The 72,089-nt window shown below is 31.4% G+C and overlaps 2 protein-coding genes across 2 annotated transcripts; both read left to right on the top strand.

Annotated features, from left to right (window-relative positions):
* Positions 1 to 36,265: 36,265 nt before the first annotated feature.
* On the top strand, positions 36,266 to 38,628 carry LOC108328369 (PAN domain-containing protein At5g03700). Its single transcript, XM_017562228.2, has 2 exons — positions 36,266 to 36,945; positions 37,331 to 38,628. Exons 1-2 carry the CDS (start codon positions 36,532 to 36,534, stop codon positions 38,330 to 38,332), a joined length of 1,416 nt encoding a protein of 471 aa, XP_017417717.1. The 5' UTR covers positions 36,266 to 36,531; the 3' UTR covers positions 38,333 to 38,628.
* Positions 38,629 to 56,684: 18,056 nt separating this feature from the next.
* Positions 56,685 to 58,274, top strand: LOC108328565 (transcription factor SCREAM2). Its single transcript, XM_017562442.2, has 4 exons — positions 56,685 to 56,877; positions 56,998 to 57,129; positions 57,325 to 57,495; positions 57,968 to 58,274. Exons 1-4 carry the CDS (start codon positions 56,800 to 56,802, stop codon positions 58,040 to 58,042), a joined length of 456 nt encoding a protein of 151 aa, XP_017417931.1. The 5' UTR covers positions 56,685 to 56,799; the 3' UTR covers positions 58,043 to 58,274.
* Positions 58,275 to 72,089: the final 13,815 nt, after the last annotated feature.

Raw genomic sequence — 72,089 nt, 5'->3', positions numbered from 1 at the left:
TTTTATGTTGTAAACATTGTATATACATGAGATATGAAAGCTAAATTTTTGATTTTATTGTAGAGCCAAGTTCTATTTGACTCAAGAAGGAAAAAGATTAATCATAAATTTTGGATATTGAATGATTACGTGAACTTCTTCCAGTCTGAGATGATTGGATTTCATGACATTATTAATGCTGAATTTGTTAGTGCTATTAAATGTCATACAATGTACTTTGAGACAATGTTGATGGTTTTATTGTACATTTTTTTTCACACATTTAACTTTTTGTAGTTATTTGTTCATCACAACCATTGGTGGTGCTACAATGTGAAGATCCCATCAATGGAAATGTTTGCACTGGACTCTGTTGGGCACAATAGAAAAGAATGTAAAAAGATTGACACTGTAATTGTAAGTGTTGTAATTGATTTGTACTTTGCATTTCTAAATTGATTTAGTATTTGGGAAATTAAAGTTGACTTTGGTGTTTTATAGACCCATAATCTTGAATTGGTTTTAAGCATTTGTTCAATCGTTACGAAGACAACAAACCGTCATTGGTGGTCCAACACGTGCACACTCCAATCTAGCCGAACTCATAAGTTTTAAATCTTGTTCACTTCGATTATAATATTTGTTAGTTTCATTGAACTAGCATTACATTCTTTGAATATTAGACTTTGTTTGATGTAGATATGATTGTGGAGTTATTGTTTTGAAATTTATGGAGTTGTGGGATGATGTTGAGAAATACGAAGGCAAAACAATGTCAAATTACACTAGTGTAAGTTATCAAAATATCAAGTCATTTGGACCTTTGATTGAACATGGGCATTTTATTATTATTGTGTGCATTTTTATCTTTGCAAGAGGAACTGCAAAAGGTTAGGAAGAAGTATGTTTGTGATTAGATTTTGGATGTTGACAATGTGCTGAGGGATGAAGTGTTGCAAGATTTAGGGTTCTCGTAGATATTGGATAATACTTATTCTTACAATGTGATTTATGGTTTTTTAAAACTATTTTAGAATGTATTGATTAGGTCTTAATGTACATATTTTTTTTTACAAATGATCAAAGAAATGTATTCCTAACATTTATTTGTAATGAAATTTAAAGATAAGAATGATCATTTTGTTATTTTGGTAATCATTATTAGAGGTTTGAATACAACAATGACCAATTTTTGTGTAGGATGTTTGTAATGCAGTTCCCACGAAATGTATGTCATTATGTGTGTTCAATGTGGTATCTACAGAATTGTATGTTGATTAAATGTTGAAAATAAATTTTTGCACATAAGCACTAAATGGCATGAACTTTGTTAAGCAACATGTCCAAAATATTTTATAATCATTGGCTGAACATGACTTCAATGTCCACTAAGTTGTAATAAATAAATTACGCACTTCAAAATTAATAGAATTTTCCAAGTTGACACGTTTGTGCAAAACCTTAGCTTAAACTCCCCACTTATTTGGCCTTTGCTATCAATGCAATTTCTGCACTAAGAGTTTTACAAAGAATGGTTCCTTGGGGATGGACATGGAAATAAATATCAAAATAAATGCCAAAGGATCAATTTTATGTCCATTAAGTGGTAGAGTATAAATTATGCACTTCAAAATCTTAGCCTAAACTCCCCACTTATTGGGCTTTTGCTACCAATGCAGTTTCTACACCATTTATTTTAAAAGGAATGGTTTATTAGGGATGAACTTGGATATAATTGTCATAATGAATGTCAAAGAATCAATTTTATGTCCACTAAGTGGTAACAAATAAATTCTATAATTCAAAATCAATGGTATTTTCAAAGATCACCTGTGTGTGCAAAAACTTAGGCTAAACTCTCTACTTATTTGGCTTTTGCTACCAATGCATTTTCTACACCATTTATTTTACAACGAATGGTTCATTGGGGATGGGCTTGGATATAATTGTCATAATGAATGCCAAAGGATCAATTTAATGTTCATTAAGTGGTAAAAAATAAATTATGCACTTCAAAATCAATGACATTTTCAAAGATGATCTGTGTGTGCAAAACCTTAGCCTAAACTCCCCACTTATTGGGCCTTTGCTGCCAATGCAGTTTCTGCACCATTTATTTTAAAAAGAATGGTTAGTTAGGCATGGACTTCGATATAAATGTCATAATGAATGTCAGAACATGAATTGTATGTCCACTAAGTGGTAAAAAATAAATTTTACATTTCAAAGTCAATGGCATTTTCAAATATTACTTGTGTGTCCAAAATCTTTGCCTAAAATCGCCACTTATTTAGCTTTTGCTACCAATGCAATTTCTGGACCATGACTTCGACAAATATTTGATTGATTGTGATGATAAAAAATAACTTCTTCCACTAATGTCACATAAGGATGTCAAAGTACATCAAAATATTAAAGGACTTATACAACGATATTATATAGCAATTGTTGCACAATACTACAAAAATAAAATTTGCATCAATATAGAAAATAATACTGATTAGTCTTTCCTTGCAGCCGAACGTGGAACAATGGATGTGTTTGAATGTTTACAAACAAAAGGTTGGCGTGTGGGTTATTTGATGGACATAAGTTTTACCTTAACAGAAATTTTCATGACACCCAATCCATTTGGCTTGCATTCTTTAACAATGGATGCAACAAATGGAAGGACAACCATTAACTTTACACATTGCAGCTGTGTCACGTTCTCAATGTTGCCATTTTCAACAAGTCCTACATAAAAATTTTCATGACACCCAATCCATTTGGCTTGTGTAACATCCCAAAAATTCTCCCTTTAAAATTCAAAATTTAAAATATTGTAATAATACAATTACATTAACACCATGTAACCTCAAACTTAAATCTATACATAAGTTTTAAGCTCATAGTTGACTGTAGAGATATCATTGAATCCCTCTAATCTGTTCTTCCAAATCTTCCTTCATCTACACCAGATCATGCGACAATCCTTCCTCTGCTCCCGTATAACAAATACGTTATACGATCATCGCAAAAAAAATAGTTTTCCGGCACAAACAAACAAGTAAGGGTGAGCTAACATGTAACACCGCAATTATAAAACATGCATCAATGCTTTGATAAAAACATCATATAAAATTTATGTCAGACCTTCTCATATACCATCATACCACAATTCCTACTAGACACTCATCCGGATGATACGTTGATGAGCGGTCACGGGAGGTTATGCACTTGTGACGACTTCTACTTTTCCTTACAAATACACTTCCAAAAATACTTCATACCATTCACAAGGTTAGTCCCCTCACTATGTCCAAACCGGAACATAGACCAGGACCTCCTGCTCCTCTCACCACATAATTCATCCTTCTCTACATGAGACTGGATGATTATTAGAGTATCAGGATAACCTCCAACTACGGGACCCTCAACATCAACATACACACTAATAACATAATATTATAGAATCTCTCCATGAGATTCATACCATACTCATATTCCTCAACTCACATTACACCTCTATGTAACTCTCCCCGTAATAATCATTTCGTGATCAAATGCACAATTTCATATCAACATAAAATACATTTATCACACTAATTTTATCACATCTCATGCATTCATATATTTTTGTTTCACATGAATTTACCTCAGAGTATATATATATATATATATATATATATATATATATATATATATATATATATATATATATATATATATATATATATATATATACAAAACACATTGCACACTTAAAATAAGAGCAAAAATAACCATGGAACCGAACCCTGTTTACCGAACCCTATTTGGACGATCACTATTCACTAGACACTATTGGACGAACGCTCACTCAAACTGAAGGACGAACGCTACACTTCTATATCCAGGACGAACGCTCAAAGATTAAAACCGAACGCTACACTCACCAGAACGAACGCTCAACAATTTGGACGAACGCTCAACTATTTGGACGAACGCCAATTATTTGGACGAACGCTCACTATTCGGATGAACGCCGACTATTTGGACGAACGCTCACTGGGACGAACGCTCGCGGGGAAGGACGAACGCTGGGAAGGACGAACGCTCAGTCAATGGAAGGACGAACGCTCACTATTTGGACGAACGCTCAACATGAAACCGAACGCTCAACAATTTGGACGCTCAACTATTTGGACGAACGCTCCACTATTTGGACGAACGCTCCACTATTTGGACGAACGCTCACTGGGACGAACGCTTGCAGGGAAGGACGAACGCTGGGAAGGACGAACGCTCAGTGAATGGAAGGACGAACGCTCACTATTTGGACGAACACTCAACATGAAACCGAACGCTCAACAATTTGGACGCTCAACTATTTGGACGAACGCTCCACTATTTGGACGAACGCTCACTGGGACGAACGCTCGCGGGGAAGGACGAACGCTGGGAAGGACGAACGCTCAGTGAATGGAAGGACGAACGCTCACTATTTGGACGAACGCTCAACATGGATGGTTTGGACGAATGCTCTCTGAATGATTTGGACGAACGCTAATCTCAAACGAACGCGAAGTCAGGACGAACGCCAACCCATGTGTAGGACGAACGCTCACTTGCTAGCTGAAGCACGGACGCTCATAATCTACAACTTGGACGAACGCGCGACGAGCCTTTGCGGACGAACGCTCACACGTACAGAACGAATCACCCAATGTCGAACACTTGGATTTAAGGACGGACGCGCATAGCGAATGGGACGAACGTCCACTTTTCACTTCACCAACTTTGAACGAGCATCCACAAACGAACGCTCTCCAACGACTACCGAACATATTGGACGAACGTCCTATCTTACTAGGACGAACGTTCCCAAAGTTAACCATCGTTCAGAAATTAAAGACGAACGTTCCGGAACTTACCTAGGACAAACGTTCATTTGGCTAAATCAATTTTGGACGAACGTCCACTTTGAAGTGGACGAACGCGCGTTTCTGCAGAAATTCTGCAGAATCGCAACCCAGAAACCCAGGAAACAGAAACCCAAAATTCAACCCCTCAAACCCAGATTTGCATCATACAAAGCATATACAATTAATCACACAAAAGATCTAGCTCCCCTTACCTCTTGTAGACTTTCTTTGTAAAATTTTGGGATCCATCTCCTCTCAGACGTGCAGATCAAGATCTTCCAAGAACTTCAGTAGCTCTTCACTTCCTCTTCCAGCTCTTGGCGCAAGAATTTCATCCTCACCAGATGCCCCCTCTAAGCCCCTTCTAAGGTTGGAACAACTTCCCATGGGTGTTCTTTGGACGGCTGAAAACGGGAGAAAGGGTTTCTCCCTTGGCTGCTCTCTCTCTCTCTCTCTCTCTCTTTCTCACATGCCAAAATGAAAGCTCTCACCTTGCTAAGCTTCCCCCGTGACCCAGCACCTCCAATAATAGCTTCCTAATAGTCAAAGAGGTGGGTGACCACCATGACCCCACCATGTCCCCCACCATTCCAAAATTTACGGGTCTTACAGCTTGCATTCTTTATTTTCTTCGCAATTATTTTTCTGGCTAAACATTTTGGAGTGGGAGTTCTTGAAAACATTTTTCTACTTTGATATTAGGAATATATTACCGAAACTTGAAAATTTTATCGAATTCATTAATTTCATATTGTTGTATATAGTAAACCAAGGATTATAGAAGTTTTGAATTGAGAAACCGAGAAAGGGATTGAGGTTTACGGTTTTAATTTTTTTTATCAGAATGATAACTTCATTCTTTTTGTTCTTCTTTCATGGTGAACCAGACCAAGAAAGCTAGAAAGGGAACCATCCTTGGGAAGAAAATAAATGATGCAGCTGATAGTTAATTTTTCTGATTTATTCTGAATTGTGATCGTTTGTAGTGAATGCGTTTAGTTTTTATAACATTTATTTTGAAATGATTCCATGGATTCTTTAGAAAGGTTATGTCCGTTTGTTTTTGGTTTCAAGAAATCATTATGATTTTATTTATTTATTTATTTCATTTTAAGGAGAACTATAAAAGCTCGTTTCATACATTTTATTTTGCAAATAGGTATTGTTTTCTTCGGGTAGTCTTAGGTGACTTGTACTTGAGTCTAATAACAATAGAAGCATGTTTTGTTTAAAGGATGCTTCTGTCTATTTCTAATAGGAAAATAGCATGGTTACTTTAGTTTGTATTGGATAAATGTTGTGCTTTTGCATGGTCAGCATTTAGTGAAGTCTATTATCCATTACTGTATAATTTTTCCATTTTTATTTTTATAGTTACTAAATGGTTATGTTGACTAGAATTATTTCTAATTTGGGATCCAGTGAAGTAATTGTTTCATTTGTTTCTCCAATTCCTATGCACTTGTGTAACTAAATTTGCTAGTCTATTTCTTGCATGCTTTTGGAAACCACCATGAAATTTTAGAATTGTTGTCAGTGATAGATACTTATAATTCATTTTCATTTTTTCTTATGTTTTTTACAAATGGTGGTCAAGATAATAATAATAATGAAGATGCTCCCGAAAACAATTCTTTATACACCACAGTTTATGTTGGCAACCTTCCTCATTATGTAAGTTATGTGGATTGAAGAATGAAATAATGTTCTTGATATAAGTGTGGATACTCCTTTGTATTCTATAAAATCAGCAGGGCATATATTCGTGTGTTGTTCTAATTAACATTTCTAGCTCTAACACAAACTCATAATAAAAGTCTAGTCTTCCAGTAAAGATATGTTGCAGTATATTTTATTGTCAGTACTGACTTGTTATTGGTCTTTGCTAATCTATTGGCAATATATTTGTAAATTTTACACTTTTCTGGATTTTGGGCCATGAAACTCGACTAATGATTTGAAACAGAGTCACTACCTTTTCATCGTACTTGTTCCTCTATTATGTCTTGTCTTCAGCCATAAGGATTGAAGCTAAAAGAGGAATTCTTACCGCTTGGCTTGTTGTGTCTGGTAATTCTTCAACCAGTCTGGTACTTCTTCAACCAGTCTGCTATGTATCATTTTCGTCATAATAACAACTAGGATTTGCCTATGTAGCTAACTATGTTATTTCTATGCCCATTTTTCTCTCTACATGTGTTTGGTTCACTTAAAATGTTGTTGGAAGGTAGTCCAAAATATCTTTTGGTTGTTTTTCTGGTGTAGATTGGTGATAGTGTGGTGTTTCAAAAACTGGTTTGGAAGGGTGGTTCTGGAGTGATAGAACGTGGATAAAAGGGGGCTTGAAGTCTTCAACATGGTGCAGTGACAAGATAAGTTGGAAGTTTGCTAGAAGTAGTTTTTTTTTACCAATGTACAATGATGTCTTTTTTCTTTAATATTTAACATTGAATAATATTTTTTTTTTATGTTGAACAATTTATTGTATCAAAGCATGTTTATTGTTAGTTTATAATATTTAATTTTTGTTTCAAATTATTTGACTGTGTTTCATATATAAAGCATTTTTATCATAATCAAATCAATTATAAATATGACAAAAAAAATTATTTTGCATTCCTGGCGGTTTCTGCAAAACTCCAGTTAGTTATGGCGATTTTTGCAAACTTCTGCAAATACCGACGATTTTATTAAAACCCCGAAAATAGCAACGGTTTTATCAAAACTCCTAGAAATAACAACGATTTTATCAAATCCCCGGAAATTGCGATTTACAGAAAAATCACCGGTAATCGTTAGTGACGCTGCTTTTTCCAGTGATTTGTGTTATCGCGAAAAGTTTATTTTCTGAGGGTTGAAACCGTTGGAAATGTTAAAAAAAACCCCTGAAAAAAGTCAATATATTTGTAGTATTCTAAGTATAATATATAAAATTGTCAATTTTATTATCTTCGACTTCTGATTGTTTTCCTTTTATCTAAATTTATTATGTAAAAGAAAGAAAAACAAAAATATGTATATTAGACTTCGATTTTGAAAAATAAAAAATTTATTTAAACAAGTATCTATAATAAGTTTTAGTTATTATTAAAATAGAAGCCTAAAGAGCTAATTAGACTTAGCTTTTGATAATAATTAAAATCTAATTACTTTCAAATTTTAAAAATAATTTATATTTAAAAGATTATATTTCGAAATATAACTTCTGAACAAATCGAGATTTCACTAAGGGAATTGTTATGATTATTTAGAAATATTTAATAGGCAGTTTTAATAAGACCACGAGAGTAGCTCAATCTCTTTATGTTTACATTTACATATTTTTAACCTAGAAAGGGAATTTTATTAAAAGGATAACGCGACGTTGGGAGAAATGCATGATAGAGTCGATATATTAGAACATGTCATTGATATTGTCGTGATAGACAAAATATTTAACTATATCATTTGTCACTATTTTTAGTTAATATTGTAATTAATTATTATTTAATGCAAATTTTAACAATAATTAATTATAACGAACAATATCTTTTGCTTGCGTTCATTGTTAAAAAAAAATAAATTTCTAACACATCTTTAATTTGAGAAAAGAAAACTCAAATTTATTAATTGGAAATCAAAACCTTGGTGGAGACACTCCACCAATATGATATATATCGCAACTCTTGTTTTTCAAAGAAAACCATTTGGTACAATTCTTGCATGTGCAAGATAGGTTTTTCCACTGATAAAATAAGAAATTGAATTTTTTGTTTATATTATCTAAATCATTTTGTATAGTTTATATAATCTTAATCATTTAGCGAACTTTACATTTGTATTTTTTTTCTTTCAATTAAAACTATGCCCAAATTTAGTCTCTTCGAGGCAATAAAAAGGAACATTTAATAGTTTTAAATCATAGTAGATACTCATTAAATCATAGTGATAGTAACTTATATTATTTTAACTTTTTGTTTTCATGATTTCAAATTTATCAAAATTTCCTAATTAGTTAATTATTTAAAAATATAAAAATATTTTAAATTTAAATAGTAATATTTCATTTTAATAGCATAAAATTAATAACATAAAATATTTTATATTAATATTCAAATCAAATAATGTAGAACATAAAATATTTTATATTAATATTCAAATCAAATAATCTAGAACATAAAATATATTAATACAATCCTCTAATATAAAAATATATTAATAACAGGAACCATCGCTTAACGTCCTGTAACTAAAAATGTCACTAACTTAGATTTTAAAGTTGGTGCATAAAGTCTTATGCCATCGCTCAACGCCACATCAAAGTTTTCATGAGTGTGAATTTTTAGCTTGATTAACCGACCAAATTGGTATCTTGCATTTAATTTTAATTCAAACTCCTTTTTAAAACGTTTTATGCTTGATACCGATTAAAGCAATTGCACTAACTAAAATCTCATATTCAACCACAATCCATTTAAAATCAGATCATACCAATATGAACGGATATCAATCACCACATTAGCCTAAAATGTCAAAATTAACATGAACATAACTTATCACATACAATTCAATTCAACAGAGATTATACATTACCAACCTGCATTAATTCTTTCAACATTCGAATTCGGAAGATCACTATTTTTCATTCAACGCCAAAAATCAATTCACAGATGTAAACGGTATTTTAATCATAAAATTTAGTTTCCCTCACCTTTAAATAGCTCTACCAGCTCTAAAACCACAACACATTTAGTTCCACATGATACTCTATTTATACATAAAAACATCACAAAAATAATCAAGTTATGTCATTATAATCACTAATCAACACGTTTAGCATTTAAGCTTTTTATACTGTATTGGCACGTTCCTGCTTTAATATGAATTCTGGAAAAATAATTTAACAGGTTAAAAGTTTTAACTAATTGAATTAAAATGACTATATCAATTCATTTTTAATGTTCAAGGACAAAATTATATCAAAATTTTGAAAATGAATAAATCTCAATTTCACATCAAAAAGAGAATAAAAACAAATTTAATTCAACATAAAATTTACATTAATTAAATGATAAATTTTAGTTTATATAATAGAGGGATAAAAATAGTTAAAATTGTTTATATTTGAGTTTATATATTTGGGTTATAATTGAGTCTTGATGGTCTAGCATATTTACAATAAGTTTAATAATATGTAAATAAAAAATGTAGTCTGATATTGGACAAGAAAAGTTATTAAAGGGACTTCATAATTCGATTTCCATGGTTATATAGAACAACTCAATCATGTTGTTTTGCATAAAAACAGCTCCATATATGATAACTATTTGGTGAATAAAGAAAGAGTGAGTAGTAGATGATGATCCACAATTATTAAAACCCTTACAAGACACAGAATCTTATCTTCCCAACACCAATCAAATCCCTTGCTGACGAGGATTCAATTTCTTAGCTTATCTTAGGTTATTATATTAGATTTCTCATATATATGTCGAAACACATGGTAAATGAATGTAACCAAAACGTTACGTTATGACGCAGCAGCTACAGATTCTTCACTTTTAAGTTAGTTCAGAATCGATTCACCAAGTAGCATTCATATATAATATAATGTTAATATATCTTATTATATAATTACTCATTATATAGCGTGGTTACACGTAAGTGGAAAAAAAAGTGTGATTCTTTATTAGAGTTTAGAAATTGAAACTCCCTATTGTTTATTTTATTATGGAGTGGAAAACAATAACAAATGAGAGAGAGAAAATAAAGCATAGACCCAAATTAATGACTTCAGCCACATAATGCAACAGCTTACGTGCAAGTTTTGTGGCTAAGCGACGTTGCATTCGGACAAGATAGATGTGGCCACTCAATATATATATGATTGCTACTTTTATATATCAGTGAATTGTTTGTATATATAATCATATTTGGAATTCAATAATAAGCATCTTCCTACATAATAGAAATAATCACGGAAACAGAGAGTTTCATTACTACATACTCAATTTAAAAATATTTAATCTCTTCTCGTATTTATATTTAATATTTCTGTTTCATCCTCACTAAATAAAGAATTGTGTCTGTAACTTGCTTTCAATATTATTTAATTTTTATAAAAAAAATTGACAAAGGAAAGATATATTCAATATCAAAATAATTTATTCTTGTTTATTGAATATGAAAATACTTATAAAAAAATTATAATTTCACATGTTTTAAGTTAGAGTATCAAACAAAATTTTATGACAATCAAAAGGTTTATTAGTTTTGTAGACATTAATAAAACAAAGTTTATAAAATTAAAAAAATAAATCTTTAAAAATTACAAAGAAATTTTTTTAAATGTATCTTTACTTTTTCTTTCCATTATAATGAAATTTTTTTTCTTATACACTAATAAAAATCATAATACATCCATTGAAAGAAATCATATAAATAATAAAGATTAAACTAATAATAATTGAATTTTTAAAATAGATATTTCATGTTCAGAACTTCAATCATGATAAACAAGATTCATGGTAATATTATAGTAAATGAAAGGTTTTTATACCATTACGATAATAAAATTTTAGAAAATAAAAATATAAAAACTCATAACAATAATAAACAAATATAAAAAAAAATTAAAAAAATCAAATATGTGTTTTAGAAACAATTTATAGTGGAACGTAATCACATAGAAAAAGTATATAATTAAAGATATAATAAAATAGAAAGTACCTTTGAGATTTAAACTTTTAAAAACTTTTCAAATACGAAATTAGTGAAATTATTAAAAGATAATGAAACCTATTTCATAAAAAAAATCTTCAAATGAAACAACAATTAAAGATCAAAGAAATAAATAAAATATGTTTTGTATACCTAGTAAATAAATTATTTATGTGATTCAATCCCTTGAAAATCAGAGTCAAACTTTGCTAAACCATTAGAAGAGAGGAGGAAAAATTATATAGTAAAAGAAAAATATATAAAACTAAAAACTAAGATATATATATATATATATATATATATATATATATATATATATATATATATATATATATATATATATTAATTAGTGTTTCTGCAAATATTTTCGAGACCAAGAGACTAACCTGTTGACGTGTCTTTCCCGCTTCTGAACGCCTGGATCGCCTGCTTTTCTTCAATCTGGATCGCTCGGTCACCTTCAATCTACTGTTGTTGCCCGATCGGTATTAGTGTGGACCGATCAGTCTCCTTATGGACGAGGGGATGTACCTTAGGCGTGTGATTTGAAGAGTGTTGGCTCTTAATTGAATGCTTAGTGAACGATTGTCACTATTTGAGTATTTGAGAATGGGTTGAGTGTGAGTGAAATGTATTGGAGTATGAATTGAGCGTACCTGGCGTTTGGCCTCGACCTTATATTTATAAGCTGTCTCCTGCACCTAATCTAGCACGGATCCAATAAAATAAAAAAAAAACAGACTAAAATATAAACAGACTTACCTAAAAATCCGGTTGGTTGTTTATAACCTACTTATCAGTATCTTTAATTAGATATTATTTTATTATCTTATCATCTGCTGGACTATTGGCCTAATAATAGCTTAAACGTTGGCCTAATTGCGACCCAATATTTGACCCGGTTAACCATAGCGGATGGATCCAACGGCCCTGAGTGGATGGACCGAATGATGCTGAATGCTGGCCGTTCTGTCTACCCTAGGTACGATACAATTAGGTTACCTAATAAATAGATATTTTAATAATTTAAAAGAAGACGTGATGAGCACAAGATGAATATTATAGTGAGTACTAGAACGTGGAATGGATATATAAATATACACTAATCTGTCTTCATAGTTAATTGAAAAAATAGAGTATATAATATACTCATATTAGTACCTAATTAATATGGGATTCCACCTCAAAATGTTTGGACAATACTTATATAAACAAGTTTATTTATTATTGTGTTAAAATGTGTCTTATATTCATGGAATGGAATAAAATATAATTCATTGAATTTTTTTTAGTATAACTTGATATGCTTGATTTGAGAACACAACATGCATTAATATTTTTACATGAATTATAGATGGCTATGAAGTTAAACACATTACAAAAATATTTAATTTTAACTAGGGTTTATTAATATATGTTATTATAACATTCAACATGACACTAACATAATAGATATTTGAGAAATCCCTTGTAAGTCCTAAGAAATTTTTAGAAACTCTAGTAAAAATTCCTCTCTTTTTTTTATATATGTTTTATTCATTTTCTCTTTGTGTAATGTTTCGGGACAAAGGAAAAAGGACATATTTATGTGGTGTTATGGATTCTGAACTGCTTCCCATTTTAATTTGATTCAGAATTTTCCAAGCTCTAATTCCATTTATGTGTGGTATGTTAGCATTACCCTTAAATTAATTTTAATTTATTGCAAATATTTTTTTTTCATAATTTTCTTTTTTAAAAGTTGTTATGAAGTCATTTAATTATAAAAATTTACTTACGTGTTAAGTTTGCATGTGATATTTCTATCTATTCCTATCCGACCCAATATATATACTGAAGAGCACGACTCAATAAGATTCGTTAAGCCTTTTTATTCTAGATCAGCCTAAAACTATGTCTATTATCCACATATCATGATACTAATATAACAGTTTGGTAGTATGATTATTAGTTATGATAATGTATTATTATCTTATTATTAACTACATTATTATTACATACTTGAGATAAGTATTATTTCAATGGGAATATAGGTCCACAACCTATATTTTTTCTAAGGAATGCTCACTTCATAATCACTCATACTCACTATATTCATAAAGATCATAAACACTCTTATTGATTTGAGCGTCAAAAATTCTTTTGTAGGTAGATTTCTCCCTCTCAATAATAAAGAATAGGATACAAAATTGAGGACTACCATCACCTAAGGGACATTATTGAAGAGTTGATTCGCTCCGGGTCTCTAGCCCGATTCATCTAGTAAGGAAATGGCTTACAACGCGATGATTACTGAAGTTGAGGTCGAGGCTAAGGGTGACGTGGTTTTGTAGGACACGGCTAATGACAATTAGAGTAGCCCAACATGATCCTCTAGGTTCTAGAGTCCGAGGTCGCCCAAGACCAACAACTTGCTACGACACAACCGATCATACGAAGTCAAATCATCCAACCCAAATTGGCACAAGTAAGGGCAAATATCCACACAATAGTTGGACGTTTTACGGGGATAGGAAGCCCCTAATTCAGAAGAGGTCATCCCAACACATTTTAAAGCATATTATAGTGAAAATGTTACATGGCTATGTGAACCTTTTTTCTTTTCTACTTTAAGATGTACTCTATTTTCCTTCAAACCATTTTTTTCCCATAAGATGGTTTTGCTAAGCATGGTTTTAATTAGGCACTCTCGAGTTTCCTAATAAAAATCTTCTTTTTGATTAATATTCATGTTTCTCAACATTCGATAAAAGATTACAAAAGTGGCACCTGAGTTACTTACATAGTAACAAAAATGCTTTAATCGAGAAATAAAAAGACCTCCACTCGAGTAAGGCATCAACAAAATGGAGGAGAGATCAAGCTATAATAGACAACTCAAAGCAATAGACTATACATAAAATAAACTCGACATTCAAGCACCCGAGCAACAACTCAATGTTCATTTAGGTATAAGAAGAGCAGGAAGAACAAAAAAAGCCTGAAACTACAACGCTCGAGCACAAAAAGAACAAAGTCAACATGTACCCAGAAGCACGACCTTGGACACTTAACAATCTAACCCGCATAAAGATCTAGGGTTTATGTCAACTAATAGCTCAAGTTCTATTCCTAGATACAAGCTCCATTGGATTTATTGTTTAGAGTCTAGGATTCACTAGATTCTTCCCAAAACCTAACGAATCCACAAATCAAACTATCCATGTCCCCATTTCAAGCAAGCATTAGGAGTAGAAACAAAAAATTAGCATATAATGGAAGAGACATGTATATAATCAAAGCATTTACAAAGTACATAAGAGTTCAATGACTACAAATGCCCTAACAAAGATGGGTTTGGCTCTCCATTTCCATGGAGAGCCTTAAGCTTACAAAATGGAAGATGAAAGAAGAAGGAGACACAAGGAAGAAGAGGAGGATATTCCCACAAGCCCCAAGTGTCAAGGCACGACAAGCTCGTTACAAGACAAGCTCGTCTGGTAGAAACCCTAGTCTTGGTTTTTTGAAGTTTAACTAAATAACATGAAATAAAATAGACTAACAAAGAAGTCTCTTTATATGGAAAGCTATCCCTAAACTAGAAGATCAACCTTAGGACAAAAACACTAGATTACAAAACCCCATCCTAAGTTTAGAAACCAACTTTTAGTTTGACACTAAGACAAAAAAGTCCTATGATAAGGGACAAGTCTTAAGATAGAAAAAAATCACCAAACACTAAGGTAGAACTTCCTAGAAAAACCAACTATGAACCAGAAGAACACCAAGTAATGACCCAAGAACAACCAATGAAATCACAACCTCACAAAGATAAAATAGAAGACAAAGGTATGGAACAATAGGATAAAACTCTAGTTAGAAAGAACATGCCTAAAAGTTATAGATGACCTACTAGGGGAAAGGATTAAACAAAAGAAAAACTAGGCTAAGAAACTTAGGGCAAAAATACAAGAAGAAACTTAAGATGTAAACCAAAGAAAACCAACTCAAGATTCTAGATAACAAAAATAACTTAAGATAATGATCAGAAAAACTTAAGGTGAAAACAAAAAGACTTAGAGCGTGAAACCCAAACATACCACCTAGAACCAGAATCCCCAAACAAAGAAAAACCTAGGAAAACACTTAAGTCTTAGGAATAGGAAAACATCTAGGTTAAAACACTCAGACGCATGGCTAGACGACGTCTTGTCTAAAAGCATCCAAAGGAGATTGAGCTAAACACTCAATGCTTATAATACCTGGAATAGGTATCTGAGTTCTCTCGAAAACAAAATAGGTCGAGACAATATCTTTGACAAAATAAATTAAAAGACTTAAAAATATAAAGAAGCTTCAACAAGCTAAACGTTATCTGTCTAGTGACAAAATCTAAAGAAGCATTCACTTAAACAGACGATACCATGAGCTCTACAAGTACCTTATCTTTTGATGAAGTGTATATCTATGCTTGGTACCTTCAAGGAAAAGAACTTATTTGTAAAAAGCTACCTAACGATAGAAAATTAGAATGCACCTTGTTGTTCTGAGCAAGCATTAAATGACATTAAATGTTCAACATTCAAAAACAACAAAAGTGATATCTGATAAACTAATGACACATCAAATCCAATCAGAAGTAGGTAATAGGAAAAGACATTCATGGAATGCCTTCTATAGGAAACGAAAATAATAAAACCATGTCTAAACAAAACACCAAAATACTCTCAAACAAAAATAATAAACAGGAAAGCATAAGCACAAACCAAAGATAAAAAACATTTTAAAACATTGAAATATATCTGTTACGCATGTTGCTATCTTATGCAAGAAAATCACTACGAACTCTCATTTTATAGATATCAAAATGAACGTTGAGAAAAAGACAAAAAGGAGCACTAATCAGATTATCAAAAGTTGTGCCAAAAGACAAGTCAATATCACTTTTGATAAAAGTTCTTAAAAGCACATTTGCTCTAACAAAAGACATCAACCTATGACTTACACCTACATAAATATCCAGAAAGGAAAAATTCTCAAGACAAGCTTCATCAAACGGTCACAATGCCAAATTTAGAAGACAAGTATCATCACAACAGTTGTATCCACAAGGTGTATAAATAAAAGACCGGAAAAATAAAGAAGATGATAATGAAGAAGAGAGAAAATATGAAGATATAAAGATATCTCATCATCCATTGAGCAAGGAAATCCCTTTAAGTTGTTAATGCTTAAATAGTCCTATAAAGGAAAAGGAGAAAGAGAAGAGCTCAAGAAAAGAAGAAAACTCTCAAGCTTCATCAGAACACCCACTTGAAGATAGAAGAGAGAGAGTGAAAAAGTGAAATACAGCAGAGAGTCTCTCAAGATTCATTGTAATATCTGGTTAAACTTATCACATGAGAGAAAGAGAAAAGTAAAGCATCCCTCTTACACTTCATTGTATTGTATGTTTATTATTGTAAAGAGAGAAAAAGATAAATGAGAGAAGCATTTGTGAGTGTTTAGACTGCTTTGTATTGTAAATATATCCTCTTGATGAGAGTAATGGTCTGAATGACTTGTGAGCAATCTATGATTACAATTCTAAAGATAATCAAAACACTTACAACTTAACTCTAACAAGTTAAGGAAATCTAGGCAAGATCGTCTAGTACCAGGAGTGGGGCTAATACTCAAATGATTTAGGATAACTGAAGGTTATTCGTTGATCAGGGATACTAGGATTGGTGCTAATACTCAACTGATCTAGGATAATTGAAGGTTATTTGTTGATCAGGGATACCAGAAGTGATGGAGAATACTACACAACTAAGAGTGGATGAAACTCAATGAAATCTCGGCAGGTTGTTGAGTACCAGGAGTGGTGCGAATACTCAAGAAAATCTCAGTAGGTTGCTAAGTACTAAGAGAAGTGCAAATACTCAAGGAAATCTCAGCGGGTTGCTGAGTACCAGGAGTGGTGTGAATACTCAACTAAACTAGACGGGTTTCTCAAAAGGCATTGAGAGCGTATAAGATACCAGAAGTGGTGAATAATAGTAAGCAATCAAGAGTAAGTTAAACTCAATTGTACTTCATTGGAACCCTTTAAGTTAATTTAGAGGAGAACTAGACGTATCCTTAATAGGTGAACCAGTATAAAACATCTTGTGTGATTTTGTCTATTAATAAACGATGTAGTTTATTAACCTCTCTCTAAGCTCACTCTCTTATAACATGCTTTACAACACTTAAGGTTATTGTCTACACTCTGACTTGGATGCGCTAAATTGATCAACTAAACGATCTCACTAGCACAACGTTTACTAACCAAACATAATCTTAATAGTGTAAAAATAGTGTATAATGTCACACGTTCAACGTCGTTTAGAATTATAATTCGACGTAAAAGGATATAAAATGTTGAATGCCTCAGCGCTAGACGTCAAAAGGTTAGTGAATTCAATAAAAATTTGAGCGGGAGATTGAAAATTCATTCACTTTATCTTAGAGCGCGAGACCCTCTTCTCTACTCAAACTTTTCTCGAACGAAGTTTGACGACCATCACATGTAATCTTTCTTTCATTTGATACAAATGCATGTTAATTAACTACTTTAAGTATGATTTTCGTTTGTTTTCACCGATTATTTTCGTGTTATTGTTCTTCATAAGCGCATTTTGTTTTCTCTCTCACTAGTGGCAACACTTTATTCTGATGAACCTACCTTTTGAAGATTAGTTTTCGTTTTCGTTTTGAAAAACTTATTTGTTGAACTTGTTTCTTATTTTTTTTAACTTGTTTGTTGTTGTTGGTTAGTTGAACTTGTTTGTTGTTGTTGTTTGATTGAACTTGTTTGTTGTTTGATTGAACTTGTTTGTTGTTTGATTGAACTTGTTTATTGTTTGTTATTGTTATTTGTTGTTAATCCTATATTACCGTTCATAGTTTTGTTTTTCAGGTCTCGTAGAGTTGTAAAAAAAGATTACAATTAATTAAAAAAATAAATAAAATTGATTAACGTCGTATATTGACAAAATTCGACGTTAAATTAACGTTGTATATTGACAAAATTCAACGTTAAATTAACGTTGAATTTTTAAAATTCAACATCAATTTAATGTCTTTCGATATGACATCGTTCTCGAATTCGACGTGAAAGGCAAAAAATATTCGACGTTGTACACTATTTTTATACTAGTGATAGCACACAAGTGTCATCTACATTATGATCAAATAGCAAGTTGCGAAAATTTTGAAAGCACTTTTCAACCCCCCCTCCCCCTTCTAGTGTTTCCTCGCACCTTCACCAAGAAGCCTCCATGAGCTCCAAACAGAATGTTGGTGCCTCAAAGCTGATTTCCTTCGAGAAAACTTGAATATATAAGCTCATTTTGACACATCAGCAAAGGCACCGCTCAACACCAGGGCTCTACCGCTTAGCGTTGGCCTTCAGGGCTACCCTAGATGTTTTTTTGTAGTTAGATGCTTAGCAAGTGGTGAAGAGCGCTCAACACTGAGGCCTCTGGAATACGCTCACCTAGCGACAAAGAGGTGGCGCCCAATGCTCCTAGACTTTAAGAACTTCCCTTTTTACTGTTCCTCTTGCTTCTCTGGGTTGCCAAACTCTTCGGTTTAGTAGAGGATCTGCCTAATGCAAAATTAGCTACAAAAAGAGGTTATTAGAAGTATAAAACGAATAGTGTAGCCGAAAATATAACTATTAAGAAAAGGGACATAAAAGTAAGAATTTAAGCAAGCAATATAGAGGACTGATCTTGTCAATAAAATGAGACTCAATAATGGTAAAAATTAACATTATCACACCTCCAACTTTTTTTAGAAGCATCAATGTTCTTTTGATTTTGAAGGGATTGTTGCATGAACAATCTCTTCTAGCTTTGTAATACATGTTAAATCTTTGATAAGTGCACCGAATCGTTCAAGTAATATAGATTATAAGTCTAGATATTGTCTCCATAGGGATTTCTATTTTTTTAAACCATGAATATAAACAATAATTGGTTCAAATATACCAGAAACATGTAAAGTTACTGAATATAAAGATTATAAAACGATATGGGTAAAGACTCATCGGGGTTGGATATCATGACCCAAACTCTAATCATTCATCCATCCAATATATCTCTAACATATTCAAGCATTCAAATCACAAGTATACAAGCCATAATTCCTTAGAAGCAAGTCCTAAACCTTTATGTAAAAATATTAATCCCTTAGATATTCAAACACAAGATTTGCATTAAGAAAAGATGTCTAGAATGACCAAGAGCCTTGGTCTATGTCTAGAGTCAGGCCTCTTGGTTGTTCTATCCATGTCTAGCTTCCAAAAAAAATTTCAATGATTAGATACCACCAAATAGCAAAGATATTCCACTATGGAAGTGAATAAAAAATAAAACACAAGAGATATGAAAGATATTCTATTTCATAAAAAGAACTACAAAAATTTTATATACATTACATCCAACCCCAATGAAATGGAGTTTAGCTACTTTTATACATTCTAGAACATAAGGATGAATTGGATGATGAAAAGGATGAAGGAAGATGAAGGTCTTGAGCCCTAGAAGTGCCTTAACCTATGTCTTGAGCTTCAACAGTGTTCCCATGTCCAAAATTATCCTTTTCTTCAACTCTCTACACTTTAAAGGGTCACCAAAAAGTGATTTCTCATTGGACCACCAAATCCTCTAACTAGACTTGCGCTGTTAAGCTCTTCTTGGGCTAGTGGAGCCACTTCTGGCAATTGTACTTTAAAATGCTTCAATTTTTCAAATTCTGGCAAATTAACCTAAAAACATATGAGTATATAAATCTATAACATCTATATACAAGTCTTGCATATTTTCATGAAACTCAACACAAAATACATGATAAAAAGATAAATAAGGGGTTTTACTAAGTGTGAATAATAAGTAATTATCAAGCTTATCAGTGCACTCATGCACAGATAGGTATTGTTGAGAGGGATTTCACCTACTCGAGACGCATTGTATTTGTATCCACCCTTGATTGGAAGAATTAAGGAAAGAGTTGTTAAAGAAATTTGGTGTCCTTGGTTTCCCATATAATTATCTTCTTCACCTTGGGAACCACCAAGATCTTAGCAATGACTATTAGGAAGGTCACCTCCACAAAAGTCACATTTCATCACTTGTTGAGGTGGTTGGGCATTAACTTGCATAACTTGAAACTATTGAGGCAACAACTTGTCCATGTGTTGATTAAGGAGTTTCATCTATTGAGAGAGAAGCTTGTTTTGAGACAATAGGGAATAATGAGAATTAAGCTCTAAGACTCCCCTCTTTTGTGTTCGTGTCCTATCATTTTGTCTCTGCAAGTCGATGGAAGCCATGGTGTCTTCTCATCATGATGACTTCTTCAACAATCTTAAAGAGCATCAAACCACCAAAAGATGCATCTAGTATTATCTTAGTTTGTGGTTGCAACCCATTATCTAAGGTTTGCAATTGCATTTCTAAATTAAAAAAGGGACTGAGACAATTTCTTAGCAAAACTTTAAATCTCTCCAAAGTTTCATTTATGCAAAAGAGAAAGCTTCATTTCTGCAAGTTTCTCACTCATAGTGGGCCTCACAATACTTGAGAAATTTCTCAGGCTTATGTAAGTGATTAAGTCCCTTATGGTTCTCCTTGGAGGTTGTCCCGCTCTAGCCATCACATCTTCAAAAGAAATATCAAACTATTGAGATGATGGGAGTAGTAGCAGAAGAAGGAGAGTCAAGGGCAACTTATTGTGCTAGAGTTCGTTGTCTCCTTATGTCATTATTGTTGCTTCAAGTTGTTTTCTCAATCTTAGGGTTTGCAATGAATGGTTTTAAAGACATAATCCTTCTTGTATGGATGTTAGCCTCTATACACTAGAGAACAACAAAACTAGAGCCACAAGTTAGCGAAATAATTTAATTATCTAATTACAAGAAAAATAATAAATTATGAATAAAAGAATAAAGTCTAAATAGGTTAAAAATCGAACACTAGTATAGTATTAAACATGGGTCCCCGACAACGACATAAAAAACTTGTTAATTCATTGACAAGTGTATCAAATCATTCAAGTAGTAACCAGTAATATCGAACATCATTTTCTAAAATACTTACGTAAATCATCAATAATTAATAACTAATTGAGACTAAAGAATAGTTCCATAATTTCAAATTATGTGCAATAAAGTAAACTAATACATAAATGATAAAGATGAACTTTGGAAGTTAAAGACACTTACGAATTAAAAAAGGGTAGAATTGGTATGGGTGCATAAAAAAACTAATGTCATTTCCGTTAATATGCTAATGTCAACCCACAAGTCTATTTGAACCCTAAGTAGAATGAACTTAGGTTTTCTTATTAAGAATTAATTCCTTAAACCCCTTATAAACAAACTCCCTTTATGAACTATAGCATTTAAGACAATTAATGGGTCAGTGTCCATTAGGTATTTTCTACCTTGGTGAGTTGTGAACTTCTTTGGTTTGATGCAAAAAGCTTAGTGTCACTAAATTAGATATAAAAGAATAGGAATTAGTGGTACAATTGGATTAGTCTAACCCAAAATGTAATTATTTATAAAAATAAGATAAAATTGAAGATTAAGAAAAAAAATAACAAAATTGATTTTGTTAATAAAATATGACAAAGATAATAGTAAAAATTAAAATTATCAACATCTTATTAATAGACTCCAGTTGTTACAAAAATAAAATGTTAGCTAACCAATGTCTCTTTTACACACACACACACATATATATATATATATATATATATATATATATATATATATATATAACTTTACTTTATTTGACACTACCATATTTTTAATGCAGTTGGGCTAAAAAAAACCTAATCGTTTTTATCAATTATATGTTAGGTTTTTTATATAATGGTTTCCTTACCAAAATTTAATATAGATATCTCGGACATCGAGATAAATATCACGACCAAATGCAATAACTTGTTTATTTAGTTATTGATGTTGGGATCTAATGTCCACTTTATTTATTTTAGAATATAAGCATTAGTTATCACTGAACATGATTGAATAAGTATTGTGATATAATCTGACTATTTGTTAGTGTATATGAATATGTTGTTGTGTTTTCTTAATTTCATTTTGAGTTATCGTGTTATCAGAGGAAGACATAAGAAAAAACATATTATTATCTTTCACTAGTCAGTATATTTTTAAGATGAAAATTTATTTTGGTGGAGATAATGTAAGATCTACAAATTTTAATTTAAAAAATATGTAAAAGATGAATGAATTTTCTATTTATAATTTAAAAGATTGAAATAAGATTTTTTTTAAAATTATTCAATTAAAAAAATATATTATTAGATATTGTTATATATTAATTGATAGTTTTTTATGTTGTTATATTATTATAAATTAAAAGCTATATTGAGATATTCTTAGATAATAAAAAAATAATAAAATTTTATATTTTCTTTATTGATATTAGGTTTATAAATATAGAAAATGATAAGGTTTAAAGTAGAAATTTTAATAGAATTGATGACAAGTCAATAAATAATGAAGTTTTATATTAAATTGTGTAATTTGTGTTAATTCTATGTTTTAAATTGAGTATTACATTTTGATATCATATTTTAAATTATGGCTATATTTTACTTTAGCAACTATATGTGCATATTTATTTTATTTTAATATAATATATGCTTCAAAACTCTAGTTGTAAACTTTAATCATATAACAATATTGATTTACTATATATCATTAATTAATTATTATGTCAATTTTATAAATTTATACAAATAAATTCATACCTAAATACATATTTCCAGACAAAAGAAATTGTGTGTACAAATTAATAATACATTTAATGTTTGTATTGATAACAATATAGCATGTATTTCTGTTTAAAAAAATTAACCTAGATTTAGGTTATTCTAGCTTTTATTAGCAGGAATTACGTTACCGTTACCTTTTATTTATATCTACATGTTACTTTTGAATATAATATTATAAGTTTAATTTTATTTTGCTTTCATTTCATATGTCAATACATTTTTTAATATTCTTTTGTCTTTCAATTTGTGTATATCTATACGTATTTTTATTTAAAAAATTTAACATCAACTTTGCATTTTATTTATTTTAGACGAATCAGATGGCACATGACAACATCTTATTTAACAACTATCCATACATATGCAGTTCAATTCAATATAATACATAACTCAAAAAATTAATTATAAATTTAATAATTTAAAACAAACAAATCAAAATATGTTTTTATAATCTTATCATAATTTGTATTATTATTTATTTTTTATTTTCATTATTATAATTAGTATAATTCATCATTATTATTAGTATTAGTATTACTAGTTGTACTTTCTATAATCCATTACTTTAATTTAAAAAATCAATATTAAAACAAAGTTATTTATTTTTAATTAATTTGTTATAAAAAAGACTAATAATTAATTATTTACATTTTTTTTCATATTAGTGAAATTTTTATTTAAATATTATATTTATAACTATAAATAATTATAACTCTTAAATACAACCAAAGAAATAAATTATTCATTTAAATATAATGATAATTATATTAATTATTTTAATACAAATTAAAAAAAACATAAATCACCGACCCGTGCGTATCCACGGGTCTGAGACTAGTGGTTATTAAAAAATCTCTTAAAGGGAATAATGAATTATAATTCCTTTCGTGACCTTCTTTAGTATGAAAATAACTAAAAATGTCTTTGTTGATTTCTATAAATAAATTTTTGGTTATGATACAATAAATTAATAATGTGTGTCGATTTTTAATTTTTTAATGAGTTTGATATTTAAAAAGTCTAGAAATCAATTCTCAATTGCACAATTCAAAAGTTGTTTCAGATTTTAAAATTGGGAAGTGACTTCTAAATCTAAAAACCTATTTTAGGTTGTGCAAAACTTTCATAATAAGGGTGAAATAGAATTTTTATTATTTATTAAAAAGAGATAAAAAGAAATCCCCTACTTTTAACGGGCCTTAGAAGGCTCTTTGGCCCAATAAAGAATTGATGCTATTTTAATCAAATTTTAGTTGGGTTGGTCTAATGATATAGACATTTATTTGAATAGTTTTAATAAAGATAGGAAAACGATCAGATTAAGTAAAATGTAAGGTTCTTTTAGTAAAGTCACAAAATAATTTAAAAAAAATCAAAGGAGTTAGCTTTTAATTTAATAAGTTGGTCGTGATAATAGTTTTTTCTCATATTTATTGTATATTTCAAGGTCTATTTTTTTACTTCATAGGAAAACACGCATGAATAAAAATTAATCTTTAACAGTCTGTTAAAAATGTGCACAGAATCAAAAGAATAATGCACTGGTTGATTGTATATTTCAGTTGAAATCAAACATCAAACATATAACATGAGTGAAAAGAAATGAATGAATAAAGCATCAAACATATAATACGTACTGGTTGTTGGTTGCAGTTTTTACTGCACTTCTTCAACTTCTTCTTCTTCATCTTCGTTGCTGCTGAATATTGGTGTATTCTCATTCCTTCGTTGTTTAATTTATTTTCATTATAGCATATTTGTAGATGTATAAATACGTTGGATGTGTATTAGGATTTGTACATAGAAACTTTGGACGAGAGAAAGGAGAGAAAAATTTATATAGAAGTTGTGTTATGAGAAATCGAATTTGAAAACGTGAAAAGGCATGAATCGAATTTCGAAAACTGATTTGATGTTCAGTGGATTTCAAAATTCGATAAGAATAAAATCGGTTTTCTAAATCGATTTTCTAAATCCGAATTAGTTTTAATTTAATTATTTTGAATAATTTAATTGTATTTTAAATAGGATTTTTAATTTATTATATTTTTTTTTACTATAAATTGTTTTATTGTGAATAAATTTTTATGATTTGATATATATATATATATATATATATATATATATATATATATATATAGTAATTAAGTAGTTAATTATATTTTGATTAAATTTTATTATTTTCAATTATTTAACGTTTTATTTGTTTTATCTTTTTTAAATTTTTCATAATTTTAAGATGTATAGTTATTTTTTTAATGAAATATTAGGATTTTATTAATTTTATTATTAGGATTTCATATCAATTTTAAATAAATTAATTAAATAAATTCAAACAAACTATCTAATTAAACATTTATAATTAATATAATAAAACATTTTCAAATAATATAATAAATATTTTTAAATAATATAATTAAAAATTAAAAAGAAAACTATGAAAAACATTATCCGATTTCCATATCCTATATATTTTTTTATACTACTAACTTATATATGTCTTTCAAAAATACCTAAAATGTTTTACATAACAATTTTAAATACCAATTTTTTTTAATAAATTAGAAAAAGTCATACACTTTACTTTATAAAAAAATGTTAACAAAATTAAAAATTAATAATAAATTAGTCATTTATAATTAAATTAAAAAATCATACACCAATACAACAAATTAAAAAATTATAAATAATCTAATATACTTAAAAAAACACCAAAATAATAAAATTTTAACAATAACTAAAAAATATTTTAAAATTTTCTTATCAATTATAAATAAATTTAATTTTTCCATAAATTAAATTAATTTATACAAATCACCTAATTAAACATTTAGAAATAATATAATAAAACATTTTAAAATAATTCAACAAACATTTACAAATAATATAAATAAAAATTAAAAATTATTAAAAACACTGTATCAAATATGAAAATGTGATAAGAGAAACCTTGGATTTTCATATCCGATATAGTATTTTTGATAGTAATAATTTCTATATGTTTTCTATTTTTAAACATTGAGCACACGATTTTGATTAGTTTCATTTGTTATTAAAATTTTTAATTTTCCAGCACAACATAAATTTTAACTTTAATGTATAATAATAAGGTCATAAATGAGTAATAATAATAAATGAGAAATAATAATAATTAAGAATACGGTTATTATGATAATATAAGTCATAATTAATTAATTGGGATATAATATATTATCACTTTGGAAAGCTAAAATCATTAATGTTGAAAATAGAATGACTGAATTGGTGAAATGTAAAAACAAAGGTTTCTTTAAATCTTTTTCGCTTTTTCGCAAAGTGGATGTCTTTAAAATCTTTCTTGAAACACAAGAAAAAAGATTTGTTTATGCAGCGGAAATATAATCGATTCAATACAGTATGCAGCCGACTGAATAAAAAGTGTAGGGATAGAAAGATCAAACTCTGAGTTTTTATACTGGTTCGACAAAGCCTACATTCAGTATCCTTCCAACCATAGGAAGTCAATGCACTATAATGATCAAGGTTTTTACAACAAAGTTTTTATAGCGACCTCACGTCAAAAATATAAAACACTTCTCTAACCCTCTAATCAAAATATAGGTATATACAAAACAAACTAGCAGCAAGAATCCCCTCTCCTGCAGTCTAACCCTTTGAGTCACCCTCAAAGTCAAGAACGCAGCACGCTCTTCTTCCTGTAATGACAACAGGGAAACCTCAATCCAATCTTTACAAGATTGTAGCCTCTGATCTTTCAGTAACACCCAATGTGCAGATTTGATCAGCCTTTGTAAGTGTAGTTAACTTGCTCTTCAAGAATCCATAAGTAGATGATCACCATGTCACTTCTTGTTTCTAAGAGTTGTTCCCCTTTCTCTGTAAGAATACACTTTCTGCAAAATATATCACAAAATGTTAGAATCACAAAAGTTCTTACAGAAATCAAGTTCGCGTCAATTTATAGATAAACACAATTCTAACGCATTTTAATCGACTAAGCTACTAATGCAGTCGAATGTAACAATTCAATCAAAGCAATTAGCAGCAATCAATGCAGTTAATTGAATGTACAATTAATGCAGTCGAATCACAATAAATGTTTGGTCAACATATTTAAAAATATAGTCATTGTAACATTTAACATAAGCATTAACAGAATTTCAAAACTATAACAGACTTAGTCAAATGCAAGTTGCATATAATCGATTATGTAACACAGTTAAACAAAGTTTTGAAAAACTTCCTCTTTGAAAATCTCACAGCACACTTTGAAAATGGTTTGTGCAAAGCCACGAGTTTTAATCGACTCACCCCATAATGAAGTCGACTTAAAACTGTTGTTTTGCCACACAATTAAAAGTTCAACATAAATGCTTGTGGTTTTCCTTTTATAAAACATCAGACATGCATTCACCAATAAAATCAATTATATAGAACAGTGAAATGCAATGTATCAACACAATCATGTTCTCAATGCTTTTAAACAGATTTACACATTGATTAAAACATGTAGCATGAAGCAATAGAACATGTAACACATATAACAACACATGTGTTATCAATTATGTTGTCATCATAAAAAACCAGAAGCTTTGAGAATGTAGGTTCAGTTAAACCAGTGTTCTTCCTATCAACAATCTCAACAATCTCCCCCTTTTTTGATGATGCACAACCATGATTCATGTTCTACAAATCAAATCATATCATGTCAAAATGTATTAGTGCAAATGATTAGCAAATGTATCAGAGCATGTATCAGAGCAAACATTTGCAAACAGAATATATCAGAGCATAACATGAATATCAGAACACTATAAGAGTATTCTCCCAGCATTATCAGAAGTTTTGAGATTGTAGGTTCAGCTAAACCAGTGCTCTTCTTATCAACAATCTCAACAATTAAAATTGAAGCAAAGCACAAAAAGAAAAAATGATAACGACACTAAACATAGGTTAAACACATATCAGATATCAAAATCTGAAAAACCTATACATCGGATCTCAAAATTCGATTTCTCCTCTATCGGATTCTGAAATCCAATAGAGAAGGATTCAGATTTCAACATCCAGTGAACATATTTTTGAATTTTGATATCCGATCGTATTTCAATATCCGAGGGGTATGTGTCGAATTACAAAATCCGATTACGACCTGGAGCTTTCAAATAAACTTATGCAACAGTTTGACTCGAGAAACTTCAAAAAAATCACAAACACAACAACACCTCCACCACACTTCTCCAACAAAAAATCTCTCTCAAATGTCTTTTAAAACTCTTTGAATTCAGCGAGAATGGAAGACATACACAAGGACAACACACAAGAAAGAACAAAATAAAAGAGGTACAGGAGGTGCAAGACAAGGAACTATAAAACGGGGTGAGCTCATTAAATAAGTTGGTTAACCATTTCATTTAGTTTTCACCAAACCTTATTAATTAGAGGGCATATCTGGAATTTGGAGATGTATGATGAAACCCTTGGAGGTGTAGGGTGAAACACCTTGGGGTATTTGTTCCTCCACATCCATAAGAAAAGTGAAAAAAATTATATTTTCATATTCTTTCTTTCATCTCCTTCGTCCTCCACCACTGCATCTCTGTACTTTCTTCCACCTTTATACTTTCTTTCACATCCATTGGCACCCATTCCCCACCTCCCCCTCACCTTCCATCCCATCTTCTTCCACCTTGAGCGAAATCCCTTCCTCCCTCGGCATTCCCTTCTTCTTCTACCTCCTCCAAAACCCTTTCCTTCACTTTCACAAAAGCCCCTAGTCATCTTCGTCTTCTTCATCCATGGACCTCTTCCCTACCCTTCCCTTTCTATTTCTTTATCTTATGTTTTGGATTGTGTTATAAAAACAATGTTCATAAATGTATGCAAAAATATATAAGTTATTGCATCCTTCTTGTTCTTAAAACTGCAAGCCTATGCTACATTCTTGAATGTAGTGCAAGTTCGTTTCAATCAATATTTTGTTAAGCTTGAGTCGTAAGCTGTGGTTTCCCTTTCTTTAGTGTTGGTTCTTTGCAAATTTTCAATTGAAGGCTGAGATGTTTCTAACCCATCCTCACTTATAATGAGATGGCAATTGTTGCTCCGAAAAGACATAAGACACTACCTCTTATTTTCTCATCTCTCATTCTCTAATTTTCTTTTCTCTTTTATATTACTTTTATAATATTTTGGGTATATTTATTATTTTAAAAGACTTTTTCTTGTTAGGTATAAGATTCTTAGAAAATCAAAAAAGTTTTGGTTATATTATAGGACTTAAGTTATACACCGTGGATAGGTCTTTAAGAACAGTGAATTTACACATCTCAGGATGCTTATCTAGTTTGTGTTTTTGTCAACTTTTACAACAATTTTAAGAATTTAGTGGCTCACGATATGAATACCAGCACCAACTTTACATCGAAGAAGTCAAAATGTGTTTTCGAAACACAACCAATCTTTTCATAAACTTGCCTCAAGGACTAGGACATTATCTGCTAAAGCTTCAAAAAGGTATGAGGAAAAACTTGATCATAAGAGTAAAGTTAATTTTAAAATTTTTCATCCCATTACATATAACTCCACTTTTAAAGGAATTAAATGTAGGATCGATAATCCTCTTGAAGAAAATATAGTCGAAGGAGAATATATAAATATTATTGCAATCATTTTCAAAATAAATATGATGACTAGTGTGAGCAAATGTGTGGTAAACTCTAGTGCTATCAGGCACACTAATGTGGGGATGGAGGAGAACACATGTATATTTGTGATTCCAAGGCAACTCATGTTCCAGGAAAAAGGTAAAGTTCTTCTAAAACTCACATCTGGTAAGTCTGACCTTGAGTGATGTACTACATGTGCCCTTTATAAAAGTTTAATCTAATATATGTAGTACTACTGGGAAAAGTTGAGCTTAAAGTGTTATTTGAATCTAACAAGATTGTAATGATAAAAAAATAGTATTTTATGGGGAAGGAATATTGTGATCAATGTTTCTTTGTACTTAATATTTCAGAAATTATTAATGAATCATGTTCTTCTACTTATATTATTGACTTATAGGATATGTGGCATGCTAGATTAGAACATGTGAACTTTTCATATATTATGAAATTACAACAATTAGAATTAATCAATATGCATGATAAACAAAGTGATAAATGTGATATATGTGTAAAATAACAAAGAAAAGTTGTTATCCTATAGAACATCAAACTGAATTGTTATGGTTAATCATACTGATCTATCTGATTTAAAACAAACCATGTCTAAAGGTGATAAAAATTATTTTGTAGCCTTTATAGATGATTATTCTAGATACACCAAAGTGTACTTAATTAAACATAAGGATGAAACCTTTGATGTGTTTTTAACTTATAAAGTACGAATAGAAAATCAATTTAATAAAAAAATTAAGAGGATTAAATCAAAAAGAGGTGGTGAATATATATACTTTTAATGAATATTGTGTTAGAGAAGGTATTATCCATAATGTTGTGTTCATTTTAAGGGGTGGTATTGTTTAAGGTGATTTGGGAGGACGAATTGGAGTTGCTTTTCATGTTCGTTTGAATGGATTTGAGAAGAAGAAAGGGAGGGGATTTGCGGGATCCTGAGCTTATTTCATCTTCACTGATGGGAAGAGATTTGTAGTGATTTTATGTGAAAAACCTATTTTAGCCCTTTATTATCATTCAAAACGAGGTATGCGATTTTCTGTTTTAATGGTTTTTCACTCATTTACTTTGTGTTGCAGGTAGTATGTGATTTAAGAACATGGAAGAAGAAGAGACATGAAGACAACCCAGATGGTGGTAGAGGTAAATCTACAAAAATGGAAGGAGAAAAAGGATGAAGTTTAGTAAAAGAAAAAGTTTGTAGGTGACACCAGAAGTAGAAGGAACAAAGGGTTTAGGCTTTTTTTTCTCTTTTTAATATTAAGAGGTAGAAACTATCCTTATATAACTCAACTTAGTTACCAGAATAATAATAATAATAATAATAATAATAATAATAATAATAATAATAATAATCATAATAATAATAATAATAATAATAATAATAAATAATAATAATAATATAATTTTTTGCATGTTAAAAATTAATTTTTATTTTTTTCTCTTTTTATAATAATTTTTACAATTATATATAATATTAACAATTACAATTTTATATTACTTTTACTACTAAGGGTATTTTGGTAATCTTTAATTTCTATCAATTAAACAATTTTTTTTATCTGTCACATTAATCAAATCCTACACTAATTTTCACACACTTTACTTCCAAATCCACTCTCACTTACCTCCAAATCCACTCAAATAAACAACAAAAAATTTACCCTCAAATCCATCCACTCACTCTCCCCCAAATCCTCTCCCCAAAGTGAACACACCCTAAAGTAACTCCACCATATTTACCTGACTCTAATGGAGTAGTTGAGAGAAAAAATACACTAGTGCATAAAGGGCTTTAGAAGTATGTTATTTTGGGCTTTTAACGTCTGATCTTTGTCTGACGTCTATATATGAAATTATTAAACGTTTTTAGAATTGTATTTCGACGTAAAAGGATATAAAATGTCGAATGCCCCAGCGTTAGACGTCAAAATTAGTGAATTCAATAAAAATTTGAGCGGGAGATTGAAAATTCATTCACTTTATCTTAGCGCACGAGACCCTCTTTCCTGCTCAAACTTTTCTCGAACGAAGTTTGACGATCATTACATGTAATATTTCTTTCATTTGATACAAATGCATGTTAATTTACTACTTTAGGTATGATTTTTGTTTGTTTTGACTGATTATTTTCGTGTTGTTGTCCTTCATAGCCACATTCTGCTTTCTCTCTCACGTGTGGCAAAACTTTATTCTGATGAACCAAGGTTAGTTTTCATTTTCGTTTTCGTTTTGAAGAACTTATTTGTTGAATTTCTTTCTTGTTATTTTTTGTTGAACTTGTTTGTTGTTATTGTTTAGGTAAACTTGTTTGTTATTGTTTGATTGAACTTGTTTGTTGTTTAATCGGACTTCGTTTGTTGTTTGTTGTTGATACTATATTACACGTTCATAGTTTATGCTTTACAAAATACCAAAAACTGAAATTTGTTGTTTTTCTACTTTTCAGATCTCGTAGAGTTGTAAAAAAGAATCACAATTAATTTAAAAAAATAAAAAAAATTGATTAACGTCGTTTATTGATGAAATTCAACGTTAAATTTAACGTCGAATTTTTTAAATTCGACGTCAATTTAACGTCTCCCAATATGACGTCGTTCTCGAATTCGACGTGAAAGGCTCAAAATATTCGACGTTGTACGCTGTTTTTGTACTAGTTAGAAAAATAGAAGAGAATTTATTTTTTAACCTTAGTATGCCTACATAATTAGAGACTTACTACATTTGATGAACTTTTCCAGACCTAATATTGCTTATGAAGTCGATAGACAAAATAGGTACACTCAATGTTCTAATCAGGAACATTGAGATGCACTTGTAAGACTTATGAGATGCTTAAGCGGTTTAATGGATTATGCCATTAAATATAATGGATTTCCCGTTGTACTAGAGAGGTATATTGATGTTAACTAGATCTCTTATTTAGATGAGACAAAATCAACTAGAGCTTATGTATTCACAGTTAGGTGTGGTGTGATTACATGGAGATCGAATAGGAAAACAATTATTTCAAGATCAAGAATGGAATCTGAGTTTTTTGTTCTCGCAATGGTTGGTAATGAGGTTGAGTAGTTGAAAAACTTCTTACGAACATTCCATTAGGAATGAAACCAACCCAATCTATATTAACACATTGTGATTGTCAATCGACAATACCTATAGCTAAAAACAAGAATTACAATAGAAATGATAGACATATACAATTGAGATATAATTTGGTTAAGCAACTTTAGCTAAAGAGTGAAACTATTTTCATTGATTAAGTGAAGTCATAACAAAATCTAGTAGATCTTCTAACAAAACTCTAGGAAAAAATATGATTTTAGAAACATCGAGGGGGAATGAGACTTTAGTCACTTGCAAACAAACAAGTGATGTTAATCCAACCTTTGCGATTAGAGATCCCAAGAATAAGGTTCATATGGCTAAAACCAAGTCACTTGTTAGTTTTGATAACACTAAAATGATTTTAAATCTATTATGTTCATTCCTATGGTGTGTGTGAAAGTGCTAAAGACTATTGAGTGATTAAATTTTGTAATTAAAATTTCATATGGTGTAAGATTTTTCATTTATACAAAATTTTTATTAATTTCCATATCCCTTATGGGCGATGTATGATTTGTAGCATACACTTGATAAAATCACCCATATATGTGTTGAGTAGGGTTGTTTGTATGAGATCTTGGTATGATCTCTAAAATACTCATGAATATCGAACATGCACATGGCCTAGTAAGTACAATACAACGATAATAGCAAGAATTGTGGATGTACTATGATTGATAAACCGCTAACACATGTATAATGTCTTTGGTTCATATAAATTTTTATACCAACTGTATTGTGTGTTAAATTTTTCAATCTAAGATTGGTTCATATAACTTCCTATACCAACTTTGATGCATTACATCTTCTTATATGAGACCTAAAATTTGTTTCTTTCAGTATTTCTATATTTTATCTTTTGTAATATATGGGGGATGGTTATAAAAACAATGTTTATAAACGCATTACAAAATTATATACTTTACTACAACACTCGTTCTTAAAACCGCAAGCCTCTCCTTCATTTTCGGATGATGCATTGCAGGCTTATTACGACAAATATTTTGTTAAGCTTGAGTCGTAAGTTGTGGTTCCTCTTCCGCAAGTGTTGGGTTTTTTTTTTTTTTTTTGTAGATTTTCAGCTGCAGGTTGAGTGGTTTTTAACCCATACTACTCATAAATAGGTGTCAATTCTTTCTTTGAAAAAGACACAACACACTATCATCTTATTCTTATATTTATTTTTGTACTATTCTAAATATATTTACTTTTTAAAAAAGTTTTTTTCTTGGTAGTTTTGAGATATTAGTAAATTTGAGAGATTTCAATTGGATCTTGGAGAACTTGATCACATCACACTTAAAATAAGTCTTACACTAAATTCAAAAAAGTCCATCTAATTTGTGTTTTAGTCAGCTTTAACAACATATTGTACAATATATAATGCATGTTATGTCTTTGTGAATGTTTTATGAAATCTTTCCGAGATTTACAAATTTTATTTATTTTAAAAGGTATTTTCAACAATCCTCTATTCTTATTATTTATACGAGTGAAAATAAGTTAATTATTGCTTCAATATGTTTTAAAATAGATAAATAACAGTAATAATATAAATGATATATAAAAAATAAACAATTACCCAAAGATATAATATATTCAGTTCTTTCTTTTTAGTAGATGAATACTTCATTTTTATTATATATAATTTTAAATATTTAAAGCAAAACAAAATTATAAGATAGTTACACCATGCAAATGAATATCTTTTATAAATCATAATAGATAATGATGTCTTTCATTTATTATTATTATAGATAACCTGAAACATACGTGTTTTACTTTTAATAAAGTTTAATACATAATATCTCTTCCGTTTCTTACATTTAAACTAAAGTTAGTAAGAAATTGTATCTATAAATATTTTTAATAAATGTAATTAATTTTGATTTATTAAAAAAAACGTACCATATAAATGTTGGAAACAATTTTCTGAGCAGCCTTGTACAAAGTTCTTTCATACAACAAACATAAAAGAGGACAAGAGAGGATTTTGGAAGTTGGAAGCCAACATGTCATCCAACCGTAAGAACAGTGTCAGCAGAAGCAGAAGTGGTACACGTGGCTCAAAGGGGTTTCATCCACGTGTCAAGTGTTGAGGACAGAGCCAAATTCGTAAGACCAATCAAAACCTCACATGACACTTTCCACGCCCACTTCCGAAACATGTAACAATGCTACTCAATTGAACCAACAGAAATAGTCGGGTTGGGTCCCACATCAATATCCTTCTCACGCATGCTCAAAGTCAATTCAACATAACATAACCCACTCACTTTATTTTCTAGAAAAACTCAACCCCATATCAATGCTAACAAATTTTATTTCTATACAATAATTATTCACCTAAACTTTTTAACCCCTTTTTAAAAACTTTTATCATCCAACAACAGTAAAGTATAAGAAAATAATGACATGCATTAGTGTCTAATAGTAAACTCCTTTGAAAAAATCAAATAAATGTGGTATTTGCAATTTATTATTTTAATTAATTTCTTTTTAATTTTAGTAAAATCTAGCTATGATCAGTCTATTTTGTAACTATATTAACCATTTCTATGATACATAGCATTACTCTATGCCATCATACTTGTAGAAAACTTTTCCCGTTACATTAAAAATGGTGTAGAAAGACACTTTTTTAAAGACGTGACAACAATAATTAGATGGCAAGCTAAAGAAAGTTAGGTGCAGGTAATAAATTAATATTAACTCCGTAATTATTTAATATTAGTCCGTTTTGCATAACTATTAATTCGGCATAAGATTCATCAATACTCAATTTTTTATATGTTATGGAATAGGCAGCTTTTTCGATGTGAAAAACTAGAAAGTAATGATTTTTATGATGGGATTAAACCTAAACATATTTTTATTTTTAAAGTAATGATTTTTCCCTTCTTGAAATACGAATTTATAAAAATACTTTGTAAATTATAAAGAAAACGTTGAGGAATACCGTTATTTACTGAGAACTGAACACATTTTAGGAAAACTCACATGGGAAAGTCAGTGTCCAGCCATGAAAGTGGTGCGTTACTTTATGGTTTTTTAAGTCCATAAAGCTGAAGAACAGTTTTTGTGGAAGAGAATAGAAAACCAAGAATTCCCCAAATTTTGTAATCAGCAACCCCACCACATGGTGGATTCATTTGTACTAATTGTTTAAGGCAAGGAGCAATATGAAAGCTGAAATCCTTTTTGGAAGTGGGAGGTGTGAGGTGGGTCTTGCAGAGTTTCAGTAATCATGTTAACCTTTTCCTTCACTCCCTCTCATCAATTCTGGCCTCAACACGCCACCACACTCCAAACCCACCTCCCAAAACATTAAAAAACTATTCCCGAAAGTGAAAAAGGAAAACTTGATGCTGTTTTCACTCATGAAGTTTTTCCCTTTCCTTCTTCTCCTCCCTGTTTTCTTCTTCGATTATGCCTTTTCTGAGTCTGGTGTTGTTGGTGTTGGTGTTGGCTACCAACTCATGGTGGCAGTTCCTGCGGAGTATGAAATGGACTTCAAAGGGAGGGCTTTTCTCGTGGAGACCAATCAGACAGCACCAAATTTCAGAGTAGCATTGAGCATTGAGGCCATCAATGGGAAATACTCATGCTCATTGGAAGTTTTCCTTGGGAATGTGAAAGTTTGGGATTCTGGCCATTACTCCAGGTTTTACATCACTGAGAAATGCTTGCTAGAGCTCACTATGGATGGAGATTTAAGGCTGAAAGGTCCAAAAGACAGAGTGGGATGGAAGACCGGGACTTCTGGACAGGGGGTCAAGGTAAAACTGTGACACTTTACATACCAATGCAATGGTGCTAGTTGAGTTTTAGCTTCTCTATGTAAGAATGCATAGATTTACCCTTTGGAACATGCTATTTAGATAAATCATCAATTCAAATATTCTCACAACGCAAATTAATTAATAAATGAGTGGCATAATACTGTAATCCACTAATCAGAGCTAATTGCTGCTATCAAGTTTAAGGACATTTACTGTGACAGTCAATAAATTTATCATAGGCAATGTCATGTGATGGAATGAAATTGTAAAAGTCCTTTAAGCTGTTAGTGCATGCATCATTAAGCTGTTAGTGCATGCATCATTAAGCTGAATTGCATGAAGTCTAACTTATGATTTGTTGCACTGAATAAATTCGAGGCAGAGATTGCAGATACTGAGATCAGGCAACCTAGTGCTTGTAGATGCAGGGAACAATATAAAGTGGCAAAGTTTCAATTTTCCAACGGATGTTATGCTCTGGGGTCAGCAACTTGATATAGCAACTCGATTAACATCTTCCCAAAGCAACTCAAGTTTGTTCTACTACTCTTTTGAAATTGAGGACAAGAAGGTTGCTATGTATTTGAACTATGGTAAATTGAGGTATTCCTACTGGGGTTTTCAGCCTTCCATGAATAGAAGTATTACATATGTTAAGCTGAGTTCAAGAGGGCTGGTGTTGTTTGATGTCAAGTACAAGAAAATAGCACAGATTCCATCAAAAGGGGTTCAACCGCTAAGATTTCTAGCACTGAACAATGATACAGGAAACTTTGGACTCTATTACTATTCACCTGAGAAAGGTAAGTTTGAGGCATCTTTTCAAGCACTCAACAGCACATGTGATCTTCCAATTTCTTGTAGACCTTATGGGGTATGTACATTCTCCAATTCCTGTTATTGTATTCAGCTTTTGACAAATGAAAACAAGGGTGGTGCTGATTGCAGTGGGCAAATTTCAGGAGGGTTTTGCAATGGCAAGGAGGCAGAAATGCTAGAACTTGATAACATAAGTAGTGTGCTTAAAAATGTAACTAAAATGGTCAATATTAGCAAAAAAGAATGTGCAGATTTGTGCTTACAGGACTGTAAATGTGCTGCTGCTTTATATTTTGGAAACGCAAGCACAGATACAGCAGAATGTTATCTTTACAGACTAGTGCTGGGTCTGAAACAAGTAGATAAAGGCACTGGATTTAGCTACATGATTAAGGTCCCAAAGGGAACTGGTAAAAATCATGAGAGGCATAACGTGAAAAGATGGGTGTTGGTTGTGGCTGGAGGGGTTGATGGATTCATTATTCTACTTATTGTTGGAGGGTTTGGTTACTGGTTAGTTAGAAGAAGAACTCATACCTTGCATTCTCAGACCAGCACTACGTAGCTGTTGAGCAAAGCATGGCCCAGGTTTTATTTCTCAGTTCAATTGTGAAAAAACAAAAACACAACAGAAGTAGAGAAAAATCATTCATTGAAACATGTAAACACAATTTTGGTTGATTTCAGGAGAATGACATGACAGATTATCCATGTAAATTGGATTTTTTTTTATGAGGAGGACAAAATGTTGCATATTTGCAGCATAGAGAAAATTTGTTTTTCAATGATGGAGAAATAGAAATGTAAACTTTTGGAACCTCAATTTCTTTAGTCCAAATACTAGTTTGGCTTCTTCATGAATCATGACAATGAATTTTTTGACTGTGATCATTTAACTAGTTGATTATCTTGTGTTTATTATACCTACTGTCTAATTTCATCAACAAAAAGATACTGCTATCAAATATTTTTGAGAATTGTATTAAGGGCAAACATCTGATAGGATGAGATATAAGAAAATCTCCTTTCTTTGTTTTCCATCTCAAATTGGATGTTTATCATTGAAAGCATTGCAAACTCTATCCACTAATATCACTGCAATGCTTACTCAGGTTCAGTACATTCAACTGAGGAAGGGCTATTAGATTTGAAATGACTAGAATGGAAGAACCATAACTAAAACGGGACAATAATGGTTAATGCTCTGATTTTCTATATACTGTACTTAATGCATAGGACATCCAACAATTAACTTTTCTTGTAGGAAAATCAACTGTCATATTGAGATATTGTAATTGCTTCCTTATATATTATATTTATAGAATTTTTAATAAAATTGAGAAATGGGAAATCTTTCCTTTGTATATTAACTCGTGGTACCTCATTTATACTCCAAAGACAGATGTATTCAGCGATGGTACTATATGGTAAATTTGAAAATTTATGATCATATCCTCAAAATACAATGCAATCCACCACTTAATCTTTATAATTATAATTTATTTTAGAATGCGTATACTTTCTTCCTTCACATTAATAGGTGTAGGAAAAGTAAAAAAAAATTATGATAAAAAATATTTTAAAATTAGAAATTTATTTTGAAATATGTAATTCAGAATTCAAAAAATACAATACATTTTTAGATTATATAATCTAAAATAAATTCATGGATTAAACAATCTGTAATGTATTTTCATAACATATTTCCAAATATTTTAATCCAAAATTCTGGAGTATAAACAGTTTAGATTCTTCCAACACTTAATAGGGTGCACAAAGAAACCAAGGGGTGAAGAAAGAAATAAACTTATAATTGCTCTGAAATCATCCGAAAATGGGCCACCTTAGCCCAGATGCTGGATCAATTAGGGTTAATGCCGAAGATTGTATTCAGATGAATAAGCGATAGGTATTTGAAAGTCTGTATTCATATATATATTTATCTTTTTCGATGTTTAATTTCTGTTATAATACAGCTTCTGCATACATAACATTATGCAGCACATAGGAGCCGACAGTAGTTTCTGAAAAGCATTGTACATATAAATGAAAATAAAACCAGTAATTAATATGTGTATGTACAAATGGATACGCTTAAGATATTAAATGTATTCACTTTTAGTTTAAAACTTTAGAGTATAAGAGCATTAGTAGAAGGGAAGATAAACCATTACTTTCAACAATTACTCATCCATTGACTCCAAGTCTCCTAAATAGCAGATAATTTCAAATGATTAATTCCTAAAACCTGATCAACAAGGTTCTTAAAAACAGTATGTAGTTGCACCAATGTCACACACAACATCGAAGACTTTTTCTTACAACCACAATAATATTGATTGTACTATACATGTTCGATATTATCTCGGGTAACCAGCATGAGATTATTTCAACCTATATTTTCAATATCAGCTTACATGATTGAGTATATAATATACTATTTGATACCATCTCAAATTATGTCTAGAAGACCGATTTTCTCGATCGACACCATATTATATCGGTTAAGACTTTGTGAAAGTAAAGGTGAATTGTGATTAATTAAGGTTATCAATTAAAGTGTATTATTTGGACATTAAACAAATTAGCTAATTAAGATAATTATATGTGTTGATTAAAATCAATCAAGTTCACAAAAGTAAATTAATTACATTCATTATTATTTTATTTGAAAGCACGTTCCTCTTAGTTTGGAATCATATCTAAGTCTTGAAACATCTTAGTTTGAAGGTTGAAAAATATTTTGAAGAGCGTGGGATCTTTATAGGATATTTTCGATCCTATAATTGATAATAATTAGTTGTAATGCACATAACAAACAGATTGGATTGATCTTATCTCTTTTCCGAGATTATAAACCACAAAAACAACATCATATAAAAATATATCGTAAGGAAAAATATTTGGAATTAATATAAATGATGGCCTCTTAGTAAGATAGTGTCCCAAGGTAGCCTCAGAATGGTAAATCATCATAAATTTGATGAGATAATCAAAAGATGCTAAAGTACTGATGATTAAAAGCAATAGAACTACATTAACTGCTAGCTGGAGCTGCAGGAGCAGCTATTCAAAGTTTACATACATTAGGTGAATCAACATAGCCAAAAAAGTCTCAGTTTGAACTCTTCTTTGGTAAACTATATTACTCTACAAAAAGTTAAGAAAATCTTAAGAATCAAGTAATCAACCAAAGCAAGAAGTAATGAATATGTATTTACGTTTCCCAGCTAACACAAAAACTACTTCACCAAACTTTTGCCACATGAATAACATCTTATTTATGCCTCAAGTAAATGATTAGCTTCACCCATACTGATGATACAATAGTAATTAAGATCTCTGGTTGGTGGTGCACAGAAAAGTTAACGGTGCAGATCAAAGATTTAATTTTTAAGTCTATGTGAAAAAATGTTAATTAAGAAAAGTCAAAACATAACGTGGTACTGTGTACTCTCATAGTAAACCCTGTCTCTAGTGAGGGCAGTTACAGAAACCAGACTCAATTATGATATTAGGTTGCCCAATTACACAAATAGTAACATACAGCAACTATCATCATGCTCCTTCTCAGACAGTGCCTTAAACAGAAGGAGGAGAAAATAGAAAGAGAAGAATAAATAAAATTTGAAGCAGTGACAGTGGAGTTATCAGAAGCTGGTTGCTGCTCTGAACACAGAAGAGAAAGATTTGGACAAGGGTATAGTAGAAGACAATGTTTGACAAGTCACGTTGTGATCTATTCATGGCATTGTTATCAATGTTTGATGGTCCCACTCTACAGTTACAACAATGCCAGGTACAGTTGTGTGGACCATAATTTTGCTGTCAATTACGCCAATTTGATTAAAATGCATTCTAATGATACTAATGGGTGTTAATTCCAGGGAAAATGATTATGAAAAGTAATGACTTTACATTAAAAATCACTTTTTTTTAAAAAAAAATGTAACATACAAAAACCACTTTATCATGCATGGTTGCCATGATGGTCGTTTGTTTGGACTGATATAGTATTGCAGTGTCTCTGGTGGTTGTTTGATGGGTGATGTTGTATTCCAGAAAGTTATAAGTGGAAAAAGAAAGACTACTAAAATAAGAAGTCACGGCTGCTATATTTCTGTAAACCTCAACAATTAAGCTCATGAATATGTTATTCCCACTTACATCATAATATTAAAATCTGGGAAGTTCTAGAATTAATTTTTTGTAACTTTTTATATGTATAATCGATTATGTATATATGTTTAAACATATAATTGATTATATTATAATTTAATTACAGGATATAATATAATAATATATAATATTAACAATCAATTCTTATAATAATAATAATAACATAAATAAATTTATATAAAAACAGTAAAAAAAAAATAATAACAATAAATAATAATAATTTTAATAATAAAAAATTTATAATTAATAACAATAATAAACTAACTTTATGCAACAATAATATTTATAATATTACTAATAAAAAATAATTATTAATAATATTAGTAGTTAACAATAGTAATAATAATAAAAATAAAACTATAAAATAATAAAATTTATGAACAGAAAAATTAAAATTAAAATTAAAATACAAGATCCTGGTAATAAACTTATTTTATTATCATAGCACTCATAAACTTTTTCTTCTTCACAACTCTTTCTTTTAATGTAAACAATCTCATTAATTTAATTTGCATAATAAAATATAATTACCTTTTTAACTAAATTTTTTGTAAAATAATTTTACTGTCCTTTGTTTCATTTTTTATTTATTTTTATTAACAATAATATTATATTATTATCATTATTATTATTATTTTTAACTAGTGTTATTATTATTTAATAACATTATTATTTTACTATATTATATAATATAATTATTGTTCTTATTTATCGAATATGTATATTAAAGGGTATGATCCAATAAGGTCTTTTAAACCTCTACATTATAAAACAACTCAAATTTACATCTATTTAGATTATATTTATCTGTTATAACTAAATCTCGATAGTTTGGTATGATGATTATTATTTATTATACTCAAATAAGTATCATTTCAATAGAAATATAAAACTACGTTTTAATCCTATGAATATAGTTAGTATTCTTCAATAAATACTCACTTCATAAATACTTCATAAATACTTATGTTCATCATATTTACAAATATCCTAATATTACTAACTTGAGTGTTATATTATATGATAATTGATTATATATACTAACATACTCGATTATCTAGTTTAAAGTATTAGAGAAAATCACAATATCAACTTAACAACGATATGAAGTTGATAAGCAATAATTCAAGAAGTTGATTTTGAGGCCATAAATTATGACGGTAGAATTACATTAGGTGAATTGAAATGGAGAAATGAAACAAGGGCAAAGCTAGAAAGGTGCAATGATAGTATAAAAGTCATGTGACTTGATTTTTAGTGGGGATGATAATAAGGGCTATGCCGGTTGGCAAGTAAGCTTGTAAGAAAAAATATAGGATAAATTGAGTATTTTGACATTCTGGTTTCTTTTGTTTTGTATAATTTGCAATCTACACGGACCAATAATGAGTAGGGTAGACTGACTCGTATGATCTTTTTGTGAATTTGCCTCAAAATATATACTTTAAGAAATTTCTAAGTATATATAAAATTAGAAATTATAAAATTGTGGATTATAGAACAATTATTTTTCTATATGAATCGACATATAGGGTTGTAGATCAAATGTTATGTGAGATTGACCATAAGAAATAGTTCACACTTCTTATGCGGAAGGAGTCGATCTAACCTGTTTTTTGTGAGCCAATTATAGATAGACCAAAAATGATTATGTTGACCAATATTCACATCAATAATTTTAGCTTCTTTCCTTAAACTTATAAGAGTATCTATTAGAGGCAATATCAACTAATTATGAAATGAATTCATAATATATATAAATAGATATAAATCTTATCTTTCAAGTTAATTTTATAAAACTAACTTCTTACAATGATATCAAAATTATCCAAAATTTATCACAATAAAATTTGATATTTATTCATCCTATCATGTACTTTTTTATTGATCGACCATTAATATCTAATCTTACTTTACTTCTAAAATATATATCTTTCAATATAAAAAAAAAATACTAAAATTATATCAATAAGATAAATTTACAATAAACTTAAAATTCACTCCTTTAAAAGAATCTTTTCATCAAGCAAATATCTTTTAGCAATCATCTAAATATGTGAACAACAAATACGAAAATTGGTTTAAGGTCACATTGGCAAAAGCTTTTAAATTCATCAAACAAATAATGTATGATACAGACTAAACTGTAAAGGTGAGATCCTAATGAAACTTGTTTGTTTGATTGCATCCTAATTAAATAGACATGTGATTCCAACTGAATGTCAATGCCAAATCTAAAACATGTTCCGGAGTAAACGCTACAGTAGCATACCATAATACCAATTACTCATTAATTAACTCAATAACTTTATTAAAAATATTACAATATTTAATAAGTTTGTAAAGGTTTACTATAAATTATTTGAAAAAAAAAATCATCAAATTATAATCATTAACCATAAACAATACTATTTGGATAAAAAGTGTCAATAATATGCTACCTAGAAATTTCTTATTAAAACCGGTGCTATACTTTATAAAAAATTCCCCTTCTCTGATCTAGTTATATAATTTGATGTGAGATATCTGATATCAAGGTTTGTTAATTATATTCTTTAGGATTCAGAACATGAGAAAATCTCAGCCTGAATAAACTATACACGGTCAAAGAATAGTTGATCTCCAACTTTCATGGGGAAATGCACTTCGATAGGACGACTTCATTATTTTTCAAAGCCATTATAATCTGCTTACTCATCATTCTTGTTTCTATCAGGAAAAAAAAAATAACAAAAAGCTTTTGAAGCTATAAGAGGATATAAGAGGTTAGAACTGGTGCCAAATTTTAAGGAGGTCGCACTACTGATTAAACATCATTGTCGTTCTTCAACCGATGCCTTGAAGGGTTGCTTTCTCTTATCTTTTTAATTTACCTTTAAGATCTCTCTTCTTTGATTCCAAAAATAAAAGATGGTTTCAACTTTCAAAAGTCCTGTTGTGTTTACCACTCATTATTATGGCTGTCCTGTGCAATCCAAATGATAAAAAAACGTTGATGTCTTTGTACAAATGATCCTATTGTCTTCCATTGATGCACTTTGGTTGTTTCTATGTGTAGGTATTGCTGGCTGGATTGAACATGTGAGGAAAAGAGACAAAATATGTTTGTACGATGTGATCATGGAATTTTCGACAACCCAAATAAGTGTATAGAATAAGTTGTTGTGTTACGTAACTAGAACCTAGCCCGTGAACCTCAACGTCACTTACAACTCTCACATCAAACCAAGATGCATCAGATTCTGATAAAGGGCTTGTATTTCCTATTTTGGTATCTAGCTAATTAACCCACTTCAATGTCAACCACCATTCGCAGATCCTAACTTAAACACAAATTCTTATGAGCTGGCATTCTTGAACTTTGAAACATTATGAAATAAAACTTCATCAAATCAAACCAAAATATTTTCTACCTTTAAACATCAAAATATATTGAAGCACTTCAGTCCATGTTTCTCTGTTATAGTCAATTATGCGATTTAGATATATCAGCTCCATCCACCTCAACACATAGATTTGATTCACCTAATACACACTGTAGCATTGTCTTTCTCGGACAAAACATTAATCTAAACCAACAAAAGGACAAATATATTATTAATCATTCAAGTAATCATAGTTCAAATACAAAAATACATTAAATTACTGACGAAAAAATAACGTAGATTCGCACTGCAACCTTTTTAGAATCAGCCTAAAAGATGTAAAAATACAAAATCATATAACAAGCATAACAGTCGGTTGGAAAACGCTAATTCCATATTATTAAATTGAGAATGATATGAAATTATATTAATCTAGGAGTGACTGTAGTGTCTGTTAAGGAACATATGTATATATATGACATATCTAGTCAAAATACAAACAGGCAGAGATTAATATAGAATTAGTTTTAGTAAATTAATGAAAATTATTGTATCGGTAGTTGTATACTGTTTTTTGTTTTTTCATTTCTTCGGAATTTGCAGAGAAAAGTTTGCAAGTTATATATTAACAATAAAAATATATCGATCCAAGAAAACAAGGTGTAAGAGTTATTACATTAGAATTCTTGCAGTGTAACGGTGTTCGTCTTACTTGCACAATTATGTGTGTGAATATGGAAAAAGACATTTGTAATAAAAAAAAGAAGGTGAACATGAATTATGATGTAACTATATTTTTTCAAATATTATTGCTATGTATGGACACATATATATGTAGTTGTGTGACATATAACTGTAGAGTAGACCCTGTGACTTCCAATTAGCACTTAAGACTTTGTTTGTATAGAAGCTACATGTTTGGAAAGTCTCTTTCATCGGCATGCAGACACATGTACAATGATATTGTCTCTTCAGGCTTCTCAATCTCTCTCTCAGCTGCCTCTTCAACTCTATTATACTTGTGTCACAGTTGTCATAGCAAAAACAAAATGCAGATTCACTTTACAATTTCTTTTCTGCGTGATTAACTGTCTTTTGAAATAAACAACTTAGTTATTTTTCAAAGATTTCAAAAAAGGAATGGTGTTAAAAGACTTGAAGAAAACTAGGTCGTTAATGGGAAACAGATATTTGGTTCTAGTTACTAACAGATATATCCATTTCAATAAAACTGTTCTATTGAATGTATATAGGAGGAAGTAAATAAATATGTGATAAAAAGGAATTTTTCTGTACTCTCATTCCTTGTGAGTACATTTTACACTTTAAAAAATGATGCAATGATCGTATATAAATTATAATTTTTTTTCCTATTGTAAAAATGAATAACTAGAAAGGGAGGAAAGGGTGGTCACGAGATAAAGTTCCAATTGTAAACTATTTAATTATTTATGTTAACTACTAATGCATTTGGAAAAAAGAGGAAACTTTTTTGGGTTAGCAAGTTAAAGACATGGGTCAAAAAGGAAATTCCGAAAGCAATTTTCTCGTACCTCGGATGGTGTATATATTCAAGATCAGGGATTCTGTTTTTATTAAATAGAAATTTAGTAGAACATTGATGAACTGATCAACCTAAACAGAAGGAAAATGTAAAACCAATACAACTCTAAACAGTTAAGAAATTACTGATCTAGGATATAAGAGTAAATGTTTTCAGGTATAGATATAATAAGTATAAGTATGTGATCAGAAATTACTGACAACTATGAACAAATGATCAGTGGTACATAGAAAATAATAAATTGGATTGATTGGATCTATATAACAAGCTGTCAACACGTTTTATATCTTTTTTTAAACTGTTTTTTGTTACTCTGGTAACAAGAGATGAAGTATGAGGATATATATTCATGGGCTATAGATGCTGGTGATGGTTTTTTAATTTGGGAAATTAACACAAAAAGGCAATTGATAAGGGAATTTGAATTGAAAATAATGAAAGAGTATGAAATAATTAAAGAATACTCTAGTAAATTGTTGGATATTGCTAACAAATAAAATTGGTGGGAAAGAAAATAAGTTTTCAAATTCTAAACTTGTTAGAGGAAATTCTGGTCACAATTATACTGATACGCACTAGTACAAAATGGGCTTTTAAACTCGCACAATAGACCTCGGTTTACACCAAACCGCTGTCTATTCAGACACGGTGGCAGTTTTGTAATTAACGAGACCTTATAGGCCTCGGTTCAGATTTGACCGGTGCCAAAAAGGGTTACTACTTCGGTTGTGAAAGCAACCGGTGCCTAATTAGTGGTTTCTGACACGGTTAAAAAAAATCGGTGCCAAAAAGGGGTATACTGCATCGGTTGGTAGGAGGGACCGAGGCGTATCAGCCTCTACTGCCTCGGGCCAGAAGGACCGAGGCATATAACCCTCTTATTTCCCCAAATATTTTCCCCAGTGAACGAAAACCTACCCTCACTCTCGCCTCCCTCGCTCTCGCGCCTCCCTCCCCTCACCTCGCCTCCCTCTCGCTCTCACGCCTCCCTCCCCTCACCTCGCCTCCCTCTCGCTCTCGCGCCTCCCTCCCCTCACCTCGCCTCCCTCTCGCTCTCGCGCCTCCCTCCCCTCACATCGCCTCCCTCTCGCTCTCGCACCTTCCTCCCCTCACCTCGCCTCCGTCGCTCTCGCGCCTCCCTCGCTCTCGCGCCTCTCTCCCCTCGGTCTCGCTCCGTCACTCTCTCGCTGGCTCGCTCCGTCGCTCTCTCGGTCTCCAAAATCTCCTGCGAGTGCGTCGCCTCTGGAGGGAAGAGTAAGCGGTGGTGGTGCGTCAATGGTGGCGGCGGTGATAGTGGTGGTGGTGGTGGTCAGATTAGGGTTTTTCTGATGTTGATGGTGGTGGTGCGAATCTGAGATTAGGGTCAGATTGGGGTAAAATTAGGGTCAGATTAGGGTTTTTCGAATCTGATTTTGTTTTACTTGCTTCTTTGAATCTGAGATTGGAGTAAAATTAGGGTCAGATCTGATGTTGTCTGTGTTAACTTTTCTGTGTTAATTTGCTTGAGGCACCAAAATTAAATTCTTGTGTTAATTTGTTATCATTTTCAAAGCAAGTTAATGTGTTCAGATCTACAAAAAAGGGGTGAGGGTTTTGCTTAATCTGAGTTCTCTCCTTGTTCAAAAACCCTACTGATAATGCATAACGAAAAAAAAAATAAAAAAAAAGACCCTACTGCCTTGGTTTAGCCTCCAACCGAGGCAGTAGAAGGAGAAGAACAATCTCGGTTCTGATAACCGAGACCGAATCGTACCGTTTTTTGTCTCGTCCAGAACCGAGGCATAAAGTTGATCACTTTTTACTTCGTCTGAATATGCCTCGGTTCAAAAATCGGTGTCTATTAGCGAATTTAACCGGTGCCATTTCCTTTAAATGTACTAGTGTACGAAACATCTATTGTTTTTGTTAGAAAACACAAAAACATATATCTACCATTACTTTGACATTAGTAACATATGTGTTAATATTAAAGATTAACGAGAAAAGTTCCACGCGGTAGATGTTTTACTTCATAACGAAAAGAATGTTTTCCCAAATAAAAACAACAAAATGAGCAAATACAACAACACACAATGTTTTACATCTTGTCTTTATTGCAAAAAAAATAATCACCAACCCAATAAGTGTTGGTGGAAACCATATATAAAATGCCATAAATGCAATCAATTAGGATGTGAAGAATATATACAAATTCCAAAATCTTCAAGATGTGAAGATTGTAGAGCACAAATTAAAAGATACTAACACAAAAATTGTCTTTAATGTCACCTTATTTATGTATGAAGTGAAAACAATAGATGTAAAAAATGGGTGACATTTTTATAAATAAGTAGAACAACTTTGCGTTTGACCACTTAAAAGCTAACATAAATGAGATAGTTTATGTGGGACGTTGAAAACCTAATATAAACTTCTTCTCATATTCATATACATAGGTTCTCTCCTCATCCTTATTGTAGAAAAACACATCAAAACACTCTTCCAACTTAGGGTTTCATCTCTGGAGACGAAATGGTGATGGTTTTGTCACTAGTGCGAAATAGGGATAAGAACATGGGTCATACGTCTCGGTTTTTAGAAAACCGAAGCATATGTAAAGGCAGTGACATTTTCGCAATTTCGACGAACTTATACGCCTCGGTTGTAGAAAAACCGAAGCATAAAAACCAAATTAACTCGATTAAAAACAAAATCGAGACCTAATGTTCTGCCACGTCCCACCTAAAGGTGGTTAATTTTTTGAAATTGCCCTACCACCTCGGTCCTCTAACCCGAGGCATAAACGTTTCGAAACCCAAAAGGGGTAATTTACCCTAATTTCATTTTAAAGACTTGGGTATCCTCCACTCTTTTCTCTCCTCATCATGCGAAATCCAAAAGCAGCTTAACGTTGGCAGCAAATGCAGCGAGGCATGGCGAGGTGGCGGCGAGGCATGGTGAGGTCGCGACGAGGTCGCAGCAAGGTGGCGGCGAGATCTCTTCTTCCCTTCTTTCTTTTCAGGTTCAGACGCGATTTCGCGTAGGGAGGGGCAGCCGGCGCGACTTTGTCTCCGCGGCGTGACGGTCCCTGTTTGTGGAGGTGGCAGCAGGGCGTCGATTTGATTTGGCGCTTGGCGTTGGCGATTCAATTTAGGGTTTCGATTTGGGGCTTGGCGACACTGTGGGAGGCGCAACTCAGGCTTCGTTGGCGGCGGCTGGCGGTGGATCTCGCCTTCGTAGGGGATGGACCGACAAGGGCGAGGTGATGGAACAACAAAGGCGCGACGATGGACCGACAAGGGCGAGCTGATGGTGCGGCAGCGATGGCGCGACGAGGGTTTCGTTGGCAGCAAGGGTTTCGTTTTTGGCAGCGAGGGCTTCTGCGTTTTTGGGTTCTTTGCCTTCAGTTTCAAAACTCATCATTCAATTTTATTTTTTGTAGATTTTGCCTGCAATATGGAATGCGTGCTGGAGTGATGAGAAGGGGCGAGAGAAGGCACCACGGAGGAAGCCATGGAAGCTTTGGAGATCCTACAGGAAGCACTGAAGGAGAAGAGGTTCTTTGAAGGAGAGAGCATAGGATTGGTAGATATTGCTGCCAATTTCATTGGATATTGGGTGGAAATATTGCAGGAAATTGTTTGCCAAGCTATTGTTGCCAAGATATTGGGTTGAGATATTGCTGCCAAGTTGAGCCAGGAGTTTGTGAATCGCCTGTCATCAAAGAGGGCCTGCCTCCCAGAGATGAATTGTTTGTTGTCTTCAAAGCTTGTATAACCACTCTCTGGATGCACTTTTGCTTCCCCATACTCCACAAGGTGTGGCCAAAAAAAAAAACCCACTTTACTGCCTCGGTTCAGGTTTCAACTGAGACAGTATAAAACAAGATACTAACTCGGTTTACAACCGAGGCATAAGAGGAAGACTTCTTACCTCGTCAGTATATGCCTCGATTGAGAAACCGCTGCCTATGGCCAAAAATAACTGATGTCATTTCCTTCTACTATACTAGTGTGTGGTACTTTTTTACCAAGTCTTCTTCTTTACTGATGGTCATCTTATGGAAAATAGGTTTGTCTGATTGGTTTCGTCATTGAGGTTTGTGTACTAAAGTTTGCATTTTTACTTGTAACCTTAGACTATTTTTTAAGGACTTGGTCATGGCTTTGCATGAATGTCATTTTCTTTTTGTATACCTGATAAGTGTGATAATTACCTACTATTCACACTTAGTAAAACTTCTTTTTTGTCTTTTTATCCTTTATTTTGTGTTGAATTCTATGAAAAGATGTAAGACTTATATATAGGTGTCATAGATATAGATACTTATATGTTTTTGGGTAATTTTGTAGGAAATTGGAAGATTGAAGCATATTAAAGTGTTGTTTCCAACAGTTGACTCGCCTAGCGAGTCATCTCCACTTGTTCAGCGAGAGCTTGGCAACACTAGCTAGCCCAGCCAAGAGACCCAACAAGTTGGAAGAAGCCAAGTGTCTGAAAAGCTATCTCTTGCCCAATGAGAGGATTTGGTGGCCGAACGAGAAAACACTTTTTCTTGACCTTTTAAAGTGTCGAAAGTTGAAGAAAAAGGGAGTTTTTGATGTGGGAATGCAGTTAAAGCTGACACGGGTTAAGACATTTCTAGGGCTCAAGAACTCCATTTTCCTTCATCATTCCAATCCATTAATTCTTGTGTTTTAGATGTATAAGAGTAGTTAAACTCCATTTCATTGGAGATGAATGTAATGTACATAAACTCTTTGTTGTTCTTTTTATGCAATAGAATATCTTTCATATTCTTTATGTTCTATCTGTTTTATTCACTTGTATGATGACATATCTATGCTATTTTATTGGTATATCTAATATTGAAAAATGTTTTGACACCTAGATATGGATAGAACAACCAAGAAGCTTGGTTCTAAACAAGCTCTTGATCATTCTAAACATCTTTTCGTTATACAAATAAACATCTTTTCTTTATACAAATATTGTGTTTAAATAACTTTCCACAACATTCCAAAGTTGTTTTATCATATCAAAACATCCTCGTATGAATCTCAACCGTAAATATCTCATAATAATTCATTCCCATAAGATATACTAAGTTTCCAATTTGTATAGAAATCAAAACTTCATACAAACTCAATCATGTTACTACCAATTTAAGTGTTCATAACCAAATTACTCCCTAGTTCAAATCAAAATTTCCTTTCAATCTTTCAACAGTGTCACAATTTCCATGTTTAAATGTTCTTTATAATCCAATTTCTAAAAAAAACTGTTTTTTTCCTAATTTCATTTTTTTTTCAATCAGAGTCCCAAATTTAATCCTAATTCACATTCAAAATTTCATTCGTCATATGTTTTTATTCACACGTTATAGTTATAATAAAAAATACTAATGATTATCCCCTTACTTAAAGGTAGATTCTTAATATTGTTTTTTCCATATACAGCTTCAAAATGTATTATTATTCTATCTATACAAAAAGAAGTTAGACTAATAATCAGAACATGATTTTATTATCACAAATAGATAGAAATTCATTTAGAATATAGAAAAACTATATGCAACCAAAAAAAGACTACATACAAAAAAGAAAATAAATTGCTTAAAAAAGGATAAAAATTGAAGTAACACTTTTTTAAAATCTAATCAGTCCAAAATTATCATTAACACTTCATCTATTTAAAGGTGCTATCTATGAGAATGGAGAAAGAAATTTAAAAAAGAAAATGAAGAAATAGTGTTTGGGTGAGATTCGGACTTGAAAGATGAACGCAGGAGATGCAGTCTTTCCTCTTTTCTATCCTGTTCTCCCTCTTTAAAAAAATGATAATGTTATTTTATTATATTATTATATTATGATTTTCTCTTTCTTAAACACGTTACACAACGCGACAAGTGACTTCATTACTTATAAAAAAAACATTCTAAATATTAGCATTGATCAAATTCCAAAGTTACTACAGTTATTTAATCCACTCTATGACGCAAAATATTATTTTCTTAAAAGAATTAAAAAGTATAAAATTATTTAATTTTTTAATAAATAAAGTCAACACTAAAACATCCGTTTGATATTGAATACTAATAGAGTTGATTCAACTGTTTCTAACGTGATACAAAAAATTAATTTAAAAGAGTTAAAAAATTCAATATTATTTTTATTTTTATTTTATTAAATGTTATTAAAATATTTATTTTACCATCAACTATTAAAATAAATAGCATTAGTATTGAATAATAAATACTAGAAATAGATGGATGGAACAATCTATTCTTTGACAATAGAAATCAGAATGCACATTTTGTAATCTGAATATAATTTTGCACATATGAAAAACCTTAGACAGACTTACTTGTTTCCTATATAGGAACTTCTTGATAAAAAGGATTTTAAAGACAAATTGGAATCGTATCTCTCTAAAAAATTAGATATTTTTATATATGGATTAGGAGATTTATAACGTTTTTTATATATAAATATATATAAATATATATATATATATATATATATATATATATTTATTTATTTGATGTGTTTTTCAAAGTCAAAGTTCTTTTTAGTGTACAATCTCTTGTATGTTTAAACTACTCAAATGATATGTGCAGAAAATAGTTTGATACCAAAATCATGTCAACTTAGATACATAGTAATAAATGTTATAATTAATGCATAATCATCTTCTTATCTTAATTTTTTATCTATAGACTTTGTGGTGGACTTTTGATTAAGTTTAGACTAACTATAACCTAAATGTAAATAATCATACTTTAAACTTGAAATAATCCGTTTTAGGGTTGATTTATTTTGGTACTGTTCAGACCATTCAGTTTGATGAATTATCGCTCAATTTGTCACATAATTGTCAATTCATCACATAATTGTTTGGGTTGTCTTATCGTCGTGCTCAAATAGTTTGGTATGAGGAGTTGTAATCCAATCTATTAGGTAATCGTCTAAGCTTAACAACTTATAATTGAAGTATTTAATTTTTTTATCTGAGATCATGATTTGTTATTAACTTAGTGATTGATAGTTCAAGTTGTAGTTGATGGAAGAGTCATAAGTACAAAAATAGATAAAATTAGTTTGTTCTGGTCTAAATAAATTAACATGCGCAATAGTATTGGGGTGAATGAGTGGATTTTCCATGTAACTTCCAACAATTATCATTAGTATATACATTGGTGACAATTATATTTTAGACGTTTTCTTGAATTACTAACGGAAATGTCAATAATTACTCTGCCATGCAAAGACAACATTTTCTTTCATAAACAAAGAAGTATGTGTCTTTGTGTACAGAAGTCATAGTCGACTTTACTGGTAATAACATACTCTCGTGGCATACTATACAAGGTCAAAGTTATGAAGAGAGTTTACGGTAGCTCTTTAAGTTTCTTCTTTATATTTATATATGGTGGAAGTAGACTTACTTATAGACATAAAGCTTTCGAATCGGGATGAGATCTTGACACATCCCAGGTGAGTTATGTGTCTTAAGATAAAGAGCACAAACCTCACTCCAAAGTAATACACGTATGGATGAAAAATAATAAAAGAATTGAATAAAGTAGATAAAGCCAGGAAAGAAAGTAGTTTGACAGAACCCTAGCGAAAGAGCACATGGAAGAGGGACCTGGGCTCCGTCGGAGTATTTGATGAGAGAGGAGTCACGAGAGGTATGAAAGAAGCATGCACACGTGAAAGGAAGTAAAAAGAAGAGAATGAATGTTTTTGTTTTTTATTGTTTGTGATTGATATACGAACCGTTCAAAAACTTCAAGATGATTCCATTTTATTCCATCATAATTACTTCTCCTATTCCTGTTACCATCCAAAATCAGAAGGAGCTGTCAATTCTTTCAAGCACTTCACTCACGGGGCTTCCTTCATATCTCTTTCTATACAAAATATAAGCATTTCTCTCAGTAATTTTTCACTCAAATACTCTTCACATCAATTTTCATAGGTTGAACTATTTTTTCTGATATGTTTTTCTCAGTTTTCTGTATAAATGATTCTTAAGATCGAACGTTAAATCACATGCATAAGGTGCTCTTTACCTGTCATTAGTTAATGTGCATTTATGAAGTTGCAACGCGCTTTGCCAAGTTAAATTAATGTAGAAAAGATGCTGTATACAGTAAAATTAAGTACACGAAGGTTGATGTTTCATCACGTGAGTGCTGGCTTTGAGAGGAAGATAGAAAAATAAAAGAGAATCTGAGGAGTAGTATCACTTCGCATTGTCTGGAAGGCTAAGTGATGAAATATGACAACCACACACAATTTTCTTGGGATCAGCACTTCCAAGTTTTACTATTATTGATCATTATATCCAAGATCCACAACAGAAACAAATTCAAGAAAATTTAATCATAAAAAGGGAAATGATAGCATGTCACGGGGGAAGATGAAACTTGTATTTGATTATATCTGTTGTTACTCAATACCTTTATATGAAAATCGAGTTAATGAACAATTTAAATATATTTACCTTTTTCAATATTCGATAAAGTATAAAATAAAAGTATGATAAAAGTTCGAGTTTTAAAATAAATAATATATTTGACAGAGTCATTTGTCTTAATAATATCATTTCAAGGACTTGATATTAGAACAATATCATTTATGTTTCATAAAATGACTGATTGTAATTTTGGTTTTCATTTTTTAAATTATTTAATGTTTTAATCTTCAATCAAATAATGGTGTTTTTATATGTGTTTGGATTATTAATGAATATTTTTCAAGTACTTATCTTTTGTTAGTAGAAGAGTTGAATTCAAAACTTCTCATATTCTACATTCCAAATTCTTTAAATTATAACTTTATATTTTTAAAATGTTAGTAAGAAAATTGAATTCATAATTTCTCCCATTTTCCTTTTTAATTTTTATCATTAAATCAACTTTATTCAGATCGGAATTTGTGTCCGACAATATATGTATTTCTTATTTAAAGAAAATAAAGCAAAACTTGGGTAAGTAATTACTTTCTCGTAGTGAACTTATCATGTTATATGCAAACTCTCTTTGCTACTCGAATGATAAAATCATAAGTAGAGGTAAAAACTACAACAAGTTTATGCATATATCTCCATAATCTCTTTTGCATTGGCTTGGTTGATTATTCAATGGATTCAAGATAAGGGTCTATCCACTAATATGATGGTAAATAATTATGTGTGCATTAATGTGTTGGAGGGAGGGAACCAATGAATGTATTTTATTTTATTTTTGTGTATAAAAGTGTTGGGGCAACCCAATTACTTCATTCAATATTTTTTTTGTTAATGAAAAAGATAATGATAGTTTTTCAATTTGTTTCCAAAAAAATTATATTAATATTTTGTATTTGAAGTAGTTTGACAAAATAAGATTATCTTAATAAATATGTTTAAATAAGTGAAATATTTTTCTGTTCTTAATTATGCAAAATTCCTTAAACAATGGTAGGAAACATAAATGTACACGATTAAATTATCAAGAGAAACGCTTGGTTATTATGAAATTATAACTATAAATTTGAATAATATACATGAATGATTAAGAATAATGACTATTATATATTTTTATAATAGTACTGTGTATTTACCTAATAATGTAACCATCTTTATGATTACATAGTTACCATTTATGATTATTTATTTCTTATCAAATTTGTCTTGCTTCACCCAAATTATTTATATGTACAGGTATCTGAAAATGGCGAGGTCAATTTAGTAAAAGCATAATTTAGTGTGGGGAATATTTAGGTACTCATGCAAACAAACGACATATTACACATATTTTTTAATAGCTCAGCCAATTCTATAAAAAAGGAAAACTTGTCTAAGCAGACAGATGGGAAAGGAAGGGCAGAGAAAACAAACAAAAGGAGAGAAAAGCAAAATCAAAATCAAAACAACAACTGCACAAAAGTGATAAGCATGGCTTCTAGGGACAAAAGAAGAGAGTCTCTGGAACAGACTTTGCAACAACTTCGCGATGTCACAAACTCAACTGCTGTAATTTGTTATATATTTTGATGAATTAATCACAGATGAAGCTCCAGCTTCTGATTCGTCTTGAATCAAAGCTTTTAAAAGATTTGACCTAATAATAGTTTCTTTGTTAACTTTTGGCAGCTGAACAAAGCTTCAATCATTGCAGATGCCTCAAAATACATAGAGGAGTTGAAACAAAAAGTGGAGGGACTGAACTCAGAGCTGGGGATCACTGAATCATCATCAAACTCTCAAATTGATGAACTACCTGCGGTGCTTATTAATCTTGTTGCTGCATTTAATTTGTTGTTCATAGATTCTTTTGAGTCGAAATTGATAAAGATCTTGTTTAACATTCAATAATCCGATTTATGTTAGAAAAGAGAATCTGGGAGTGGTAAAACTTTTCGTCTGACTTAGCACAGTTGATCAATACTGATGAATCTTGTGAAAATGGTACTTTTGCAGGTAACTGTGAAAACCCTAAAGAAGGGTTTCCTCATTAACGTGCTTTTAGAGAAGAATAGTCCTGGTATGCTCGTGTCTGTACTCGAAGCCTTCGAAGAACTTGGCCTTGATGTGCTTGATGCTAGGGTTTCTTGTGAAGACAGTTTCCAGCTAGAAGCTGTGGGAAGAGAAGTAAGAAAAAATACATAAACATAATAAAACTTTCTCTTTAATTATTCTCCTGATTTGATTTTCATTTCAAATAATTTTAAACGTATAAACAATCCAAATATATATACATTCATAGAAGTTAGAAACAACTCCAACACTTGTAGTAAAGTTTTGGTGAGAAATTCTTTCATGGTTCTGAGGTTCCAAAGTAATATAAATTAGATACCTGAATGGATCCTCACATGTTTTAAAGAAAAACAAACGTTGTAAAATGATGTGTTATATTGATTCATCGAGAGAGAAATTTATTACCCTAGTTTCTATACACCTCATAGTTATTTAATAGTTTTTCTCCAAAAACCACAAGTTAAAAAACCTTAAATGGGTTCGTTATTCTACCATTTTTGTTGTTGCATGGAGTATATATAGTAAATAATTAGATAATGTGGTACAACCAACAATACTCATTTTTTGACAAGAACTTGTTTTGCAGAGTCACAAGAACGACAGTGTTGACGCGCAAGTGGTAAAGCAAGCAGTGTTGCAAGCAATCAAGAAGGAGGACTAATTAATGAAAGCACACGGATTAGAAAAACGAAACAAAAAAAAAAAACAAGTACCGTTTTTGTCTTTAACCTTTAAAATTTGCACATGAACTCAAAGAATTGGTGATTTCATGTTCTGCCAAAACCTCACGAGGTACCTCTTCAATGACCCTTACGTATTGATATGGCTTATCAACATCTTCTTGGATAATGGGAAATGAATGAATGGACATGCATCGTCCAACTTTATATATATATATATATATATATATATATATATATATATATATATATATATATATATATATATATATATATATATATATATATATATATATATATATATATATATATATATATATATATATATATATATATATATATATATATATATATATATATATATATATATATATATATATATATATATATATATATAGTGGTATTTTGGAATTCAGTGGGTGGGGAAGACAATGGACAAAAATATGCCCTATACCACAGAAGAGATGCATGTTATTGTTATGCGTTTAATAATAATAATAATTAAGAAAGCAAAAATTCAGTTAGTGCTAATTAGTGAAGCATCTATGGAGTAGAATCCTAGCAGTATATTTCCACACATGTGAGTAAATTATAACAGTTTTCTTGATTATTAAGGATGTTGATTAATATATTTAATGAATATAAATTATTTTAAAAATATTTTTATTTTTTATTTATTATGTTCAGTACAATAATTATTATGAATGTAATTAGAATAAAGTCTAAAATCATTTTGTATATAATTATCTAATTATATATATCATATATGATTTTTTAACTTTTATAATAAATAAGTAGATTTAAGATTAATTTTGAATACAAAATAATTATCGTGTATAAACTAAATGTTACAAAGAATAGAGAAAAAAATACGTGTTTTATTACAGTTGTATGGAAGAATATGAGAGAATTGAGTTAAATTAGTGAAACTGATAGTGGGTAAATTTTTAAATTAGGAAATGAGATTTACATATTTACTATTTTTTTTTCAATAACTCGTTGGTTGAAATTTATTGGAAAAAAGTGTTAACCGTCATTTTTAATGCATTTTTAAAACATTTATTTATATGGTTTAAAATTTATTAAAAACTACAAACGAGATTCATCAAATGTGGAGAAAAAGTCACAATTATTCGCATTTTAATTAGGTTATTCCTTCTTAATGTTAATTATAATATGTTTCATTGTCCTGTCTATCATTATTTGATATATATGTGGACATATGTATTCACTTGTCATATAATAATATTTATTTTTTTAATATTCCAAGTGTATCCGAAGGACTTTTTAGTAACTTTCTGTGTTTTTTGCTTTTCTATTTATTATTTAAATATTATCTCATTTCTTCTGTAATCATAAAAATGCTAAATAATAATTTTTAAGAGATAGTTATTTTTCAATAACCGTTTCTTAATTTTTAAAATAATAAATAAAAAATTACACTACAAAACTGTTACAATCACTAGTGCAAAAAAGACTTTAGACGTCTGTTATTTTGGGCTTTTAACGTCTGATCTCTGTCCGACGTCTATATGGGTGACGTTAATGAGACGTCGGACCCTTTAGGTCAGACGTCTCTATAGACGTCGGATCTATATAGGTCTGACGTCTATATAGACGTCGGACCTATATAGGTCAGACGTCTCTATAGACGTCGGATCTATATATAGGTCCGACGTCTATATAGACGTCTGATCCATGCAGGTTAGACGTCTCTGAGGTTGCTCCTGACTCATGGTGATTCGAGTTTACAACTTTATATTTTAGTTGAAGAGAATGTATTGTACATTTTTTTATTGGATGGTTTTAAAAATGTAGTGGAGGGAATTGGAGGAGTACAAAACGCAAGAAATCGTCGCCATAGAACGCCGCCTAAAGAAACAAGAATAACTGCACCAAAACCCAACGAAAACACATTTTAATCGGTTCAAATGAAAGATAATGCATCAAAGAGTGATGTAATCGGAGTAAAATTAATTTAAAACGGTGCAAAAGTGAGAAAACGAACCTGAAAAGCATAACTCGTAGAGAAAAAACGCGACGAAGATGATGAAATATGAGTGCGCGTAACGGCTGTCTCGCGTTCACGGTGTTTTAATGCCAAAATTTAGACGTCGGTCCCCCCAACTAACAGACGTCTAAAGTGCTTCAGAAGTCGGAGTGGCGGGATCAGACGTCTAAATGGAGTCAAAAAGTGACTTTTTAAATTTTTGGGTTTAAGGTTTAGAAGTCGGTCCCCCCATCTAACAGACGTCTAAAGTGCTTTAGAAGTCGGAGTGGCGGGATCAGACGTCTAAATGGAGTCAAAAAGTGATTTTTTAATTTTTGGGTTTAGAGTTTAGAAGTCGGTCCCCCAACTAACAGACGTCTAAAGTGCTTCAGAAGTCGGAGTGGCGGGATTAGACGTCTAAATGGAGTCAAAAAGTGACTTTTTAAATTTTTGGGTTTAAGGTTTAGAAGTCGGTCCCCCCATCTAACAGACGTCTAAAGTGCTTTAGAAGTCGGAGTGGCGGGATCAGACGTCTAAATGGAGTCAAAAAGTGTTTTTTTAATTTTTGGGTTTAGAGTTTAGAAGTCGGTCCCCCCAACTAACAGACGTCTAAAGTGCTTCAGAAGTCGGAGTGGCGGGATCAGACGTCTAAATGGAGTCAAAAAGTGACTTTTTAAATTTTTGGGTTTAAGGTTTAGAAGTCGGTCCCCCCAACTAACAGACGTCTAAAGTGCTTTAGAAGTCGGAGTGGCGGGATCAGACGTCTAAATGGAGTCAAAAAGTGACTTTTTAAATTTTTGGGTTTAAGGTTTAGAAGTCGGTCCCCCCAACTAACAGACGTCTAAAGTGCTTTAGAAGTCGGAGTGGCGGGATCAGACGTCTAAATGGAGTCAAAAAGTGATTTTTTAATTTTTGGGTTTAGAGTTTAGAAGTCGGTCCCCCCAACTAACAGACGTCTAAAGTGCTTTAGAAGTCGGAGTGGCGGGATCAGACGTCTAAATGGTGTCAAAAAGTGATTTTTTAATTTTTGGGTTTAGGGTTTAGAAGTCGGTCCCCCCAACTAACAGACGTCTAAAGTGCTTCAGAAGTCGGAGTGGCGGGATCAAACGTCTAAATGGAATAAAAAATTATTTCTTTTTAACTTTTTCGTTTAGTTTTGGCGTCTATTCGGGGGAGCCGACGTATATGAGTATTTAGACGTCGGGCCCTTACATAACCGACGTCTAAATAATTGTTTTATTTACGAAAAATGCCACCGGTCATTTTTTACGTTGGATATTCGAGGGTCAGACGTCTAAAGGGTGACGTTAAAGGTCTTTTTTGCACTAGTGAATTTATTATATTTCAATAAATAATAAAAATATATAAATAATAAAAATATATAAATATAAAAATATATATTAAAAATAACATGTAAAATATGTAAAATAGTATCTGTCACCAAGTGCAGCTGCATAAACAATCTACATTAAAAGAATTTATTATTTCTATATAATAATAAGAAAGATATATGTTAGAAGCATATATATTATTTTTTTTATAACAGATGAAATTCCGTATCATACATAGAGTTCGATTATTAATAGAATGAATAAATCTATCATTTATTGAATTATATATTTTGATTCAAAATCGTTGTAATCATGGAACAGTGGAATAGATGAAATAAATCTCAAAATGAATTTTTTTAAGGATGAAATTTTATATAAATTCTCCGGTTCACCTTTTTCAAGTATGAAATTTTATTGAAATTTTTATTATTTATAATTATCTTGGATAAATTTACTATTTTTTTCTCTTTTTTATAGACAGAGTATAACATATTTTTTTTTCTTTTTTCAAGACTTTATGACCTTTACTAGGATTCGAGCATAAATGAAGTTTTTGATAATCTGTACGAGGAAAAAAAAAGAAGAAATGGCTCTTGGAGAATTCCTAAGAAATTGATAAATAAATAATTTAGTTTTAAAAAACAATTATATAAATAATTAAATTAAAACAAGATATGTAAAAAAAATAAAAACATTCTTTCATATAATAGTTGATTAGCATTCAATGTGGGTTAAAAACCTACTCTTTAACTGTGGAAGTGTTATAAAATTGGTAAATATGTCATAAAGTGGATAAGCTTATATATTTTTTTTTAGATATTTGCATTGTTAAAAAAAACATGTTTATTTATTAATTAAGACTAAAAAACTTTGAAGTATTAATTATAAAATAATTCTAAAATTGTAGAAAGTAATTAAATTGATTTAAGGAAATATTTGGTAAAGACTTGGTTAGATTTCATGATTCAATTTAATGCAAAATATATTTTTAATTCCTATTCTAGTATTTATATCACATGTAACAAGCACTAATCTCTTAGCAACAAGTACAAGTTTTAATAAGAAAAATATTAATGTCTTAACAATTTTATTATGAGTTCACATTAAGTTCAAATAACTAATGTTAATGTTATGAATGACTAATTGTTTCACATCTATGTCTAGCATGTGGAATCTATTATCTATCCTATCCAATCAAGTTTCTCCAACTATTTTTCAATCAGCAGGTACTACCAAATGTGTAGATATAATAATCATGCAGTTAAAAACAAGAATAAAATACAAGAGTGGAAGATTGAATATTCATTACGTCCAATGCTGCGAATAAGGGAGTTAGTTACTGCTATACCGTCTAAACACAAAAAACAAATAATGAACAATGCCTCCAAAATGAGACTTTATACCGTATTTCTCTTAAAGTTAGTTTCCTATGCTTCAAAAGTGTATTTTCTAACTCTGTCAACCCTCTTATTTTATTGGATATACACGAGTTTGCTTTAATTGGACTAAGTCTCATATTTGTACTTGATTTTTGTAAATAAAATATTTGTTGACAATAGATTTTTTTGAAATATTCTTCAATCTTCACATATTCTCATTTATTTGATTTTTGTTATTGAAGTAACCCAATATGTTGATAACCGATTTTGTTGAGATATTCTTCAATCGTTAATGATTTCCACTTATCTGCACAATTCACAAATAAGAACCAAATATTTTTATTTCCTAATTTATTAATTAAAAACTTTAACTCTCTAGAAAATAATAATAATAATAATACCAATAAAATAAAAAAATAAATAAACGAAAACAATGATCATGCCAGAAAATTATGATGTTTTGTGTCGGTTTACGAGACTAACTCTATTAACATCGACCTGACCCATGCTAACATAATTTCTATATTAAAATGATAGACCAATGATATATATATATATATATATATATATATATATATATATATATATATATATATATATATATATATATATATATATATATATATATATATATATATATATTGGGTACACTAATACAAATAAGAGATATGAAAACGGGTTATACGTCTCGGTTTTAGGAAAACCGAGGCATATGTAGAGGCGGTGACATTTTTGAAATTTTGACGAATTTATACGCCTCGGTTACAAAACAATCGAAGCATAAAAATAAAATTAACTCGGTTAAAAGCAAAACCGAGGCATATTCCTGTAATTTTTTGAAATTGTCCAACTACCTCGGTCCTATCACCAACTGAGGCATATTCCGAAATCAAAAGGGTAACCTAATTTCGACTTGGGTAATTCTTTTCTCTCCTTTACGAAACCGCATCCTCTACGAAACCCAGAAGCAGCATCAAGCTTCTTCACCGCGGCAGACGAGTGCGGCGAGTGCGGCGAGTACGACGAGTGCGGCGAGTACGGCGAGTGCGGCGAGGCATGGCAAGGTGGCGGCGAGGTCGCAACAAGGTGGCGGCGAGATCGCAGCGAGGTCGCGGCGTGGTCGTAGCGAGACCGTAGTGAGGCCGCGGCGAGGTGGCGACGTGGTGGCGGCGAGGTCGCGGCGAGGGGATCCTGGATCGATGGCGTTTCTGCAGCGGTGGGGTTTCTGAAAGGGTTTAAATTCCATCTTCTTTCTTCTTTCTTTCTTCACCACGACAGACTCAATGTTGGCGGCAAGCGCGACGAGGTGGCGGCGAGGTCGTGGCGAGGTCGCGGCGAGGACGTCCTGTAGCGGTGGCGTTTCTGCGAGAAGGGGAGGCATCAACCTTCAGGCGGTGCGACTGTTTGCCGGGGTTCGAACCGAGGTCTGAGAGGGAGTGGTTTCTTCGAGACGGGTCGGGTGGTTGCATGCGGAAGAGCAATTTGTCCAAGTGTGGAAGCAGAGAGGGGTTTATAGAGGTGGCACATGTGAAGGTTCCGGATGGCGATGATCAGAATGAGAGAGTGCAGAGAAGATGCTTGAATTGGGTATGCCGAGAAGATGCAGAGAAGGTGTGCGACTTACACGAGTGCGAAGAGAGCTCGGAGAGTGGATGCTCTTGAATTGGGTATGTTAAAATCAGTTATCTGTTCAATTGGGGGTATGTTAATTTTGAATTGGGTATGTTCAAATCAGTTATATGTTCTGGATTGCTCCTTATGATCTTGAATTGAATTGGGTATGTTAAAATTGTTGAATTGGGTATGTTAAAATTGCTCTTTCTGATGTTCAATTGGGTATGTTAATTTTGAAATCAGTTATCTGTTCTCTGTTCTGGATTGCTCCTGATCAATTACAAAAGAAGATGGAGTGGCTGAAAGAAGATGGAGCGTCTGGTTGATGATGTTTTTGAATGGTGATTGAAGAAGGGAGAGCAGCCGCCAACTTTGGAGAAGAAGAGTGTCCGGTGGAGAAGAAGAAGGAGTGTGGCGGCATGGTGGAAGTCAAGCACACTACACTTCACGCTCCAGCTCCAGCTCCGGCCAGCAAAGGATGGTGTCCAAAAAGAAATGAGTAGAATGTCCAACAGAAATGTGTGTACGTGATGGACAGCAGCAGCAGCAAGGGCACATGAAAAATGACAAAGGAAATGTGCAGCACTAGAGTATGAGAAGAGTAGAGTGGATGCTGGTGCACGTGAATGAGACCGTTGGAATAAAAAAAAAAAGAACCTAAGGCTTCGGTTAACTTTCAACCGAGTCAAAATTCTGTATTTTTATGCCCCGGTCCTAGAACCGAGGCAAATAGGCTATCACTTTTTATCTCGCCTAGATATGCCTCGGTTCAGAAACCGCTGTCTATTGCCCAAAAGAACCGATGTCGTTTGCCCTTTATGCACTAGTGGTACAGTCCCACATCGGATAAAATAAGAAATAGACATGAGTTTATATACACATAAGATACGTCCCTTGGTAAAAGGCCTTTTGAAGTGGTACCAAAAACAAATCCGTGAGGGCTTAGCCCAAAGCGGACAATATCTTACCAGTGTGGAGATCTATGAATATGTGTGTATATTGAACCTACACAACATCTGGTACAAACAAAGTCCCACATCGGATAAAATAAGAAATAAACATGAGTTTATATACTAAAAGCAAATCCGTGAGGATTTAGCCCAAAGCGGACAATATCTAACCACTGTGGAGATCTATTGATATGTGTGTATATTAAACCTACACAACAATATATATATATATATATATATATATATATATATATATATATATATATATATATATATATATATATATATATATATATATATATATATATATATATATATATATATATATATATATATATATATATATATATATATATATATATATATATATATATATATATATATATATATATATATATATATATATATATATATATATATATATATCATTAAAGTTAGTGTCGGTTTAATCGATACTTATAATTTTTTCTTTTAAAAAGAAACAATGGTGATTTGGACTAAGCGAGGAAGACGAAAAAAAAGAAAATGAAATGATTTTACTGAATCCATGAATGACTATAAGCTCGAAATCAGAAACTCCTAGAAAAACAACTTTTTAAGACTTCGAATTTAAGTTTGTTCATAAAAAAAACAAACTTAAAAAATGTGTGGTGGTATTTTTGTAAATAAAAAGAAATTATTTAATGTTGAGATTGTTGATAGGAAGAACACAGGCTTAGCTGAACCCACAATCTCTGTGATATATGTGTTTTTGATGATGACAACACAGTTAATAAAAACACATGTGTATGTACTGTGTTATAAATGTTATATGCTTATGCTTACTGTGTTGTATTTGTAGAAGCATATTTGTGAACATAATGTGTTGATTATTGCATACCACTGTGTTTGATATCTGATTTTATCTGTGTATGCATAATATGACTTTTTGGAAATGAAAACCACAAGTACCTAGCTTCAGTTGTTTGAACTTTAAAGTGTGGCAAAACAACAAGTTTCATGTTGATTACATTATTGGTTAAATCAATTAAAACTTGTATGTTTGCACAAAAAATTTTCAAGTGTGCTGTGATGTATTTTGAGAAGAAAAGTTTTCAAATATGTGCTAAGTGTTTCTACTTAATCGATTGCATGCATCATGTATTCGACTAAGTTTGTTAATGATTTGAAAATTGTTTTAATGTTTGACATAACTGTCACAACGGTCATATTTTTAAATATGTTGACCAAACATTTATTGCAAATCGATTACATTAATTGCCCTTTCAATTAATGCATTTGACTACTGTTAATCTGTTATAACTGTGAATTATATTCGACTAGATTAATAGTGTAATCGATTAAAAAGCGTCTGATTTGTCCTATACTATATATTGACGCATGACTTGATTTCTGTAAGAAGAATTGATCTTTACACTTTCATATCTTTTCAATGTGTGCTTTGAAATCATACAGAAGAGAGAAAAACTCCCAGAATCAAGAATTATCGTAGTTATAAAGTCTTGAGGATTTCTTGTGAAACAAGATTGTTTGATACGAAAAGACTAATCGTTTTGCACAGGAAGGGGCTTACTGCGTGATCAGAAAAGCTTTGGCAAACGCTGAGAGGTTTTGGTTTCCCTGTGGTGTATATAGGAAGAATAACGTGGTTCTTAACTTTGAGGGGTATCTCAAAGGGGTTGGCAATAGAAGATGATTGTTCTTGCTGCTTGTTTGTTTTGTGTACTGCCTATACTTAGATTAATGAGTTAGAGAGGTGATTTACATTTTGACGTGAGGTCACTGTAAAGCGCTTGGTGTAAAAACTCATATCTATATAGTGCATTGACTTTTATCTCGGGTTGAGTAGAAGGACACTGGATGTAGGCTTGGCCGAACTAGTATAAACTGTAGTGTTTGAATTTTCTTATCCCTTATCTTTGCATCAAGTCGATTATACTGTCATTGCATTCAAATACACTTACTATTTCATTGCATACAAATTTACTTACGATTCAAGAAAAGTTTAAAGACTTGCTACTTTGCGAAAAATATTTTATAAGAAATCATTTTTACACATCACCAATTCACCCCCCTCTTGGTATGAGAAACAAAACACTTCTTTTTTAACAATTGGCACCAGAGCTGGTTTTCAAAAGATATTTGAAAAACAAATCGATTAATATTTTTGTCTAATCGATTCGATCCTGAAAATGACTTTTGTTTCTCAGACTTTTGGGGAAGGTGCATCAACACATAGACCACCTCTATTTGTTGGTGAAAATTATGCTTTCTGGAAATTTTTCTTGAAACCGGGGATAAAGGTGCATGGGATGCTACACTCAATGGTCCATTTAAACCCACTCATATTGTTAATGGAAAAACTGTTTTAAATTTTTTTTCTGAGTGGACTAAAAATGAGAACCGGAGAGCATAATATGACGTTAAAGCTCGTAATGTAATTGCCTCTGCTCTAACAATGAATGACTTTTTCAAGATTTCCCAATGCAAGACACCAAAAGAAATGTGGAAAGTTCTTGAAGTAACACACGAAGGAACTGATAAGGTAAAACACGCCAGAAAGAATTCTCTAGTGCAAGAGTACGAGATGTTCAGGATGAAGGCTGGAAAGATTATCTATGATGTGCATAAAAGATTCACACACATCGTAAACCATTTGATGGCTCTAGGCAAGGTGTTTGACAAGGAAGAAATCAACATCAAAATCTTGAAGAGCCAGAACAGAAGCTGGCAGCCAAAGGTAACTACTATATTAAAATCTAAAGATTTGACTAACATGAATATGACAACCTTGTTTAGCAAGCTCAGGGAACATGAGCTAGAGCTTGGTAGATTGAGAGAGGAAGAAGAAATTGGGCAAAAGAAATCGATTGCTCTAAAAGCTACAAGCAAAAGATCCTCCAAGAAAGCTGAATCTAAGGCTAAGTCAATGCATAAATGCCAAAAAAGGAAATCATGAACATGATGGTAAGAAAGTTTGATAAATTCGTGAAGAATAGAAATACTGAAATTGATAATGCAGGTTATTCAAGAGGAGGAAAGAAGAGTTCAAAGAACAACATTGTCATCTGCTATGAATGCAGCAAGGATGATCATATAAAGCCGGATTGTCCAGAAGTGAAAAACAGGCAAAAGGCTGACACCAAGTATCCAAAGGACAAGAAGAGCAAGTAGAGAAAACCTTATATAGCCTGGGAGAACAGTGATGATGATTCATCCAGTCATGATGATTGCAGTGTTGAGGAGGAGTCCAATCTGTGTTTCATGGCAGGCTCTGCACATTCTAATGACAGGGACAATGATTTTGAAAGTAAACCAATTGAACTGAAGTATGACTTGCTAGGGGATGCCTTTCAAGAGATACATGCAGAAGCTATGAAACTTCAGTACAAGGTAAATCGATTAAGCTTAGAAAGAAAAGATTATGAATGTCACATTAATAACCTTGTAAAAGATAATGAGAAGCTTAATCAAGAATTAAAAGCTGCTTTACAATCTGCAAAAACTGTCAAACCTGAAGTTAAGATTGTAGAGAAGATTTGTGAAAACTGCCCTGCTCATTTAGAGAAAATCAATTACTTAACATGCACTCTAGCTAAATTCACTCAAGGAAAAGATAATCAAGATGTTGTGTTGATATCGTCAGGGAGAGCAATAAACATGCAAGGCATTGGTTATAAAGCAAAGAATAATAGGATTAATCATAAGAAATTTATTGATCTGAGTAAACCTATTACAAATGCTTGTTTTTATTGCAATACTATTGGTCATAATGTTAGAAATTGCTATTACAGAAAGGTTGGAGTTCCTAAAGGGAAATATAAGTGGATTCATAAGGAACAACCTCCTGCAACTAACTACAAAGGACCCAAGTTTGTCTAGGTACCTGCTTCAAAACCATTTAACTGTTTTGTAGGAAAGTAAGTTATTGACTGAAACAGTACAATGCTCAAGGATGAACTGCAGTGGAATAAATCACAAGTTCTTGAGTATATTAATGTGGTAACTGAAACAGTTATTTTCATGCACTCATGCATCATAAATATCTATGTAAATGATTGTTATGTGCATGTTTGGTGAGTGTCTATCTGGTTGATCTATCTATATGAAAAATTGTTTGCACGACTTTTAATCGGTTAGGTTAATAATGGAATCGATTATGATCTGTGTGTGTTTCTCTATTTTAAGTGATAATCTATCAAACACAAAGTCGATTCTTATAGTAATAAAATCGGTTAAAATTCTTTGTTATGGGATTTTCCAGTTTTGAAAATTTAAATGGGCCTGATTTTGTGAAATTTCATTATGCACCCTTATATGTGTTGTGTTTGAAAATCTAGTATACATTAAGTGTGTTCTGTCAGTAAAAAACTCGAAACCCTAGTACTGGGAAAGATTGTCTGGAATCCATACTCATAATGGCTTCTTCATCACACCCTTCAAGAGACAGAGGAAAGGCTGCTGTTGCTGTAAGAAATTCTAATCCCTCTAGATGGATCAGTGATAAGGAGACTCGTGAAAGGTTTCTAAGAGGAAAGAGAATCAAGACCGTTGTTCCTCACAAGTATTTGAATCTCGACCTGTTTGAAAAAGAGGGATTCCACTTCCAGGAATGGATTGAAACTCAGGGCCTGTCTACATTCGTCCAGATGAAAGGTGATTAGTACCTTGACTTATTGAAAGTTGTTTACAAAAATCTGAAAAATATAAATGGAGATATTCAATCTTGAGTGAAGGGGGTAAATATTTACATTGACAACAATGTTTGGCTGCAAGTAGCAGGATTGAAAGCTGAAAAACTATTTTCTCATTTACGAAACTCTGAAACAAACATGTGGCTGAAAAAAAGAGATGTGTACAGAAACTGGTTAATGTTTCCGGGTTGGCACACAATAGAAAGACTGTATGTGCATGAGGGACTAAACAAAGAAGAAAAGATGACAACATACATTCTTGCATGGGTGATTATGCCTGGAAGAGTTTTGCAAGACAGGATGACAACTGAGGATGTCTATCTGTTATATGCCATTAAAAATGATGTTTCCACCAACTGGGTGGAAGTGATAAAAGGCCACATGATTAGTGCTGGACTTAATCAAGCAAAATATCTGCCATATGTTGTGTTCATCAGCAAAATCTTGACCCTTCAAGGTGTGGATGTAAATGGGGAAAAGAAATGCTCTTGTAACTGCTCAAATGTGATTAATAGAAACACCCTAAACGATGTTTCCACCAACTGGGTGGAAGTGATAAAAGGCCACATGATTAGTGCTGGACTTAATCAAGCAAAATATCTGCCATATGTTGTGTTCATCAGCAAAATCTTGACCCTTCAAGGTGTGGATGTAAATGGGGAAAAGAAATGCTCTTGTAACTGCTCAAATGTGATTAATAGAAACACCCTGACCTCCATTGGATTGGTTAAGAGCATGAAGGGATGGTGCTTCAAGGATGAAGAAGATACAGTTCAAAGTTCTGGAAGCACTCCTGCTTTAAATGAAGACCGCACCAATTTCTTTCCTGAGACAAATTTTGAACAATTTGTTGTTGAGCAATTCGGGTATACAAATGAAAGAATTACAAGGCTTGAAGGCAAGATATAAAATCTTCATCAGCAAAGAGTCAATAGTTCATCTAAAGGTTCTGATGAAGAGTCCTTTGAAGAGGATTCCATGGACATGTCTGACTTAGAATAGGGTCTCAGTGTCTTAATATGGAGTCTGTCTTTGTTTTGTCTCTGTTTTGGCTTATTGTTTTGGTTTAGTTTGTAATGATTGGCATTGTATGCCATATCTTTCAGTCTTATGTGGTTGTAATTGTTCTTATCATGAATGAAAGTTAACTTCGGTTTAAATCAATCTGTGGGTATTAAAATTTGTGATTGATTGTTTTAATTTGATTGAATAATTGATTAATCAGTGTGTATGTATGCAATTTTCAAATGTCACTATTACACTCATATCAATGCATATTCATACCTTAACTGTGATGATTACATTATTGCATTGTTACTAAAATTCTTGATCTAGTTAAGCCTGAAAGGTTATGCAAGAACAATGCTTGCTGACTGAACTAAGATGGAAAATCAACATTACTCTACAACAAGAAATCAATTAAGATGAATTTTTAATCGATTGGTTTTCGTTACTTGCTGTGAAGATTCCAAACTTCTGATATTTGATATCTTTAAACCTTAAATTACTATCTATTGAATGTTTACTTAGCTTATATCTCTATGATAATCCGCTGTGAATATGTTTTAAGATTATAAGTGATTAAACTGATTTGTTGATTCAACGTGTATCAACTGGCTCTGATATAAAGTGATTTAAATTGGTCTGATACATAGCTTAAATGTGCTTGAGTGATACATACTCTGATATATCTGTATTATGCATCTGTGATTTGGTGTTTAAACATGCATAATGACAGGGGGAGCGTTATATATGATTGATTAGTTCCCATGTTTCCAAAAGGGGAAAAATACTTAAAAAATGTGAAGATTATTGACAGGGGGAGCATCATATTAATTTTCTTATAATCATTGATGCATCTCTACTTGTTTTATTATCTCTGTTTCAATTACAGAATATTGAAATGCCTTTTTTGCTAATGCTCAAAGGGGAAGAATATCTGTGCAATTGAAATGTATATTCTAAGATAATTGAAATGTGCTGAACTGTGATTGTACAACATGGTTTTATTAATCATGGTTGTGAATCATCAAAAAAGGGGGATATTGTTGAGATTGTTGATAGGGGAGC

The sequence above is a fragment of the Vigna angularis genome, chromosome 2, assembly GCF_016808095.1.
Source record: "Vigna angularis cultivar LongXiaoDou No.4 chromosome 2, ASM1680809v1, whole genome shotgun sequence".
In the NCBI taxonomy this organism is placed as follows: domain Eukaryota; kingdom Viridiplantae; phylum Streptophyta; class Magnoliopsida; order Fabales; family Fabaceae; genus Vigna; species Vigna angularis.
The sequence above is the reverse complement of the archived record's forward strand: the minus strand, read 5'-3'. Positions and strand labels throughout refer to the sequence as shown.

Coding starts and splice junctions, on each gene's coding strand:
- LOC108328369 (XM_017562228.2), top strand. CDS start 36,532: ATGCTGTTTTCACTCATGAAGTTTTTCCCTTTCCTTCTTCTCCTCCCT. Junction 36,946..37,330: donor CTTCTGGACAGGGGGTCAAG/GTAAAACTGTGA, acceptor AATTCGAGGCAG/AGATTGCAGATACTGAGATC.
- LOC108328565 (XM_017562442.2), top strand. CDS start 56,800: ATGGCTTCTAGGGACAAAAGAAGAGAGTCTCTGGAACAGACTTTGCAA. Junction 57,130..57,324: donor AAATTGATGAACTACCTGCG/GTGCTTATTAAT, acceptor GTACTTTTGCAG/GTAACTGTGAAAACCCTAAA. Junction 57,496..57,967: donor TAGAAGCTGTGGGAAGAGAA/GTAAGAAAAAAT, acceptor CTTGTTTTGCAG/AGTCACAAGAACGACAGTGT.